This window comes from Rattus norvegicus, chromosome 19 (assembly GCF_036323735.1).
Source record: "Rattus norvegicus strain BN/NHsdMcwi chromosome 19, GRCr8, whole genome shotgun sequence".
NCBI lineage: Eukaryota > Metazoa > Chordata > Mammalia > Rodentia > Muridae > Rattus > Rattus norvegicus.
The window spans coordinates 7,678,767-7,750,855 of NC_086037.1; the positions used below are offsets into that span (position 1 = coordinate 7,678,767).

General features: G+C 39.0%; 1 long non-coding RNA gene across 5 annotated transcripts; it reads left to right on the forward strand.

Moving 5' to 3' along the window:
* Nucleotides 1-5,216: 5,216 nt before the first annotated feature.
* Nucleotides 5,217-41,923, forward strand: LOC102548009 (uncharacterized). Of its 5 annotated transcripts, XR_001842229.3 has the most exons (4): nucleotides 5,217-5,323; nucleotides 8,234-8,396; nucleotides 37,310-37,462; nucleotides 41,180-41,923. It is a non-coding gene; the product is annotated as an uncharacterized LOC102548009 (long non-coding RNA). The 5 variants fall into 5 exon arrangements; XR_005496754.2 differs by lacking the exons at nucleotides 5,217-5,323; nucleotides 8,234-8,396 and adding an exon at nucleotides 11,978-12,494 and having other exon boundaries at nucleotides 41,164-41,923; XR_005496756.2 differs by lacking the exons at nucleotides 5,217-5,323; nucleotides 8,234-8,396 and adding an exon at nucleotides 11,978-12,494 and having other exon boundaries at nucleotides 38,388-41,224.
* The last annotated feature ends 30,166 nt before the right edge of the window (nucleotides 41,924-72,089 follow it).

Genomic DNA, 72,089 nt, shown 5'->3' on the forward strand with positions numbered 1-72,089 from the left:
CAGTGATGACACTTAGGTTTGTTCTATGTCTTTAGGATAAAATTGGTCTTCTGAGAAATTTGCACACAATGATGTTCCCACTTAGTGATTCCCTCCTTCCGAGTTCTGCTTTTTATAGATCATGGTGACTGCCTCTAGAAATATTTCCTTTAAAAGTTGTTTGCAGGACATGAAGAGATGGGAATGTTGCAGAAGATGGGACGTAAAGATTACAAGAGCCAGAGAGTCAGGGAGTTTGCTCTGAGATTTTGTCTCTTAATAATGGTTTCTACACCCATAAAGTCTCTCTAACACCGTAGCCTCAACATGAGGTAAACAAGGACAACCACAAGAGTAGACATATCTAAGTGGAAAACAGAATGAGTACAAGACCTCGATTTTACGTAAAGAGCTATAGACAACTAAGGGATGAGTACACAAACTGGCCGAATGGTCATCAGTGAAAACGTACGTAAAAATAAAATTGTATAAACTATCTAGGATATACTCATATATTTAGAAATACATGTATATATACATACACACATTACATATAACAATTAATAAAAACAGAGGCCATAAGCTTGAAAGAGAGCGAGGAAGAGTGTATAGGATGTGTACTGTGAAGTTCCTACTACATTGTTTTAAGCTCCAGGTGGACCACACTACCAGCCCCACCCAGATTCCTTAGGTTCTGCAGATGAAAGACACATACACACATTAGCTTATTTATGATATGCTTTAGCTCAATGGCCGGACACTTCTAAGCATCCAGTGGCTGACATGCCCTTATCCTCACTCCCAGCTCAGCACCTCTAATTCTGCCCTTTACTTAGTTGCTCAGTTTGGTTGCTCAGTTACCTTTATTCCCAGCTCAAGACCCTAAATCTGCCGTCAGCATAGTTAGGTTTCTAATTTCCTGCCTGCTACCCAAGGCCCCATTGGGGAAGCAGCCAATGGCCACTCCACCCTAGATTTCACATGGCTAGTAGCTCCTTCTACTTCTGAAGATTGAAGAATCTTTTCTCCTCTCCTGCATAAACTAGCCTGACTGCAGAAAATTGGAAGTCTTGCATCTTTCACCTAATCGTTAGCTGCTGGCATCTTTATTGATCAATCAAGAACCAATAGGGAACAGGACCTTCAAAGTTCTCAGGCAGATTCCCAATCAGAGCATTAGAACCACCCCTTCAGGGATGAACCAGAAGGAAGAAAGGGAAATAGTGATGATACAATTGCATTATAAATTCAAAAAATAAAATAAATTAAAAATATGGCCAAGGAAAGTAACCTGTGTTTACTGAAATCATCTTATGTGATAGCCAGTTAGGAGAGAGCTAAATAAGAAGAGCCTTTGCTTAAAAACTAGAGTATGACAAATGACAGACAGCTGAACGAACACCTTCCCAGTACTTCATATTTAACACAGTGCTTTTCATTTGTAGCTCTCTATGGCATAGAGACTTGCACTTTTTAAATTATGCTCATAGTAAGATGTTAAACAACTTAGAGATCAAATAATGGGTTAGTGAGTTTTCTTGTTTTGGTGTTAAAATAGTTACTGAAAGAAGCTAAATGGAGAAAGAAATTGTTTGGATCATTGATAGAAGCCATTTAGGCTATGGCAAGCAAGTGAGTTTTTGGAGATTGTCCACCATTTTTCACGGTTGCTATGTGTGCACTCCGGAGAGTCAGAGCCCCAATGGCTTGACCCCAGAATTGCTTCTTACTGCTGATGTGCCTTTCTTGTCATTCTCACATAGCCTAATGATTCTTGGCCATCAGCCCACCCTGTTGGCAAATTTCCTGCAGCTCAACATGAAAATGAACATTCATGAATTAATGATGTTTAGATGAATTAATGACCTTATAGAATTTCTAACTTGATTCAAATAATTTTAGGAAGAAAGTTTAAGGAGATGACTTTAGTTTTTTTGCAAGAAAGGTGTAATGAAATTAGAATCAAGAACAAAATATGCCCCTGCCTCATAGAATAGTTTTAAAAGAAAAGATTACATGATACAGTATACAATGAGCTTTTATTAATTTCCCTAAGCAGAGAAACAAGGTTGGGACATAGTTGTGATCAAGGAAAAATATTCATTCTAGGTCAAGTCCAAGGATAAAACCACAGGTGTGCACTATGATAAAGCAAGGCCATGTGAAACTGTTAGTTGAACTTATAATGAGCTTACAGAATGAAAAACTGCTTTGAATTTACTTTTGGCATCCTTCTGTAGCTTCCCTTTTGTGAAACATTTTATCTATGAGGTAATTTTATAAAAAAACAACTTTGTCTATAATAACAACATAATAATAATAACAACAACAATAATAATAATAATAATAAAAAATTACAAGAGAAAAGAAGTAAAGTGTGGTTTTTGAGGCTCTGCACCATTGATTATATATATATGATCTGTGTGTGTGTATGTGTGTGCGTATGTTTCCTTTTATTGGATTTTTTTCTTTATTTAAATTTCAAATGTTATCCCCTTTCCCAGTTTCACCTCTGGAAACTCCCTATCACATTTCCAGACCCCCTGCCTCCATGAGGATGCTGCCCCCACCCACCTATCCACCCACTCCCTCCTGCCTCCCTGCCCTGCCATTCCCCTACACTGGAGTATTGAGCCTTCACAGGACCAAGGGCCTCTCCTCTGCTACCTATGCACCTGGAGCCATGGGTTGCTCCATGTGTACTCTTTAGTTGGTTGTTTACTCCCTGGGACCTCTGGAGTGTCTGGTTGCTTGACATTGTTGTTCATCCTACAGGGTTGCAAACCTCCTCAACTACTTCAGTCCTTTCTCTAACTCCTCCATTAGGGACCCCATGTATATCTATCTGTTTGTTGTAATATATAATATATAATATATATATTATATATATACATATAATACAGACACACACACACACACATATATGTGTGTGTGTGTGTGTGTGTGTGTGTGTGTGTGTGTGTGTTTGTCTGTCTGTGTCTCTGAGTGTGTGTGTGCTTGACTTTCTCCTTTTCATCCTTTCTCTCTGGCTTATGAAGAGTTAATGAACTACAACCTCTCTCCTGGCCAGTGAGGGCCCCTGCTGCTATCAACAGGAGTTAATTGCCAGAAGCCAGTGACTTTTGGCCACAGAAGAGTAAAGAGTGAAAGAAGGTAGAAATTGTAAAAGTAAGCAGTTTTGGCCATGCAATTGAAGACAGAAATTGCCAACAGCAAAGCTGCAGCTTTGACTACAATAGAGAACGCTGTTTTCTCCCTTTTTTTGCTGCCTAGTGCAGTTTACCCTGTGACACCAGGCTGGACTCTGGGGATCCTGATTGGAGGAGCATACCATCATGGTGAAGAAGGTGCGAAGGCAGGATGCCTAAGACCTCTTATCACAGTGTTCACAGATGTGCATCAGTAATGCATGTTGACATTTGCTGGACTTTCCTGATCCTTTCGTCCTTTTTATTCAGGAGGTATAGGTTTACTCAGGGTAAACCTTCACTTCCCTTTAAGTATAGGTTTATGTTATATAACAGTATGTTTATGTTATGTTGTTATGTTTAAATGTTTAATGTTGTGTTATATTCAAGTTATATTGTGTTGTATTGTGTTATGTTTATATTTTATCCTGTTTATGTTGTGTTGTTAGGTTTAATGTTATATTATTTTTATGCTATGTTATGTTATGTTAGGTTAGGTTGTGTTAAGTTATCTTGTGTTGTATGATGTAGGATATTCTAAGCACCAGGCAGGTTGACAGTGAACATTAGCTATCCCAAGAACCAACACTATTATTTTTATAAGGAAGATACTCAGTCAAAAAGCCCGGTGCCACCACAATCAAACGCAATGTTATCTCTTTTATAGAAAAGCATATACAGGAATAGAAGCGTAAAATTAAGACCTCCCCCACCCCTGTGTTCGTTGCCATTATCTATGAATCTCTTTCTCCAAGACAGATTCCAAGGGGCTCCAGGACACAGCTGAAAATGACCTCACTCCATCATGCTCAAGAAACTGCAGTGGCAGACCTGTCGTCTTACAGCACAATCTAAAGGAGTCCACACTTTAGTGCTGGATGAAAAACTCACTTGGTTCCATCCATCACTAGTGAGAGGCAGGAAAACAATTGGATGTGTGTCCTGGGCACCTTGGTCCTGGTCAGGCTCACTACGTTTGATGCTATTCCTAATGGAAGAAGGAGAAGTAAATACCCTACTGCGGATAATATGAACCTTGTGGGTCTTGATAGATAAATGTAACTTTTATGAAGTTTATGGATTATTCCTCAGAGAAAGCCTGCAATATGTCTGCAGACAAGCATTCAGTGCCCTGCTAGCTTGCTGGGCAGGATGATAAGTAAAGCAAGCACCTGTGCTCAAGGGAAGAGCTGCAGTTGATCTTTAATGGTCTGGTCAGAGGAGACCTTCAGTTCAAAGGATGAGGAATGAGGTTCTGTAGCATTTATAGTTTCCCTTGGCCTGGTACTGTCCATCTGTTATTGCAGGCGAGGCCTTCATTGATCTTTTCTCCCAGCTGTTATTTATTCTCTCCTTTTAGACTCAGCAAAGGAGGAAGATGAAGGGTCTAGGTACTTTGTCATTCTCCCAATACTTCTAAGCACTAGAGCACTTTTTAAACAAGAAAACCAATAATTATTCTCTTTGGTGCTACCCATTACATTCTGCTACCCTCAGGAGTCCAAGGGCTGCTGCCCCTTGTATAGCTATAGATTGTACAGGGTTGGAATTGGTGGTTCAAAAACATTTCATTTTTCTCCTTTTCACTCTCAGTGACTTCTGTACTCCCTAGCAGAGCTGTACTGCTTAGATCTTTCCAAAATACAGCTAGCCATCCACTTCCATGAACATTCCTTCACTCTTGACTATGGTTCTCTTCCTGGTCAACTTCACTAGATTACAAAGGTGATATCTTTGTGTCATGACAATTTGGGAAGTTTCCTTAGTATTAAAAATATGCATCAAAATCCTCCTTGATGCTTCTCCTTGCAGTAGCTGACAACTAATACAGAGAATAACAGAATGTGGATACTCTCAGTCCTAGAACAGACATACACAATTCCCTCATGGCTCTGGAATCTTCATAGAAGAGAGGGCAGAAAGATTATGCAAACCAGAAGTGATAGATAGCATGAGGAAAGATATGTTTTCTAGACTGAATAGGGCAGTTGCACATATGACCTCACAGTGGTTGCTATAGCATGCATAAGACATTGGCAAGCTCAAGTCAGACAAAATTTTAGTATAGAAAGAGGAAACTGTATCTGTGATCCCATCATCAGTTGCTATTTCTATTTGATACCTGCTAGGAGAAGGGGAATCAGTTTTCCTTAATGGTAAGAACTCCTGGTAAGCCGACCACATGCCAAAATAGGTCCCATTCCCAAACTTTAAAATGAATTAAGATAAAAAGACCTTGAATCAGTGAGCTGTACTGTATAACTGAGTCCTAGCCAGGTTACTCTAAGCATACAAATAGAATTCCAAGACATCTGAGAGCCAGGGGTTAAAAGGTAGTGAATCTCAAAGACCACTCAAACAGAAGCAAGGAAGGCAGGATTTGCTTAAAAAGCACAGAGCACAGTACAGGCAAGAATCCCAGAGGTAGAGAAAGCGGCTTCTGCAGAAGGATATAGCACTCTAAATGCCATCATCAATTTAGGGCGTATCACACAGTTCAACATTTCCCATCACACCTAACGAGGCAGTGGTCGAAGAGGAGGCCCGGGACCTGATCAGAAACCTGATCAGGGGACTTTTAGTTTCATGATGATAAAAGCCTGTGAGGTGTGATGAGATTTATTTTTGAAACAACTCAGTCCATAGTCTTGACCAGCTATTTAATGTAAGATGATGACCTATATATTAAAATCCTCCCCTGCAAGTGACATAGATAGTATTTGGCCAGGAGAGCAATTGAAGTGTTGATATTCAAAGTGTAGCTCCCATCATGAAGTACCTTACAGGTTGGAGAGACAAAGCTGAGGAAATAACAAAGTGCAAGGGTAGGAAATTGCCTCAGGAGGCAGAGAAAATGGAGCATGAAGTTGGAATTGTTGCTAACCTGTCACAAAGTACATGACTGGGAAGAAAACTTACCTACAGTGAGGTTACGGAGAATGTCAGCATGAAGTAATGGAAATGAAGCCAGTGTGGCCAAACCTAGCATCCCTGTGAACCCCTAATTAAGGAAGTGTGAACTCCCTGGTCCCTTTGTTTAATGTGTGGCTTTCATTTATAATTAGAGACATGAAGTGAATCTTCAGCTCTGATTGCTATGACAAATAGATCTATAAAAAGGCCTTTCTTGCCTCTGCCTCAAATACCTATTATGGACCTATTAGTGAAAATTTAAATGGTAATTTTTTAATTTATAATTTTTATGCTTGGACTGTAGCATCAACAGATATTTATTAATCTTCAGTATTTTTCCAAGCAATACTTTGACACTAAAAGCTCTTAAAATGAGATGAGGCAAAATTAGAGTCGTAAAATATATCTTATTGACCAACAGCTCTTCTAGACTGTAAAATTCCACCAGTGTTGAGGGCTATTAGCGCCTAAGCATTGCAGTATGCAAAATTTTTTATGATATAAATTTGAGATTGTAGTAAAGCCATAACTGAGATTTCACGATCCCCAGGAATTCTGTCTGAGACTGTGAAAAGTTAATTAGAGACAAAATAGACATTCAGATCTACCTGGTGGAAAAGCTTTGTTTTTCAATTTGATAGTATTTGATATTATTATGGCAGATCTAGGAAGCACAATTGGGAAATACGAGACTTAGGACTCCCCATTTGATGTGGACTCTGCCAAAACCCATCTCCTACCAAACTGACTCAGGATAACCTTCAACTACCACAAAAGTCTGAGTATAAACTAGACTTCAGGGAAAAAACACAAAACCCCTGAGCCAAACAATATGTCATATTGTCTGTCAGCAGGACAACGGTAATTACGTTTTAAAGTTTCTGAATTCACACTTCCTCTTTTTCCCTAATGGATTTTCAACAAAGACCCTCTTAAGATATAAAATTAGTAACACTGACATTCCTCATCACTTCGATTCTGTTCTTTTAGCCTTGTTGGACAACAGGCCATATCTATAGAACTCAATATGATTAATGTACCCTGAAACTGGATATGGCCTCCCAACATTTTGCACCGTCCCAGATATAATCTCTAGTTAGTCCATGCACATGTGCTTCAGTTGTCTGTCCTGACAGAGTTCACTGGGAAGGGAGTGCTCTGTTAATAGTTTGTGTGTGCTTACTTAAGTTTATTTACATAGCTTTCTAATCATGATTTCCTTAATTCAAACAACCTCCTTTGGATCATTGCTTTCTTTGTTCATACATGTATACATAATAGTACATAGAAATTGAAGTAAGGTTGTTTACAGTTTCCGACTATAGTCAGCCCCATTTCTTCAGGTCCTTAGATCTCAGGGCCAAACGACAAGATCTGTATAGGTTGGCAAAAAGTTGACAGCAGGGAATTTTATTTATTTCTACATGAAATACTCAGAAAAGTCAAACCAATGGATGCAGAAGATAACTAGCAACTAGAGAGATACATGCAGAGTAACTCTAACCCAGTACAAGTGATCTTGATGGGACGGTTAGAATTAGAAAGTTCATCGGGGGAATGTTTCAAAACAGCTCCGTAAATACAACACAAACTGTTAAGGTTAAACTCAGTGTGTACGTAAAATCAGAGAATTCAATGATAAAGAAACCATATTTCAATAAACTTGCTAAACATATTGAAAATTTATTCAATATTAAAAGAAAATCAAAAGACTGATGTGGCAGAAACGTTACTTGCTTTGGGATCCTGATGTACAAAATGGATAGAGTGCTTCTGCCCACATTAACAAATATTCACTTAGGATTTATCCTCCCACGTGAGACCAACTGTTTATTACTATTATTCAATAGGGCCCGATACCTTGTTTGAATTGCTCCTCTTGGGGAATTTGTGAGGCATAGATTTCCTGTTGCTTGTCCATTGACTTTTTAGTTCCTAAGATCTTGACAATAGGGACTCGATATGTGCTCCAGGTTTAAAACAATCAGAGGAAACAAACAAAAACCCATTGCTTGCTGGGTTTGAGGGAAATTTGATGGAGGCAGGTACATGGTTAACATGGCTGCCACGGATAGAATGAAATGATTTTCATCCAGTGTTCTTTTCAAAACAATTTAGGTAGATGTTATATGTCCTTCCTTTCCACTTCTCAGGCACAGAGGAGCATTTGAGCTCCAGGCGCCATGACAATACTCATTTGCCACGCAAAGAACTGCTGCAGAAACCGGAAATCATGCTGCAGAAACCGGAAGTCATGCATAACAAGCCTTTTCCAGGGAAGATGAAGAGCACACTGAAGAGGAAGAGAAACATTCGGTAAAGCAGTAGTTTCCTCCGGGATTCCTAGAAAACTAGCTACGCTGCCTCTGCAGATGCCTCAAAACACGAACACAGTTTTATCCACGTTCTAGATTTGCCTAATCAGAAATTGAAGGTGATAGCCCGAATTTAACTGCAAATTAAAAATCCTTTCAGGTGATTTTGGGCTACAGTAGGTTGACAACTACTAATATGAACGCAAGATCATAATTTGCACATAATTTGCAGCATGAGTAGGACCATGATACAGAGCTACCTTTTAGATTAACATATAGTATTTAGTGAATGGCAAGTGTCCGAGCCTTAGGTTGTCTGTAGGCTAGGTGGTGATATTATCAAACGATAGAACTCAATTTTTTTTATAGCACTGTAACTTGACTTGTTTAACAGTCCTTGTCTTACTTAGGGGTGAACAGACACCATGACCAAGGCAACTCTTAGAAGGACAACATTTAGTTGCACCTGGCTTACAGGTTAAGAGGTTCACTTGGTTCAGGTGGAAACATGGCAGCATCCAGGCAGGCATGGCACAGGAGGAGCTGAGAGTTCTACCTCTTCATCTGAAGGCTATTAGCAGAATACTGGCTTCCAGAAAACTAGGAGGAGGGACTTAAAGCCTATACCCACAGTGCTGTGACAACCTACTCTAACAAAGCCACACCTACTCCAATAGGGTCACACCTCCTAATAGGGGCACTCCCTGGGCTGAGCATGTACAAACCATAGCAGTTCTCATGAGTGGAAACCATGTCATGGTGGTTGAGTTGTTTTCTTTGCTTAGGACTTCATACCTGTCAATTGAAAATAATGTTACTTAGGAAACATACTTGGGTTTACTTGAGTCGTGGATAAGTTTCAAATCCCAAGGATGATTGGACTGAGAACCCTAGTCCTTTTGTCTTTAAATCCTTCTTATACTTTGAATAGGAAAAATATCTTTATCTCCCATGATCGACTTTTTTGCCTCCCCCTTCTTCCTTCTATCACAAGTCATAGACTATTTATTGTTATTTTAAAGATCTTGTGACTATATTAGATACATGCTAAAGCTTTCTACTTTTGGATCAACTTATTAGTAACTTTACATATGCAAATCATTTTATGATGTAATATGGCATACTTGCAAATATATTTCCCCAAGGTCACAGTGTGGAGTCATAGGGATGGCATGAGAGGGACATTAGGCTTACAATTCCCACATTGTGAGCTCCCTAAGACAGTACCATTTATATAGATGCTTTGGAGGGCATAAGGTAGGTATGATTAAAATTGACATTACTGATTCTCTGAGAAAAATACCTGTAAAGAACTGACTACTACATAAAACTTCTTTGAGTAACTAGGACTCACCTAATTCTTAGATTGTAGAATCATATCTTCCTGAATATGGAATAATCCATACCTCTAAGTCAACTTGACTGGATAAAATAAAGAATTCCAGCAAATGATATTGATTATGAAATGAAAATGACGGTCACAAAATAATGTCAAGGGTGGGTTTGGAATTTGTTTCATATCTTAGGGTCAGATTTTCACTGATCACTACTGAGAAGTCTTGTGTTACTCACTCTCACATAAAACTTTAGATATACCCAAACAAATACTTTGTTGAAATAATTGACAGTTAAAATTGAAATAATTTACTGAATATCTTCTTTTAAATATTTTACATACCCATTTAATCAATATCATTGGAAATAGTCTGTAGCAATTGGGGGAACATACAGGATCCTCCATTCTGACCAATATTGCAAAAAGATAACCCATTTCTGTCCCTATTTGATTTGGTAATATATGATCTATAGCTGGGATACTCTCTCCCCATTATATGGCAACTCAATTTAAATTCCTTTTATATAGGTATATAATTTAGGACGAGTCTATAATAGTAGGTTTTCATATGTTTTTTCAAAAGGCCATTATTGTCAGTTACCCCTCACCATATTTCTTCCTCTATCTTGCTCTCCCATCCCTGACCTATTTAATCCACTTCTTCTTAATTTCTCTGTATCTCCTTATAATGCTAATGCTACATTTAATATCCTTGTCCTTGGAAGATCCCCTCCTACTCTCTTATTGTCCCTTACTAGTCACTTAACTTCTGTGGGCATTCTAAATGAAGCATACAACAGCCTTTCTCTCAAGACTCAAAGGTATATGCAAAAGAAGGGCAGAAAGCTTATAAGAACTAGAGATGGTAGACGATTTTAAGAAAACAGCAGCATTTTCCAGACAAAACAGGTCATATCCACACATGAACCTGCAGAGACTGGGGTAATATGTACAAGACCCACACAAGCTCAAATCAGACGAAATCCCAGGATGGAGAAGGGAGTGATAACAAAGTCCTATCCCAGTCAGGAAGACAAACAAGAATAATAAACAGCTGTTAGGAGAACTAAAATAAGTTGACTTTGTTGGAGTGACACTGGTCATTGATCAACTCCACTCAGTGGTAAGACAGGCCCCATGCTCTGGAATAGTTAGCCCACACAAACTTAATGTCTAGTAATTTCTTTTTCTCTTGTTCTTGTTGTTTTGTTTTTAAGAGGGAAAAGAACAAGAAGTTGGGTGGGTATAGATGAGGGAGAATCTAGGAGGAGTTGAGGGACAGAAAAGAATGTAATAAAAATATACTGTATGGAATTCTCAAAGAATAAAAGTCCTATTTAATCACTAAAATATATAAACCTGGCTGGGGATTTAGCTCAGTGGTAGAGCGCTTACCCAGGAAGCGCAAAGCCCTGGGTTCGGTCCCCAGCTCAAAAAAAAAAAAAAAAGAAAAATAAATTTAAAAAAATATATATATAAACCTGAATATTAAATTTGAAACATGAGTTAGGTTTCTAGAAAACGTTATATTTTCAACACAAGTGACAGCACAAGATGATAAGGATGTGGAACAAGGGGAATAGTCCAACATTGTTGGTGGAAATGCAAACTTATACGACCCCTGTAAAAATCAAAATACTGGTTCCCCAGAAAACTGTGGATCAAACTACCTCAAGACCCAGCTATACTACTCTTGGACATATACCCAAAGGATGATTAGTTCTACTACAAGGACACTTGCTTAACAGTGCTCATAGCTTTATTCATTATTTCCAGCAACTGGAAACAATCTAGATATACCTTAATTGAAGAGTAAATGAAATATGGTACATTTATAAAATGGAGTATTACTCTGGTTAAAAAGAAATGACATCACAAAATATGCAGGCAAATGGATGAAACTTCAAAAATATTATCTCAAGTGAGGTAACCGAGGATCAGAAAGACAAATATGGTATGAACTCACTTGTAAGTGAATATTAGCTGTAACAAATTATAATCAGGCTACAGTCCATAGATCCAGAGGGGTTAGGTAAATAGGAGGAGGCCATAAGAGGAAGCACAGGTTTTCCTGGAAAAAATAGTAGACTAGATTCTCCATGTGCCTTGTGGGGGTGGGGAGGGGACAGGAACAGGAGAGATTGTGCATGGGTGGGTAGAGGGAGAGAGTTCAGGGAGAGGTAGGCAAATTTGGGAGGCATTTGTGGCTGATGTGGAAACCTACTGTGGTAGAAACTGTGGCCCTTATGAGGGTAACACTTGAATACTCCTACTAATGGAGGATTTATAGTCTGAATTGTCATCTTTTGTAGTGAGGCAAGGCTTCCAGTGGAGGCCTTGGGTTACTTTTAATTAAGTTGATTGGCTGAGATCCCTAAGCAACCAAGTTTGATGCTAGGACAGAAGGTTGCTTTATGAAATCTGAAAATGGGGGCCTATTCCCGAGGGCAATTTCCTTCCAGTTCATTGAACACAGAGAAGTTGAGCTGATGCAGGCTTGGAGTCTTCACTCCTACATTCTAGTCTCTGTCACAATAGGTACTCTGTGAGCTATGCAAAGAGAATCCTAGACACCAACCCAGTCCCAAGACCTCAAACTTACAGCCTGTCCAGCTCGCAGGATGGGCTGGGCCAGTTGTGGTAAAGAACTTGTGAGTGAAGCCAATCAGTGTCTGATTTAACTTGAGGCCTACTCCTCAAGAAGGAGCTCATACTGAACACTGCCTGAATGACTAGGAACTGGATGTTGGATACCTCAGAGACGTAAGGATACTTTGCTATACTCACAGATCAGTGCCTAGCCCAATCATTATCAGAAAGACTTTCTCCAGTAGAAGATTGGAGCAGGTGCAGAGACTCCTAGCCACATAGGGAGAGAGGGAGGGAAGGAAGGAAGAAAGGAGAGAGAGAGAGAGAGAGAGAGAGAGAGAGAGAGAGAGAGAGAGAGAGAGAGAAGAGAGAGGGGAGAGAGAGAGAGAGAGAGAGAGAGAGACTCTATTGGAGGTCTCCATCAAGTCCCTCCCCTCAGAGATGGGGAACCCCGCAGAAGAGAATAGAAGGTAAGAAAGATTGTAGGATTCAGAGGTTATGGAGTAGAACATGGAACCAGGAGAACATGGTCCACTGAATTAACTAAACAGGGATCACTTGGGTTCACAGAGACTGAAATGGTAAGCATATGTCTGCACCAGGTCCTCTGGAAAGATGTTATGGCTGTTAGCTTGGTGCTTTTGTGGGATTCCTAGCAGTGGGAGTGGGTGAGTCTCTGACCCTTTTGCCTGCTCTTGAGATCTCCCTCCTTGCCCCGCCCCACACAATATCTCTCCTGTTCCTGTCCCCTCTGTCTCTCCAATACACACCGGAACCTAGGCACGCGGAGAATCTCGTCTTATTCATTTCTGAGGGAAACCCGTTCTTCCCCCTGTAACTCTCCTCTCTACCTAACCTTTCTGGATCTGTGGATTGTAGCCTCCCCTCCTATTAGTTGCCTTGTCCAGCCTCAACATGAGGACTTCTGCCTTGTCTTACTGTTTTTTGTCCTGTTTGGCTGTTATCTCTTGGAGGCTTGCTATTTTCTGTGAAGAAAATGGAGCGGCCTTATGTATGGAGTAAAGGGGAGTGTCTGGGAGGCAGGGAGGGAAACAGAGATTAAGGCGTATTGTATCAAACAAGAATCTATTTTCGATTAAAACTTTTAAATGTTAAATTTTCAGATCTTTCCCAATTCACAATCTGAATATACTTATCTATTACATGAATATATTTTAATTAAAATTTATATCTTCTGGTGATTATTTTTGACATTTATTTTAACTTCCAAGGAAGAAACTGGTGAGCAGGTGAAGGGTAGTATCTTTTCTGCTATGATGGTAGAGTTATATGCTCTATGTTTTAAAAAGTCCGTTATAAAGCATTTTCTTCTGGCCTTTGTGTTTATCCTTCTGCTGCTTATAAACATGGTTGCAAAATAAAATGACCTTTCAGAGCTCCCAAATATAAAACTACAAAATGGATCATCAGCTCTATATTGATGGTAGATTTAAAAAAAATATTTCATAGAGAACATGAAGCAAGTTCTGTTTTCTGATAAGTATATATATATATATATATATATATATATATATATATATACATTGTGTTTGGTTTTCTGTGTTTTTTGAGGGAGAAAAAGAGAGAGAACATGAACTTGAGTTAGTACAGAGGTAGAAGAGAGCTGAGAGGAGATGGGGTGTGTAAAAATATAAGAAAAATATACTGTATGAAAAATTAAATAAAATATTACAGAAATAAAATAGTCTTTAGTTTACAAAAGCCACAAACATAGAGAAAACATATAGATAATCTAGATTATTTTAAAATGTATACATTTTGGCTATTAGCCCAAATGCTTGAATTACCCTAGATGCCTAGAACAAATGAAACTCAAGACGGATGATCAAAATGTGAATGCTTCACTCCTTCTTTAAAAGGGAAACAAGAATACCCTTGGCAGGGAGGAGAGAGGCAAAGATTAAAACAGAGACTGAAGGAACACCCATTCAGAGCCTGCCCCACATGTGGCCCATACATATACAGCCACCCAATTAGACAAGATGGATGAAGCAAAGAAGTGCAGACCGACAGGAGCCGGATGTAGATCGCTCCTGAGAGACACAGCCAGAATACAGCAAATACAGAGGCGAACGCCAGCAGCAAACCACTGAACTGAGAATAGGACCCCTGTTGAAGGAATCAGAGAAAGAACTGGAAGAGCTTGAAGGGGCTCGAGACCCCATATGTACAACAATGCCAAGCAACCAGAGCTTCCAGGGACTAAGCCACTACCTAAAGACTATACATGGACTGACCCTGGACTCTGACCTCATAGGTAGCAATGAATATCCTAGTAAGAGCACCAGTGGAAGGGGAAGCCCGGGGTCCTGCTAAGACTGAACCCCCAGTGAACTAGACTGTTGGGGGGAGGGCGGCAATGGGGGGAGGATGGGGAGGGGGACACCCATAAGGAAGGGGAGGGGGGAGGGGGATGTTTGCCCGGATACCGGGAAAGGGAATAACACTCGAAATGTATATAAGAAATACTCAATAATAAAAAAAAGAAATTCAAAAAAATGTATACATTTTAAAGGCTTACCAGGCTAGAGTGATGGCTCAGCAGTTAAGAGCACTGACTGCTCTTCCAGAGGTCCTGAGTTCAATTCCCAGAAACCCCATGGTGGCTCACAACCATCTGTAATGGGATCTGATGCCCTCTTCTGGTGTGTCTGAAGACAGCTACAGTGGTCTCACATTTATAAAAGTTTTACAAGAAGTATAATTTTTCATATATATGTAATATATATATTATATATATGTCACAAAGTGTAAATACATACCCCAGCAAAAGCGTTTAGCTTTTAGAAAGCATGGACTTGGGATCCTGCATGCTCTTTTCCATAGGGAGTGTTTGCATTCCTTTTTGACTGACACATGAAATGTGAACACTTTTGACAAGTATTTATTTGAATAGTTACTGTATTTTGTAGGGTTTCTAGGCATAAGAACATAGCTACAAAGGAAAAACTCTGAATTTCTGAAGGTCATATTCAATATTCAATGACGTGATGGACTTACTGATGGAAAATGCACAAGACATTTTGGAATCGTTGTCCAAATATTCCAATTAGAGCTCTGACATCTAGTATTGCTTCATAGAGCGAAAACCCTAAGTCTTTCTGAGTCGTAAACATCTGATTGGAAGGGCCCTGGGTTAATTTCCTTGATTCATATAAACACTGATGAATAGGAATAAATTACTATGTAAAGTGGTTCTTAGAGTGTTTGAAAAATGAGAAAACAAAAGCCTAGCGGTGAGCATGGCGTCACACACCTGTAGCTCCAATATTTGGTAGGAAGGGTAGAAGAGAACCACAAGTTCAAGGTCAGCTTGGGCTACACAGTGAGAGTTCTTCTTAAATTTCTCAAAGAAAATTCTACCTGAGAGGAACAGCCAGAGCTTGTCAAATACAGAGGCGAACGCTAGCAGCAAACCACTGAACTGAGAACGGGGTCCTGTTGGAGGAATTAGAGGAAGGATTGAAAGAGCTGAAGGGGCTTGAAACCCCGTAAGTACAACAACCAAGCAGAGCTCCCAGGGACTAAACCACTATCCAAAGACCATACATGGACAGACCCACGGCTCCAGCCGCATATGTAGCAGAGAATGGCCTTGTTGGGCACCAGTGGTAGGAGAAGCCTTTGATCCTGCTAAGGCTGGATCCCTCAGTGTAGGAGAATGTCGGGGGCAGGGGGGTGGGAAGGGAAGGTGGTTGGGGAGGGGGAACACTCTTATAGAAGAAGGGGAAGGGAGTGGGATGGGGGCTTATGGTTGGGATACCAGGAAAGGGAATAATATTTGAAATGTAAATAAGAAATATCCAATTAAAAAAGAGTATAAGAATTTATTCAATTTATTTATTATTTTTATATGCTGAAGAAAAATACCAAAATTAGGGAAAACTAATGTAATTTTAAAAATTACTTGTTTTTACTTTGTACATATGAGTGTTACCAGCATGTATGTCTAGTGACAATAGAGGCAAGAAGAGGGCATTGGATCTACTGTAACCGTAATTGTAGACGGTTATGAGCTCCCATGTAGGTGTTGAGAACCAAACTGTAGCCCTCTACAAGAGCGGCACGCATCCTTAACTACTGAGCCATATCTCCAATGCTGGTTGTTTTATTTTTAAGACTGCATCTTACTCTATAGCAGAAGCCAGCCTACAGCTTACTACATAGTTCAGGCTATGTAGCTATACTTAGCTGAAAACCTACTGCCTTATTCCCCTGCTGCCCTTGAATTACATTTATGTGCCACCATATAGGGCAAACTATACTCGATACCTGAGATACATGAGTTTGTGGAGACCAAGATTATAGATTGATTTAAACACATAATACAAATTGGCCTCAAGGATGTTAAAAGTGGCTCTAGGACGTTCTGAGACCTACACTTAATAGATCTGGCACAGCTCCTGCAGTGGGATATTCCGGCAAGCCCTATTTAGAGACTGATGTTACTAGTTTGGGACTCAAGGAAGGACCCTTTTGGGAAGGACCCTCTTTGCTCTATTTAAAAAGGTTTGAGGAAAGTGTGTCGCCCGCAAGTGCAAGCCAGTGTTTGTCGGCTCCTTGGGTCCCTACTTTGGGTTTGCACTAACCTAAATGACTCCAGTGGTTGTTTTTAACAGTGCTGTTTGTCTGAGCCAATCGGTGTGTGACTTGAAAGAAACCACGGACTGAGAAATTCTTGTTCTGCTATTGCCCCAACAAAAGTGAGCCAGGGATCAAAGTGGTCCAGTGTGTTTTCTAGTATGGACTTTCTTTCCTCACAGAAGGAATGCCTCATTTTTATAGAGGTCTGGAGAGAGAGAAAAAAAAAAGAAAAAAAGAAGTGACACATCCCCAAGAGTCCTCCACCACAAACCACGAAAGAGATAAACACAGGGCTTGATGGGAAGCAGCAGCACACTGAGCTCTTCACTAAGAAGCTATTAAAAGAACAGAGTAAGAACCACTTGCCAAGCCGACGAGCCTAATTTCTCACTTGCACTGAAGCATTTGCAATTGTGTCATTACCAGTGCAGATCTGTTGTTCTCACACTGATGTATCGTCACAATACCTAGATATGTCAGGATAGCAAATTTGAGGAAGAGTGCTTGTAGGATGACGAAAATTTCCTATTAGTTTTTCTGAAACGGTAAGTGCAAATACTTCATTTACTCTCCGTCCCCTTTTCAGCTTGCATTTAATATCAGAGCAGCATCCCATCAGATCCACAGTGGTGATTGCATAGTTACATTGCGTGCTCTGCTGTTTCTTGATTATAATTGAGTCACTTACCCAAATCTGAGGAAAGGCAGGAAATCAACCATTTGCGATGAATAATTCCTGCAAATTGAATGCAAGACTGCATTTTATAAATGCAGATTAGGTAGTAGTTCACATTCTTGCGAAGAGCCCTCCAGGTAGACCGTAGTACGTGATGTCACGTGGTAACTCATCCGTTCAATGCCCGTAAGATTGTGCTTGTCCCAGTTTATCCAACACAGTTATGCTGTACAGCTGTTACCCTAGTTAATATTTGTCATAGGCAAACCCACCTGGCTAGAGAGATAAATAACACGGACAGCTCTGGCAACGTGCATACAACATATGTAGCTCTTCAGGGGTGGGTAGTATGGCTTTTCGGAAATCCCAGAAATTTCAGTTAGACAGCCCTGCCCTTAAACTCCAACTTTGCTATGCATTAATTATACAAATTCGCTGACGATATTTTCATTTTTTTCTTATTATACAGTTCTGTGTCTTTATACATAGGATGTAAATGCTCTGACTTACATATTAAGATTATTATAAATACTGGGGTCTGCACAGATGGCTTAGTAGTTAAAAAACACTGGCTGTTCTTGTATGAGATCAAGATACCCTCTGATTAATTTCCAGCACCCAAATGGTTGGCTGGCAGGCATCTTAATGCCATTCAGGGGATCCCAATGACTTTATGGTGTCTCAAACCACTTGTAACTTAAGTCACAGGGTATCTGACGTCCCCTCACATCACAGGCACCAGGCAAGAATGTGCTGCCCGAACATACATCCAGGCAAAACACCCACACATGCGAAAACATGAAATTTGACAATATTATTATTAATATTGATTAAATATTTCACACAAAATATACGGCACATTACATGTAAAGTTTTTAACAAAAGGTAGCTATAATAGTATATACTTATGTGTTTACATAAATAGATAAAATTAGAAAATAAAACAACATCCTTTCCTGGCATTTGCCTTTAGAAAATTACCTTCATTTTAATTTACTTATTGTTTGTATTGATTTATTTATCATTTAAAATTTAATGCAATATTTTGATAATTTTCACCTTTCTACCCAACTGTTTTTTCTCTTTCTCTCAAAGGAACACCCCTCAAAACAAACAAACGAAACAAACTCAGTTTAACAAAATAACTCAATGAGATACAATTTATCAAAACAAGCAAAGCCACACACAAAATATCATGGGTTCCATTTTGTGCTGGCTGATTACTCCTGGGCATGTGGCTTGCCCTGAAGTAGACTTCATATACCCAGAGACAATTCACTGAATGAAACTGATTTTTTCCTTACCCGGCAGGTGCGGCAGGTATTGGTTTCAAGCAGCTTCTTGGTTAGGAGTAGGATGTCTTTATCAAATCCATCCCCCTCAAGGCTCAGGTATCTATAGGGAAAAGGAGGCAAAGAGATTGTAAGAGCTATAGGTGGTGGGTGGCTCCAAGGAAACTGTCTTCCTGACACCACAGGACTGATGCACACTTCAAATGAACAAAACCTGAACCGTATGTACTTTACAACATCAGTGCTGAAATTCTAGCTAGTAAGAAAATGCTCAAGTATAAATTCAAATCGTGAGCATTTGAGACAACATACAAATGCATTTATTTCTTGCCATTTTTTTTCTGCTAATACCTCATAGTTAAAGACTTGATTCACCTTTGTCCTGCTGGCTCTGTCTGCCTGCCTGCCTGCCCGTCTGTTTCTCTCCTCTCTCTTTTTCTGTCTCTGTGTCTATATCTCTCATGATTATTTTTAATTTATTCCTCCTTCATATATTACATTCTGACTACATTATCTCTTCCTCCCAGTACCTACTCCCAAATTCCCCACTCTCCCAGATCCACTCCTTGGTTCCCCCTCAGAAAAGAGCAGGCCTCCCAGGGATATCAACAAAACGGAAAGCAAAGTGTAATTTTCTCTCTAACTCCCCTTTGTTAGACGAGGATGCATGGAGGCATGAAACATTGTCATTAGAAAAGTCCCTAACTTTCTACAACGACTTGTGCTTCCATGCCTTAGCCTATGACAATCTGATGTATATTCTGAGGGTTTTGATTTTTTCCTTTAATAATAAACAAATCTCCGCTCCATCGAAGGTAAGTTTGTGGAGATTTATTGAGTTTCAGACCCATTGGTCTTTTGATATCCCACAGTACTCCTTAACTACTTCCTCCTTTTCCTTATGGAGTTAATAGTTTATTTCTGGTTTGGTTTTTGTTTTTTTTTATTTTTTGAATTCTACCTTTCAGTTGTTTTCCATAATGCTAATCAATAGGTTCAAGGTGATTGCTCATCTGAAGATCCACTGATGTAGCCAATTTTCTAAGCAGCTTGTGCTGCTTTTCTTTCCCTTCTACCTCCTTTTGTCCTCTCTCTGTCTGTCTCTGTTGTCTCTGTCTGTTCTCTCTCTCTCTCCTCTCTCTCTCTCTCTCTCTCTCTCTCTCTCTCTCTCTCTCTCTCTCTCTTTATATCTTTTTGTTGGTGGTGACAGTACTGAGAATTTACCCTAGGGTCAACCACATCCTGAACTACTGTTCTCTTCTCAAACTTCAGCCCTGTCCCTCCTTTTACATTTATTTCAAGACCGGAAGATTCTCAGAAGTAATTTGAACCTATGATTCTCTTGCTTTAGGATCCTCTGGACCACAGAAAAAATCTGTGATACAAGACTTAAGTTTTCCTGTTAAATATATTTATTTTCTTCTTGTGAAGACATTTCAATAGTAGACACTTTAGAATGTGTCTATATAAAGTGTAAATATTTCTGGAGTAGGAATCTATTTTATTTTTAACCACTAGTTACATAGCATCATTCCTCAAACTTAAGTCACATACTATAATTTTCTAGGTTAATATATTTTGAATGTGAATGCTTAGATATTACCAATCTTTTACTTCTGTATAATGAAGCATCAAGAAGGAAACTTAAAGGAAGGGCAGAGAATCATAGGTTGAAGGCAAAGCCCCAACCCCGAGCAACAAAAAAGTTCCAGAATATTGAAGAAGTAGAAAAGGACAATCAGGACATACAACTGTTGGGGATAAAATATCAAAAATTTCCTAGACTATTTTATTCATTTCCATACAATGAATACATAGATTACAATGTCATACTGCTGAGCCAAACTCTATTCAAATCTTATTGTGCTCAATTTCAAAGTATTTGTAAGAAGCCCACCATAACCCTATGTTCCATTTTCTTTTCTGGTTTCTATCCTTAATTCATGTCAGATAATTTATAACGGGATAGAGAGAGCATTACCATAGAAAGGGACTACTTACATGCTTTGGTAGTTTCTGATCTCCTAAAGTCCTTTCTATCTGATAGGTCCCTGTGTTTAATAAATAAAAAGTCAGATTTCATAGAGATGGGAATCCTTATGCTGAACATTAGCAAGCTTGCTCTTGTTCATGCCCACGTTGCCCAGTGAGGTTCCATTGCGGCTGTGAGGCAGGCATTCAGACAGCCATATTTGTACCAAAGGACTCATTTACATTCCGTTGCAACAGACTACTGCAACAGGCTATGTGCCTGACAAGAACAGCTAATAGTTTTTATCACCAGGTGAGAGAGTTTAATAATTTATTGGAATATCTCTCTATTAACATAAGGAATTCTCAAAAAACAGAGGCTTGGAGTTCTTACTGCTCTGCTGGAAACATTAAGGATATTGATTTTCATAGAAAGAAGCCAAGTAACATTTTAGTGAACATGTTTTTTTTTTCATTTGTTTTTTTTTTGTTTTTTGTTTTGTTCTGTTTTTTTTAATGCAGTGGAAGTGTTTCAAAGTTTCAGTCCATTGTCCAAGGTTACACTGCTAGGAAAATGCAGATCAGAAATCATGAATGCCATCTGTTCACCATTTTTCCTGTGCTGCCAAATTTTAATGGGAAATAGAGGGTTATTCCCCTCCTTACCCCCCTCCATCAAGGTCTCTCCTCTTCATTCAACATTAATGAAGAAAGCATCATATTCTTAGGACACACAGCACACAGTTCATGGACTACAGTTTTTAGGCTTTTGCATTGAGTGTAATGTAGTTAGCTTTGTACTCTCCGGTTCTCCGATAATGAAAATTGATTAGAAATCAAAGAAGCAGCAGGGATGGGTATTGTGTTTAGAGTAACTCTCTGAAATCCAATCATAAGGACTCACATTGTCTAACCCAATAACTATTCTCATTCGTATTTCGCCACCCCTCCACCTGGTGGAAACTCATCCGAAGAAGAATGTGAAAATATGAGGAAATAATCACCATAACTCTATAATCATAATTAATGCTGAGAAGCCAAATGCTAAAATAATGGTGCTTGGAAGGAATTTAGTGCAAAAGTACAAACTAAAATTTTCATTTGCCAACCTCAGAGAATTGACTCACTTTCATATCTCTGTGAACTTTTAATCTATAAAATATACTATTTCTATTCCCTTAATTCTGCATGACTCCCCCAAAGGAAATTAACGGAAATGCATTACTTACCAGACGGTATCCCAATTAGGATTACCTGAAATCAACAGGATGGAGCTTCTAGGTTGAATACCAGTGTGTCCTCAAGAAGAGTGAGAGAGATGAAGATATTTAGAAGGTCACCATGTCTTTTACCATGTAGTTTATCGGGCTACAGTGAGGCTCTGCTCTCGAGAAGCCTGCCATCCTAGATGGCTTTTGCTTTTAGACTATAGACACGAGACAAACGAAACCTCCTTATTTTATAACTTATTCAGATGGCGGTATGGTGTTATTAGCGACAATAACAATAAGAACAAAGCAGTGTGTGGTGGCCGTTGTATTCCTTCTCTAAGTCCAGACGTCTTTATCAGAGAACTACAAAGAAAGCAAGAGACTATACAAAGCAAACTCTCCAGGAACGAAAAAGAGCTGTGTTTAGAGTTCCACTAAATCCCATGCTGAAATAGAAAAATGTGTGTTTGATATGAGACGTGATAACCATTTTCTTTTGGGCACACATTCAGATGTGGGTGCCTGTATGCTTTGCATCTATGGCTTCAGCTAACTATTAAACTAAAATAAAAAAACTGTCTTTGAGAGAAAAACAGCACTTGGGCTGAATTAGGTAGAAACTATTTTTCTTCCTATTTTCCTAACTAATGCTGCTCAATAGCTAATGATCCAGGTTTCATCACACATCGAGTTAAAACCTATGTGTGTAGGTGATACATAAATGTATACTATATAAATGTATAAAATCAACACTTTATGAAATATAGTGTCTGTAGCTTTAGAAACCCACAGAGGGTCAAAAGTCCCCTGCCGAATCATGACTACGTGTGCGTGGGTATATGTGTGTGTGTAAGTATGTGTGTGTGAACATATGTATGCATACAATCAAGGGTGAGTATTTCTAGGAAGCTATGCCTGGTAAAAATCAGATGAATGGGAGAATGAAGTGACTTTCTCTATGAAACAGTTCTTCTGCTTTAGTGTGATTCTGCACAAATTTGCCTATCACATGATTATTTTAAGTAGTATGAAGTGTAATCCACATGAATCATTTTACATTGATTCTTGACATATGGGTCACCCTCTATACTAACATGGTAGCCACATGTTATCTCATTATATCTACTTATAATATTAAATGTAAAATATAGCGTGTTCAGGTAACTGTTCTGGTTTACTGGTATTTTGAGGACTCTGTCTTTTTATGTTGAGTTTTCACTGGGCTCTATGCCAGACTCAGCCTCTGTCCTGGGACTACTTTGTCTCTACTTCCCAAGGTTCTATTCTTCCTCTTTGACAGCAACAAGCATTTGTTTCTGCAAATTACCAAGAAAGTATGGTATTTGTACTCCTATGAACTGGTTTATTTCACTTAACAGCCCCAAGTTTCATCCATGTTGTTGCAAAAACAAAACAAAAGACTTTCATCTTTTGAAGCGAAATAATTCTCAATTGTGCTTATTGCCTCATCATTGATGGACACAGTGCTGGTGTGAGGAATTCTGCAATAAATGCAGAGTTCAGCCTTTTAGAACTTCTTTTCATCTATGGTCTGCCACTTGACAGCTACTTCACAAGGTGCTTCTATGCTCAGCTATGCCTGAGCTACTCACTGTTTCCCTACAGTGGCTACATTATTTTCACTCCCAGGAGGCCTTACAAGAATATCTCTTCTCCACACCCTCATCGGTCTTTACTAGTTTTGGTCTTTTTTGACAAAATTGATTCAGTTTTTTTTTTATTTGCATTGGCTTAATGTAATTAGTTAGACTGAGAAGTTTTAAAGCACTTTATTATAGATCTTCTTTTCAGGAATATCTATTCAGATTATAGTTCTTATAATTGAATTGTTATTACTATATTGTTGTTGATTTTCTTATATATTTTGAAAGTTGATCCATGTCAACTTTACAAATCTCATGAATGAAACAAGGGTTCACTAGGTATGCTTAATTAAATATGACATCACTTCATCACAATGAACCACAAACCCAATAATGATTATTAAAATAAATGCTTAGAAAATATTTCATAAAGTTTTACCTCCCTTTTGTGATAAGAGTGCTCACCAACTTGGGCATAAAGAAACTTACTTTTACTCCAAAATGGATATATGGTCAGACCCATGAAAAGCAAAAGTAAAAACAAAACAAACAAACATATGAACAAACAAAACAAATTTTCTCTAAGAAGCTGGTATATGTCAAAGGCACACAGGCTACCCTTTATGATTCAACACATCAGGAATATTAGCAAAGACATTCAGGTAAGAGACAGAAACACCGTGATCCTAAATCAGAAAGGAAGAAGTCCGGTTGTCCCAGTTTGCAGATGACTTGATTTTTATATATAGCAAATACTAAAGGCTCCAACAAAGAACAATTACAGACAAGGAATGAATTTGGTCATGGACACAAAACCTGCAGATATAACTGAAGTTTTTGCTGAAAAGATACATCAAAGAAGGAGTGTCATTCACTGTAATAACAGTCCTATGAAAAGAAAAACCTCAGCCTGTTATTAACGTTATTTAAAATAAAAACTACTGAAAAGATATTCATATTGATGCTTGGCTAAAATTAATAGTGTAAAAACCCACACTTGTCGATTCAGTGCAACCTGTATCAAAATGCCAATGACATTCTTCATAGAGTTAGAAAAATAATAAAGTTTATATTGGGTTACAAAAGACTGAGTAATCAAAAACCATCCTGAGTACAAACAGCAAAGCAAGATGCTCATAATATTCCAGTGTCAAACATTTGACAAAACTGTAGTGACGAAACAACACAGTACTTGCTTACACACACACACACACACACACACACACACACACACACACACACACACGGGGGGGGAGGGGGGAAAGGGAGAGAGAGAGAGAGGGAGAGACAGACTGACGGACAGACAGACAGACACAGAGACACAGACACACAAGGGGAGAGAGAAAGAGAAAGAGAGACAAACAGACAGACACAGAGACACAGAGACACAGGAAGAACATGATAGAAAAACCTGAAATCAATCCATGTATATATAGAAAACTGATGTCCAAATGAACAAACAAACAAACAAACAAACAAAAGAATCACCAAGGAAATGTGTGAACAATCACTTCAAAAAGTGGTACTTTGAAATGTTGATATGCAAATTCAAAAGAATAAATCTAGATGACGCTCTTTTTCTGAATCCAAAATGAAATTGATATTGAACAAAGATACATATGCAATGCCTAGAACTATGAAACTGCCAGAAAATTGAGGACATCAAATTCAAATTTTCTATTTTCTACAAAATAATTTCTTTATTTTATAAGCAGCAGAAAGCTGGTGGTTATATGAATGCTTTATCTCTATGTTTATATATATATAGATGTGTGTGGGTGTGCACATGCATGTCCACACGTGTGTAGGAAGCATCTAATAGCAAAAGAAACAATTCAAAGAGTAAAGCTACCTATTTACTGCAAACTGAGGGCATGGGGAGCTGTAATGTAACTTAGTAGCTCTCAGCACTAATGGAAGAGTCCAGGTATCTGAAAGCACATGTTAATGAAGGACTCCTGTAAAAAGGTTAGAGAACTCAAGGGTTCAACTCTACACAAAGAACTACAGGCAACTAGGAATGCTAAAACAGAAGAAATTTTCCAGGGAAGAACACACCAAATTAGGTCTCCAGTTCCAAATGGTCATCTCTAAAAACATACATACAAGTAACATTATACAGACTGAGAACATTACATGTACGAATACACACACACACACACACACACACACACACACACACACACACATTACATATACATGTAATAAAGGAAAAAGAATCTATGAATTTAAAAGAGCAAGGAGAGTTATGGGTGGAAGGGGTGGAAGAAATTGTGGAATTATAAATGAAAAATTAAAAAATAATTTTTAAAAATAAGAAATAGATAAATAAAGTAAGAGAAAAAGTTAAACATTTGACTCTAAACTTGAAATTGAGTTGGGGAATCTATGTGAACACATCAATCAGACCATGTAGTTCAGACAGACACAGATTTTTTTATACCTTTACCTATCCCCCAACAGTATGCCCTCCGGAAGAGAAGAAGGCACTGTGAAGTTTATCACTGGTCATGTTTCCAATGCTGAGGATCTATATTATACAAATTGTGTGCTCAGGTCATTGAGGATGAGGGACGATAAACTCAGCTTGCAACTGCAGTCCTTAGCCCTATTGCTCCTGTTCTCCCCTAGCTGAACACTTGTTCTGTTAGTCATGTATTTTCTGTATTTTCTGCACTGAGCAGAGGCTTGGGGCAAGTCACAGTGAACATACTCTTGACTTTCTATCAAGTGACCTAGGTTCATCCCCCTGGGCAGTGAGATCAGGTGTATTGATTTTCTTTCTATTTTAATTAAGCATTCCATTCTCATACATCTCAAATGATATCCCACTTCCCTGTTATCTCTCCACAACCTGCCCATCCCACATCTGCCTTCTTCCCCCATTCCCCCCATCCCCTTTACCTCTATGAGATTGCTCCCCCACCCATTCACTGTCTCCTGTCCTGCTGGGGCATCAAATTTCCATAGGACCAAGGCCCTCCCCTCCCATTGATGTCAGAGAAGACCATCCTCTGCTACATATTCATTTGGAGCCATGCATCCTCCCTGTACACTCCTTGGTTGGTGGTCTAGTCCCTGGCAGCACTGGGTGGTTAGTACAGCCAACATTGTTCTTCCTATAGGGCTGCAATTCCCTCCTCTCCTGCAGCCCTTCTGCCAGCTCCCCCACTGGGGTACCTGACCTCAGTCTGATGCTTGATTCCCAGCATCCACATTTGCATTGCTCTGTTGCTTGCAGAACCTCCTGAGGAATACTCACACCAGGTTCCTGTCCACAAACACTTCTTGGCAACAGTGTTGGGGTTGGTGTCTGCAGATAGGATGGATGGTGTGGTGGTCCTCAGATGGCCCTACCTTTAGCGTCTGCTCCGTTGTTTTGCCCGTCTTTCCTTTGGACAGGAATATTTCTGGGTTAAAATACTTTGATCTGGGTATGTGACATTAAGGTTGGTAGTCATGTGTTCTGCCACATTTCTTGTATTTTCTTACAGCATACACAGGAGTACCGAACACTCATTTTGAAAGAAAAGTCCATTTTCCTCAATTACCTGATATACCTGTGGGTGGCTTGTAGTAGGAATTGAATGCCATGACGTAATGTCTTCACTTTATAATTTGATGATGAATATGGAGATTTGTCCTAAATTTTGCTACACAATGTATTCATGGAACAGTGTGTATGTGTCTATATGTAGGTGTGTGTGTGTGCATATGCGTTATACGAGTATGCATACAGTTCTCGGAAAGGTCAAGTGACCAGACGCGTAAGAGTGCAAAGATTAGCGGAGACTTTAAGACTAAGTGACTCTTCTCGTTTTCTCATGACATTCAATATAGTAGCACAGAAAAACGATATGGGGTTGAAGGAGGCAGTTGCATAATTGAATTGCTTAATTTAGAAAGAACCTGACATTTTCCCTAGGCGTAGGAAACAAACAGCACCAAGTCACACCAGTTGGCATCAGACCAGCAATTTGGGAAACAATATGACGTTCCAGAAAGTAGTCATTATAAAACTTGTGTACAATACTCAAAAATAGCTGAACTGCAGCATATGCCATCTATGGGAGGTCCTTTTCCTTCAAAGTATATGTTTAATTAACGTTAACACTTACAGAATTGGAAAAGGCTAAAGTTTTTAAAAAGCATATGCATGTACTCAGTTCACTTAGGTATTCAGCTCTGTTCCATCTAGAGGCGTCAGTGAGTGGAAGCGAGCGGAACTCATTTGGCGTTCTTTCCTGAAGTTTTATTACGTATGTGTCATCTGGATGTGAGCTGTGCTTCGTATGGTTTTCATGAGTTCAAATCTCATCTTTATCATAGACTCACTGACTATAGGCAAGCAAAACTCCTTTGCAGAAATTATTTTTAAAATGTAGCATATTGCAAGACACCTTTAACAATGAAGTGTAGACTGAAACTGAGATATATTATCAATACATAATATGCATGAGATGTCATATGAATATTACAGGGAAATTATAGCAAAAATACCACACAAAGAAACTTTTATGCTGACATATACATCCTGGTTGTTACTGAATTCTGCTTCTTGCTTTACTCTTTTTTTTTTTAATAGATAAAGGGACAATGAGAAACCATTACAGAATCAGTGCTGTTTTGCTGTCATTTTTACCCAATTATTACACCTGATTTTTCTTAGTGTATTCATTTAAACATTTTTTTATTACATGCCAACTTGACTTCAATCGGAACCACCCAAAATATGCCGACAGCCATTCATGATCTGTGAAAACCTCAAAAGTGTGATTCTAGACCTATAATCCATGAACTCCTTTTGCATGCGAGATGCAACTTTCCTGGAGATGCTGTAGCTGTAATCACTTGTCAAAAAAGCCTCTCATTATAGCTAGATAGAAACTATGACAAAAAACCGTAGCTGGACACAATACAGAGATCAACAGGTGGGGGGAGCCAAGCTCTAACGGATACCTTAGTATCACATACGGTTCCTGCATCTGTGGCTCAGGGAACATTGCCTGTAAGGGACACACGTGTTGTAAGAACCAAATCATAAGGAAGTCTGCAGTGAAACAGTGTTTCCTGTAAATGGCTGCATGAATAATATCATCAGGCATGCTAGTGTAAATGAGAGTACATTTTACTGTCTCCCATCGCTAGACAACGAACTGTAAGATTCTCATAATTCCTGGGAGAAGAATTAGCCTCTTCTAGAGCTCCATTATTCATTGTCGAATGCAGACTGGTCAGCCTGAACCCGCATATAGAAGCATATATGCATACATGGGTTATATAGGCATATATGTTATAAGCATGTTATAAGCATGTATGCACATACCAAATGTATATATGTATGTAACAATACTAATCACATGGGAAAATGGCTATTATCTTGACATTGGGAGGGACATGGGAGGCCATCAGCGGAAGGTAGCTGGAAGAGGTGGGAAGGAGGAAAGCAAGGGGTCGAAGGCATTATAATTCTATTTCAACTAAAAACACAGTTTTAAAAATCTAGGAAACATATGATTCATAATAAGGCAAAGGGTATTCGTAGCAGTAGTACCCTTTAAAAGATAGGCTATGAGGTCTTCTCTTTCTTCCTTTCTTCATCTCAGCAAAGATCATTTTAGCCCCAGGGACATCTTTTTTGGGATTCTGCAAATAATCCCAGTGTATCCTCTCCCAGGTGATGCCTTTGTTCGTGTTGGCATCCGCATAGGTGAATACAGCATCCTGACCTGTCATTCACCCAAAAAGACCACGGAAATTTGGTCCAGTCTTATGTTTGCTTCCGTTTCCCACAGAGTCCCAACTGGCAGGCTTCTGAACAAAAGTCTTCTTGCCGTTCTCAAAAGCACCCCCTTTTAATTCTTTATCCACAGGCCAGAACTTGGAAAGTTACTGCCTGAAGTTGGTTTCAGCTCTCTACAGTCTACTTTTTTAAAAAGCAACAAAAAAAAGGGAAGAGTGTTCAGATAGTTTTCATAGCTTCTACATATTTCTTTCCTACCTTGTATAACTCTCCTGCTGCTAGCATTACGTATCAGAATGGTTTGCTTAGAAGTCAGTGAACCTACTCTGACTGGAAGATTCTTACCACCCAAAGTCTATGGTTTCCTCCACTGTTCCCTTCTGGAGTTGTATGCTCTGTACATTTCAATAAAGCTAACCGATATGACATAATTTTTTGTTCAACTTGACACAAACTAAGGTCATCTAGAAAGAAGGCTCCTCACTGGAGGATTGCCCCTATCAAATAACTCTGTGGATATGTCTGTGGGGTATTTTAATTAGTATGATTAATGCAGGAGAGTGCAGCCAACTATGAATGCTGTACTTCTGGGCAGGAGCTCCTAGGCTACAGAAAAGAAGAAAGCAAGCTGACCAAGCCCGAAGGAACAAACCAGTGATCAGAGTTGAAGAATTTTTATAATTTTTCTTTTACTTTATTATAAGCAATTAATGTTCTAGACTAACTATTCTTGGATGAATCATTTCTCATTGGTAAAGTGAATAATATCCCATCATTTGAATATCCAAGTGTATATATTCATGTACTGTAGGACATGGAGCTTGCTTCCGTGTTTGGCAATTACAAATAATGTTTCTGTAAACATTCTCACGCAGATTTTTTTTTTCTTTCTGGGGACATAATTTTAACTTGTTTGGGTAAATGCTGCAAAGGCCTGTAGGGTCTTAATCACACAAAGTCTGTTTGGTTTTTTGAGACTGTCTCCCACGTTTCTCTTGCTGCTATCCTTATCTGCATCTGCTTGTGTCATAGTTTTGACTGTGGCTGTCCCAACAGCAAGTAGTGGACACTCCTTATCATTTATATCCAACTCAATAGTGGGTGATGATATAGAACATTGTGTCATGAGGTTAATTATCATTTATATAATAAAGCATTCATTGTAGAGTAGGTATACCATACCCTTATCTGAAAATAACTGTTTTGCAAATGTTTGTCTATGGTAGTTCTTATTCTTTTGACAGCGCTCCTGCACAGAGAATGGATTCTTAAATTTTTATGATTTGGCCTTTTTGTTTCACTTTGTTTTAGTAGAACATGTCTTAGCTGTGGTTTTCATTGCTGAGAAAAGACATGGTGACCAAGGCAACTGTTGTAATGAACAGCATTTAATTGGGGCTGGCTTACAGGTTCAGAGGTTCAGTCCATTATTATGGCAGGAAACATGGCAGTGTCCAGGCAGACATGGTCGTGGAAAAGGAGCCAAGAGTTCTATATCTTGATGCAAAGGCAGTCAGGAGAAGACTGACTTCCATGCAGCTAGCGGTGGGGTCTCAAAGTCCAACCCCACAATGACATATTTCCTCCGATATGGTCATACCTACTCTAACAAGGCTATATATCCTATTAGTGTAACTCCCTGGGCCAAGCATATTCAGAACACCAAAATGCTTTGGTGCAATATATAAAATCTGTAAATCTCATTATCTCAAGCAAGGTGTTTTATATTCTCCTTTGCTGTTTTTTTTTTAAAGAGTTTAATAGTTTTCTTTATTTCACATGTAGGTCAGTAGGTCATGTTAGTTAACTCTTCCTGTTTTACACTTCTGAGCACCAATGACTTCCGTTGTGGAGCGCATTTCATGTGGACATCACCTCTCCATGTTTCTATGTGGTCACAATTAAGGCTGGAATTTGTAAAAGAAAGCTTGCAGGGAGAAATCCTTTTAGTTCTTCCAGGTTCCTAGAACAGAACCTTACTGTTTGCTTTCTTTCTAATTTAAACACCCCCATTCTTTTTTTTTCCCAAGTAACTTTTATTTATTTATTTATTTTATTAACTTGAGTGTTTCTTATATACATTTCAAGTGTTATTCCCTTTCCCGGTTTCCGGGCAAACATCCCCCTCCCCCCTCCCCTTCCTTATGGGTGTTCCCCTCCCAAACCTCCCCCCATTGCCGCCCTCCCCCCAACAGTCTAGTTCACTGGGGGTTCAGTCTTAGCAGGACCCAGGGCTTCCCCTTCCACTGGTGCTCTTACTAGGATATTCATTGCTACCTATGAGGTCAGAGTCCAGGGTCAGTCCATGTATAGTCTTTAGGTAGTGGCTTAGTCCCTGGAAGCTCTGGTTGCTTGACATTGTTGTACTTTTGGGGTCTCGAGCCCCTTCAAGCTCTTCCAGTTCTTTCTCTGATTTCTTCAACGGGGGACCTATTCTCAGTTCAGTGGTTTGCTGCTGGCATTCGCCTCTGTATTTGCTGTATTCTGGCTGTGTCTCTCAGGAGCGATCTACATCCGGCTCCTGTCAGCCTGCACTTCTTTGCTTCATCCATCTTGTCTAATTGGGTGGCTGTATATGTATGGGCCACATGTGGGGCAGGCTCTGAATGGGTGTTCCTTCAGTCTCTGTTTTAATCTTTGCCTCTCCCTTCCCTGCCAAGGGTATTCTTTTTCCTCATTTAAAGAAGGAGTGAAGCATTCACATTTTGATCATCCGTCTTGAGTTTCGTTTGTTCTAGGGATCTAGGGTAATTCAAGCATTTGGGCTAATAGCCACTTATCAATGAGTGCATACCATGTATGTCTTTCTGTGATTGGTTTAGCTCACTCAGGATGATATTTTCCAGTTCCAACCATTTGTCTACGAATTTCATAAACTCGTTGTTTTTGATAGCTGAGTAATATTCCATTGTGTAGATGTACCACATTTTCTGTATCCATTCCTCTGTTGAAGGGCATCTGGGTTCTTTCCAGTTTCTGGCTATTATAAATAAGGCTGTGATGAACATAGTGGAGCACGTGTCTCTTTTATATGTTGAGGCATCTTTTGGGTATATGCCCAAGAGAGGTATAGCTGGATCCTCAGGCAGTTCAATGTCCAATTTTCTGAGGAACCTCCAGACTGATTTCCAGAATGGTTTTACCAGTCTGCAATCCCACCAACAATGGAGGAGTGTTCCTCTTTTTCCACATCCTCGCCAGCATCTCCTGTCACCTGAGTTTTTGATCTTAGCCAATCGCACTGGTGTGAGGTGAAATCTCAGGGTTGTTTTGATTTGCATTTCCCTTATGACTAAAGATGTTGAACATTTCTTTAGGTGTTTCTCAGCCATTCGGCATTCCTCAGCTGTGAATTCTTTGTTTAGCTCTGAACCCCATTTTTTAATAGGGTTATTTGTTTCCCTGCGGTCTAACTTCTTGAGTTCTTTGTATATTTTGGATATAAGGCCTCTATCTGTTGATTGGTAAAGATCTTTTTCCAATCTGTTGGTTGCCGTTTTGTCCTAACCACAGTGTCCTTTGCCTTACAGAAGCTTTGCAGTTTTATGAGATCCCATTTGTCGATTCTTGATCTTAGAGCATAAGCCATTGGTGTTTTGTTCAGGAAATTTTTTCCAGTGCCCATGAAACACCCCCATTCTAAGCTGTCATTTTTACATGGCTAATGGATTTTAATATGGAAAGAACAGCCTAAGGTACTAAGAAGCAGGTCCACCCTGGGGGCAATAATAGCTAGAAACGCCTCAGCAGATCATTTGACTGTTAAACATCTCTTCCTCCCTGTGATTACTACATGGTGATTGTTACTTAAAATATGCTAAAGACTTTTGTTGTCTTTTGCTGTCTAGCTCAAAGTTACAGGGAAAACTTGACTTTCAGTAATACTTGGAAATATGTTTTATTAAGTGTAATTCCTGTAAAGAAGCAGAAGCAAATGATCTGGAGGTAAAAGTGGCCACTCCCACTCTCAGTCTTATTTCTCTCACTCATCTTTACACGTATTGAAAGAACTTCCCGAAGAAAGGGATATCACAAAACGCAAGACTCTCTGTCAGTCTCGTCCCCGTGTTGCAAACTCAGATGTATATTTTAACATTGACAATACTGCGTTTTCAGGGCGGTGGCTTTTGCATGATTTTCTTTGCATTGTGAATTTCACTAAAGTTGGAGATGACGCTCAGTTGGTAGAGCGCTAACATAGCCACTGTGTATGGTGACACATACATAGCTGTGATCCAGAATGTAGAAGCTAGAGGTACGAAGGGTAGAAGTTCAGGGTATCTTTAGCTATAAACTAAGCTCAGTGCCAGCTTTACACATCCACTCCACCAAAAACTTAAAACAAAACAAAACACCCCTAGTAACATCAGTAACAATACCACCACCAGCAGCAACCACGACATCAGCAGCAGCAACAGCAGCAGCAACATTAGGAGCAACAAAATGCAGGGTACCCAAGGCTCCTCGACTTTTTTCTTAGAGTGAGTTCCTTAAAATGAAATGAGATGCTATTTGAAAGGCCATATGACTTATCCTAAAGAAGCTGTACAAAATGTGAGATGTGCAAATTACATGCTGAGACCTACAAGATGGAGAGAGGGAAAGAAGGAGAGAGAGGGGGTAGGGGTAGGGGATTGTGAGAGGAGGGAACAAGATAAACAGAAGCAGGCAACAACTTTCCGTTGCTACTTTATTGATCATACAATATTCCTGAATATGTTACTTTATTGATCATACGATATTCCTGAATATGTTACTTTATTGATCATACAATATTCCTGAATATCTTACCTTATTGATCATACGATATTCCTGAATATGTTACCTATTGATCATACGATATTCCTGAATGTGTTACTTTATTGATCATACGATATTCCTGAATATGTTACTTTATTGATCATACAATATTCCTGAATATGTTACCTTATTGATCATACGATATTCCTGAATATGTTACTTTATTGATCATACGATATTCCTGAATATGTTACTTTATTGATCATACAATATTCCTGAATATCTTACCTTATTGATCATACGATATTCCTGAATATGTTACCTATTGATCATACGATATTCCTGAATATGTTACTTTATTGATCATACGATATTCCTGAATATGTTACTTTATTGATCATACGATATTCCTGAATATGTTACCTTATTGATCATACGATATTCCTGAATATGTTACTTTATTGATCATACGATATTCCTGAATATGTTACTTTATTGATCATACGATATTCCTGAATATGTTACTTTATTGATCATACAATATTCCTGAATATGTTACTTTATTGATCATACGATATCCCTGAATATTTTACTTTATTGATCATACGATATTCCTGAATATGTTACTTTATTGATCATACGATATTCCTGAATATGTTACCTTATTGATCATACGATATACCTGAAAATGTTACTTTATTGATCACACGATATTCCTGAATATGTTACCTTATTGATCATATGATATTCCTGAATATGTTACTTTATTGATCATACGATATCCCTGAATATGTTACCTTATTGATCATACGATATACCTGAAAATGTTACTTTATTGATCATACAATATTCCTGAATATGTTACCTTATTGATCATATGATATTCTTGAATATTTTACTTTATTGATCATACGATATTCCTGAATATGTTACCTTATTGATCATACGATATTCCTGAATATGTTACTTTATTGATCATACGATATTCCTGAATATGTTACTTTATTGATTATACGATATTCCTGAATATGTTACTTCCACCAGCAAAGAATGAATTCTAGCCAGTGACTCCTGAGATACGTCTGAATAAATGATTCTGTAACGAGTCTATTTTAGGTCCTGCTCCTTTTTGAGTGTCCAACTTACCCACATGAGATCCACACTGTATTCCCAACATTCATTCCATCTCATCAGTAGGAACAGCAAGCTACTTGCTAGAAAGATGAGTGCATAGAATTACCTCATATTTCACCCAAATATGGAAGCACGTGGTCCCCACATGCCTCCACTTTCCCTAAGTGCACGTATATGATTGGAGGAATCACAGAGCATCTGCTCTTTTAAATTGATCCTGATTTCTTCACAGTGGTGGTTAAGAGATTTGTGACATTTACAAACTTGGTTGGACAAAAATGGAGCAAAAGAGACACGTCAGAGAGCAGTCAATCATGCTCTTAGGAGCAGCAGAGGCAGAAATGGCTAATCACGCCAGCACGCAGAGTTCTGAGCACTGTTGTTTTTGTTTCACCTTGATCGATGATGTGCATCTATATAGATGTTGAAACCATCCCTGGGGGATAGTATACAGCTGACTTAGTGATCATCCTGCGTGGTAGTTAATCTTGGTTGTCAAGTTTCTTGGACTGGAATCAACTATGTGTTTTCCTCTGGATGTGTCAGTGAGGGTAGTATCAATGAGGAATAGCTGAAATGAAAAGATCCTTCCCTAAAGTGTGTAGAAGCTTCTGGTGTTGGCCAAGACATACAGGGGTATGAGTGAAAATCAGTGCTGCTTGCTGGATTGCCTTTGTTTCTTGTTGGTGAGTGAACAGACACTGTTGTTGTTGTTGTTGTTGTTGTTGTTGCTGCTGCTGCTGCTGCAGCATATTTTTCTGACATTAGTCTCCAGCTTCTTGAAGTTCCCACAGGAAGTTGAAGGGCACAGACTCTCCAGGAAGGCTCTAGGTCCTTGACACCACGCTGGGACTTACAAGGAACCTGGCTTTGTGGGTTGATCAACTTCTGAGTTCTTAGTGTCCACAGTGTACAAAAGTCTACTGTTGGACTATTCAGCTTTTATTGACTATAAGCCTTTCGAGTAAAACCAACACACACGCACACACACACACACACACACACACACACACACACACACACACACTACAGATTCTGCTTTAGAGAACTCAGTCTATCCCTCGGTTTGGCAGATGGGGAAGCCATTTGGGAGGAGACGATGGTGTAGCAGATGTCTGTGTTCTGACACCAAGCATAGGTCTGTAAAAATAAGATGAGGAGATTGAGAACCATTAAGGAGGGGGGAACTACAATTTGATGATTGATTCACGTGCAAAATGGATTAAAGATTTATTTTGCAAAAAGTCCAGGGAGTTTGGGCATTATTTGGTCCCTCGGGATAACAGGATAATTCTTTACTTGACACATTGAAAGAAAAAAAATGCAGATGGTTCTTACACCTGGTATTTAAAAGATCATTCTCTTATAATTACCATGCAATGGATATTCGTAAGTAATATCCTTGATAATTGTGGCAGGACTGTTGCATTGGGTTTGAAATGGTACTTCTTAGCGTCAGATATACAGAGCCACAGATTCAGCTGCTTTCATTTTTTCCCAACCCCTTCTGGAAGTTAATAATGCTCCTGAGAAAGCAATTAAACTGAAAAAATAAAGCTTCATTTTGAAGAATAAGCAGCTTGCAACCTGGTTTAACGCTGAGACGGCACTAATAACACAGCACTTATGATCTAAGGGAGAAAATGAAAAGTCTTTATTATTTCCCGAAATGACAGAACAACCAGGGCCTAAAGACACACTATCATCATTTATTGCATTAGATAACGTGCATTTTGGCAAATGAAATGCTTGCTTCTGAGTGTTATGTCCTCCACTTTAGGGATCTGGCTAAGTAGTTAATTTCATCTCTAGTATAAAGAGTGCTAATGTCACTTTTGGACTCAGAAGCAGAGGAAAGGTAGGAGGAAAAAGAAATAGGCAGAACCACGGAGGCAGCTTCTACTCAGAGGTATGTGATGGGTCATGGATGCTCATTCGATCCAACACGGAGAAAACAATCTTTTCATTTGGAGATAAAGTTACTGTAAGAAAATCCTTTTTCCTTAATCCTAGCACTGCTTTTGAAAGAACTGGGCATCTGAGGAGCAAGTCATTTCCATGGGACTGTTAAATTCCCCTCCATCTGAGGCTTTTCATCCTGCCTCGCTTAGTCTCGATCTCCGAGTAGAGCTGACACACTGGGCCAAGGAAACCCTTTCAAAGACAGTAAGTATAATCACCCCTGCTAGCAATCAGATCCCTGTTCATTCTGCCCTTCAGATTGGAAACTGCCATCCTGGAGAGCAAGCTCTATATTTAAAGGAAAAGGCATTTTAAACAAATGGTTATTGTTAATAACGTCCTTAAAATCTCCAGGTGTTGATGCTCTGGGTGGTAACAAGAGGCCATCGCTCTGCTTACTTCTGACGTGGGAGAATCTCGGATGGTATCCTGTGAATAAAAGGAACGTGTCCGTAAATATGACAGAGATCCTCGTTCCATGTGACACTGTATTGAGCTCATATTTAGAACAAACAGACAACGAAGCAAAACCACAACAAAGCCCCCTAACATATGGGTCATTTGTTTTCTTTCTAAGAGAAGATTCCAGCAGTCGTCACCAGACAGGAAGGATCTATTCTTGGTTCTCTCATGTTTCATTTCCCCTGGAAGTTTCAAGGACGTTACTCCTCTCTCTGGTTCTTGGACTATTGTCTTCTCCCCATAAAGAGTTTTAGAAATATACATGTTTTATTTTAAATGAAAATAATTTTGAATTCCTTGAAGAACAAGTTTCTGCTTGGGTTGTGTAGTGCAGATGTGCCCTGGGTTCTTTGAGTTCTGGGAACCTTTACCTATTGCTTCCGTATATTTTTAATATTGCTTTTAAATTCGAGATTATAATTAAGTCATTTCTCCCTTCCCCCTTCTCTCTCCAAACTCTCCAATATATCTCTCCTTGCTCTCTGTCAAATCTATGGCCTCTTCTTTTTGTCAGTTATTGGTATGTGCCTATATAAGTATTATGTATGCACATTATATATGCATATATTTCTCATCCCACCTGCTCCCTTTGTATGCATCTTTTCAGCGCTGACCCGTTGGCCTTGGACAGCCAGAGGGTGTGTTCTTTCTACTCTCATCATTGCAGGTTACCTGTAGCTCTTCACGTAAGGAGCACAGCACCTCTTCGTCTAAGGTGACATCTACCATTTTACAAAGAAACTGAAAGGACTGAAAGCTTGAATGCAGGAATAGCTGACAGGGTCAAGGACAAGAAGAGATCTTTCAAAGAAGTCTAAGTGAAGACTAGACCGATGTCACATGTTCCGGTGTACAACTGTCTCCTGATTTCTAGTCAGCCTAATGTAGTTCTTTAAATCAGCATTTCTCAAGCTTTCTAATGTTGCAACCCTTTAATGCCGTTCCTCATGATGTGGGGTGACCCCTAACCACAAAGTTATTTTCACTGCTACTTCATGACTGTAATCTCCTACTGATGTGAATCACAAGGTAAATGTGTGTTTCTTGGTGGCCTTAAGTAAAGGACTATTTGATATACACACCCCTGCAAAGGACTCCAACCAACAGGATGAAAACCACTGCTTGAAATCCTGTTGATATGGATCAGGACCTGTTTAAAAAAAAAACAATAGAAGCACAGCTGAACATGGAGGGCAGAATTGCTTGATTTAACATAGGTGGGAGGTAATTTTGGAAAACTGTATGGAAAATAATGCTTTGTAAGTATATGTGTTTAGGTAGCAGTATCTGTATATAGATAAGAACTGCACAATTATTCCAATACTTTGCTAGCATTAAATATAAACAAACTTCACAAATGTCTGTCTGTAGAGTTGTGATTAAATGAACTATTGTATACATTTATGCAGTTGTTTAGATCTGCAACTGCTCCCAAAGACCATGCATTGAAGGCTTGGCTCTAGATTATGTCTGTAGGAGGTAGCAGTCTGCCTCTTATGATGGACGTCCCACTCGGAGAAGTTAAGTCAAGCTGGCCATCAAGGTCTCAGACCACCTCTCTCTTTCTGTAACTGACTCTCATTCCTTTCAGCTATGAGGTAAAAGGCACCAACTGTGGTATGCTGACATTTACAGGCCAGAAACCAATAGACAAACTGGATGTGGACTCAACCCTCTGAAACCATATTTCCTGACTTTCTTTTCTAGTTGATTATTTCTGATATTTTGTGTCAGTGGTGAAAGTCTACTGGACACAGTTCAAACTATGGCATTTTATACAGAATACATTATCCGTACAAAGGCTGAAACTAAAGACTTTTGAAATGTGAAATATGAAATTCACAATGAAAATAATTATGATGCTTAACACCAGAAAGCAAAGAGAGCAAGTAATTTTAACTGTTTTACGTGAACTCCTTTGGAAGTTATTGGCAATCGTGGAAGGAAAAGAAATAAGCAAGCAAAACCTTTGAGAAGCAGAAGGGTAAACATTTCGTGTCACTGAGTCATAGACGGTCAGGATTTAAAAAAAAAGAATTCCTTAGCAAAGGCCAAATTCAGTCTCATAAATGCCCATAATTCTCTCCATCCTTATCTACACTGATTATTACTCTCGGGAAACCCACACCTGGTATCTGGTGTCTTCTCTTTTTCCTCCGCCCCATGCTCCTCCTCCTCCTTCTTCCCCCTCCTCCTTGTGCTCCTCCTCCCCTTCTTCCTCCTCCTCCTTGTGATCCTCCTCCCCTTCTTTCCCCTCCTCCTTGTGCTCCTCCTCCCCTTCTTCCCCCTCCTCCTTGTGCTCCTCCTCCCCTTCTTCCCCCTCCTCCTTGTGCTCCTCCTCCTCCTTCTCCCTCCTCCTTGTGCTCCTCCTCCCCTTCCCCCTCCTCCTTGTGCTCCTCCTCCTTCTTCCCCCTCCTCCTTGTGCTCCTCCTCCTTCTTCCCCCTCCTCCTTGTGCTCCTCCTCCCCTTCTTCCCCCTCCTCCTTGTGCTCCTCCTCCTTCTTCCCCCTCCTCCTTGTGCTCCTCCTCCCCTTCTTCCCCCTCCTCCTTGTGCTCCTCCCCTTCTTCCCCCTCCTCCTTGTGATCCTCCTTCTTCCCCCTCCTCCTTGTGCTCCTCCTCCCCTCCTTCCCCCTTCTCCTTGTGCTCCTCCTCCTCCTTCTTCCCCCTCCTCCTTGTGATCCTCCTTCTTCCCCCTCCTCCTAGTGCTCCTCCTCCCCTTGCTCCCCCTCCTCCTTGTGCTCCTCCTCCTCCTTCTTCCCCCTCCTCCTTGTGATCCTCCTCCTCCTTCTTCCCCCTCCTCCTAGTGCTCCTCCTCCCCTTCTTCCCCCTCCTCCTTGTGTTCCTCCTCCCCTTCTTTCCCCCTCCTCCTTGTGCTCCTCCTCCTCCTTCTTCTCCCTCCTCCTTTTGCTCCTCCTCCCCTTCTTCCCCCTCCTCCTTCTGCTCCTCCTCCTTCTTCAGTCGAGGTGTGGTTGTCGTTATGTATTGTGGTGCTAACTTTAGTACCTGCAGGCCTAGGCATAGGCGTGAATTCTCGTATTTACCAGCTTTTGTTGTGCAAACCTCGCTCCTTAATTTAAAACTATTGGTTAAATTAAAATGGCTTCAGCCATTACTGGGGGATTAGAGATATGTGGGTTTTGATTAATTTGTTGGGGGTGAAGAGCATCAATAAGAGAGGAGAACAAGGAGGAGAGAGAAGAAGGCACCATGAGGAGAGATGGACCATGAACTCATGGCCAGAACAAACAGCAAGTATCTGGGTAACACCGCTGGGGAGGGAGCCAAGCCAGCAAATAGAGAAGTAGATTAGGGGTTGCCCCATACTAATTGTCAACATCAAATAAAATGACCATACCTCTCCCTCTTCCTTCATTTTTTTAAAACAATCTAGGTACCGGAGTGAAGCAGATAATAGAAATTACAACGGCAATAGTTAATAACAGTTCTTGTCATTTACAGAGGACGTCGAGCACTAACTATGGAATAAATTCCGAGGGACGGCAATGAGAATTGCTCACACTCTCTCATGTGGGTCAGAAGATACGGAAACCACAGAGGCAAGCATCTGAGATCCTGACTTGGCTTCAGGCTTCTTGCATTCATTTACCTTTGGTGTCCTACAAGGTCATTCTCTGCTACATATGCGGCTGAGCCGTGGGTCCCTCTGTGTGTACTCTTTGGTTGGTGGTTTAGTCCCTGGGAGCTCTGGGCGTTCTGGTTGGTTGATACTGATGTTCTTCCTAGGGGATGCAACCCCCCTTCAGCTCCTTCGGTCCTTTCTCTAACTCCTCCATTGGGGACCCCATGCTCAGTCCAATGGTTGCCCGGGAGCATCCACCGCTGTATTTGTCAGGCTCTGGCAGAGCCTCTCAGGAAACAGCTCTATCAGGCTCCTGTCAGCAAGCACTTCTTGGCAACCACAATAGTGTCTGGGTTTAGTGTCTATATCTAGATTCTAACCCAAACTATTCACTCAAATCTTCTTTGAATGAACACTACTTTAAACTTTCTAACCAAGATTGAACTAAGTTTTTGTGGAGGACTCTGTGGTCTCAAAACCACACCTGTGTGTCCTCAGTTCACACATCTTCCTTTTTGGTGTAAACAAAATCAGGTAACAACAGACTCTGCATTGTCTTCTAGTCATTTCCAAAACAATGTCTGCCTTGAAAAATTCATTAAAGTTTCTAAAATAAGCTCAAACATGTCTCGTGAAACGCAGCACACTTTAATGGACCTGGGCCACAAGACCGGGAAAGTGAGACACAGAAACAGGCTGCTCCAAATTCACAAAGGTTAAAAATGGAGCATCTAATGTCCCCTACTCCAACCCCCAACATGTTTCATGTACTCACTATACTGCCAAGATGCTCCCTTATATCTGAGGTACTTCTTAGATAAGAATTCAAGTAGAACAATAGGAAATTAATACCCTAAGCTAAAAAGGGAGGGAGGGGAGTTGGAAAAGGGAAGATAACTTTCCAGTTAGAAAGGGATAATATTCTGGGGTTGTTTTGGTTGTGATGGTTTTTTTTCTTTCTTATTTAATCTGTGGCTACTCTTCTGACAGAGTAGAATGCTGACCTGTGGCCAGTACAGGTTCTGTCTCTGTTCATGTCCCAACTCGTCTCAGGATTCTCACTTCAAGCTCCAAAGGAATCCTCAGTGAAATAAACTAAAAAAAAAAAAAAGTGTGGTTTTTAAAGATAGATTTATTGAGGACATTTAAGAGGTAGCAGGTAAGAAAATAATCTACTTGTGACTTAACCCAAAACCCCAATTATATATAATGTGTTTTAATGAGGAAAAACACAACAATTAAAAAGAAGCAGCCAACAAGACTCTTGCCAAGACCAGTGACCTTTCTTTTTTTAGCATGCTTGAAGGATGACTGTTCGTATTGTTTTAGCAAATCAAACAGAGCACACCGTTTTTAATTGAGGTTTGCACTCAATCCCATCATTCAGATGATTATTGCTTATTTGAAAGTGTTTTCAGGAACATTACCAAATCACCTTATTTTCTCCTTTATTTCCTTACTTAGCTTTCTAAATAAAGGTGGCTTAATATTCTTGGAACATAAATATGCCTTCGAGAGTTTTTAAACTGTAGGTTATTGAAATATAACACTTGTGACTAATAGGGGGCAAGTTTAAAATGTTAAGAATTTTGCTCAATTATGCTTTTATTGATAGACAAACAGCTGTTCTGAACGAAGTATTTCACGGCACTACTGAAATGTAGAAAAGGACACTTTCTAGAAATGATTCCTTTATTTTTTGTAAAAGAAACTTAAAACAACAACAAAACAAAATAAGAAAGAACGGAATCGAGTATTGAACTTTTTGTGTGTCATGTGTTATACTTAGTTTCTGACTAAAGCCAAAAGGGAGAACATAGAATTTGGCTTCTTAGAACTCTTCTGTGAACAAATGTTTTAAATACTATATCTTGTATTACTCCTTCCATTTCTATGGGTGGTATAAGCATAATTTAGGTTTCTAGAAACATACCACTGTGAGCAGGCGTTTGGAAAGACGTTCTGTCTCCTTTGGAAATATTAAAAAATACTATACAATAAAAAGGTTTTGAAGCTGGCATGTGGCTAACTCTAGGCAATGTATCACCCATCTACCAGGAGAAGAATGGACATATTTATTTAGCAAATGATGTTTCAGCTACTCTAGACAGTATATTATTTGGTAGAGAGGAAGAAAATATTGTAAATTGACTTATATCACATAGTTTGCCAGCCTATGTTTGCTACTTAACCTGCATGATTTAAATTGACGTCTGTCTGCTTCTGTCTTTGATATGAGTAGTTAACTTGCCTTTTCTAGCCTTTCTCTTTAAAATTTATTTATAAATAGCAGAAAACAATATGAGAGATACTTCTAAGTATATATGCCTGATTAATCTCCATGGTATTGGTTACTGGACCACTATATCAAAGTTACCTCTAGGTGGATATGAAATTCGAAGAAATTCAATGACATCATTGGGAGCCTGAGGAGGGGACAGTGGCCAAACAGGCTTGGCAACCATACAGTGTGTAGGAATGAGAAAAAAAATCAGAAACTCTAATTTTACCTATGAGGCCAGTGTTTGTTTTTGAAAATCCCAATTTAGTACCATATTCTTTTTAAAAAATATTTCTTTTATTCCTTGAGATTATAATTACATCTTCCTCTTCCCTTATATCCCCCTATAGCCTCCCATATTCCCGTCGAGGTAATTATTAAATGTAGAATCTTTTATCCCGTGTTAGTTCCAGCACCGTAGGGCCACCTGGCATCTGCGGGGTATCTTCATCTCAGCAGTGGCTGTCTCTAGTGTGGCACCATGGCATGTTACCTCTCCGCCTTCATTGCTAGCCGCCCTCTTCCAGCTGTCTCTCTGCCAGCCAGGAACTCTCTGGTTCCAGCTACCCGGTATAATCAGAACCCCAGTGGTCCAGCAGGGGCTGGCCTATCATGGCTTCCTATTGCCCACACTCCCAGCAACTGCCCCCTGTTAGTTATAATATAAACTCCCAACATCTCGTTAAAATAAAGACTCTAGAGCTTATAATTTAGCAATCAGATTTATATGTTACATTCTCAATCCATAATAAGGCCACACAATAAACTCACAACCAATTGATGATATAAATCGCCCACCTAGATAAGATAAATTGACCTCTAGAAATCCATCCCTTAAGAAATATTCAGGGCTTGAGAGATGTCAGTGGTTAAGAGCACTGGCTGCTCTTCCAGATGTCTTGAGTGCAAATCTCAGTAACCGTATGGTGGCTCATAAGCATCTGTAATGAGATCTGATGCCCTCTTCTGGTGTGTCTGAAGACAGCTACAATGTACTTATATATAATAAATATGTAAACCTTAAAAACAGAGAAATATTCACAAGTACCTGTGGCCACTTAAGGTCACATGGATCTGGGTCATCCTCCTCTGCCTCTATCTTGGTCCTTACTTTATTTTCCTCTTCTCCCCGGCCTTACAAAAACTTACTTACCTCCTTACTTTTTACAGGCCTTGCCTTAGATTGCGCCAGCCCTCACCTACATATAGACATCAACCTACATATTACCCTCCTTGCTCTCCCATTAAAATTCAAGACCTCTTTTTCAGTTGTTTTTCCATATGTATAAATGTATGTTATATAATGGATATGTAATATGTGCATCCATGTAATACACACACACACACACACACACACACACACACACACACACACACATTCTTAAATAAATGAATACAACCTGCTCAGTCTATATAATGTTACTTGTATGCTGAGGACAAAAGCAATAGTTTTTTCTAGGCAAGAACATGCCAGTTGTTTATTACCAGTATATTCTAAAGATTTAACAGTTATTTGTTTACTCAGGTAAACTTATTTTTACTTTATATTATACTTGTTATAGACATTATTGTTATTCTAAATGTTTTTTGTTTATTATCAGTGTAGAAAATTGGCAACATGTTTTTTACTTTATTTTGCATGACCTCTGTTGTGGTAAAAAATTGGCATGACGGGTTCCCTCGGGTAACCGTTCTGTGCTTCTCTCCCTGGCTCTCTCTGACATGGGTGGTCCGCAAGCCGTTCTTGCCATGCTGCTTTCTAGTGTTAGTTCTGGCACTCGTGGGGCCAAATGGGATTGCGGGGTATCTTTACACGCTGCCCCCAAGTGCTCTCTGACCCAGGCGGTCCATGGGCAGTTCCAGCGTGGCATCTTGCCGCACTGCTCTCTAATGTTAGTTCTGGCACTCGTGGGGCCAAATTGAACTAACCATAGTTTATTTCTAATTAGTATCTCTCCTGGCGACTCTCTGCTAGCCATGAACCCTCTGGTTTCAACTCTAGTAAAATCAGGACTTGAGAAGTCCAGCGTGGGCTGTCCTATCACGGCTCCCTGCCATGGACTCTGCTCACATTCCCAACAGCCCAGTGAAATCATGACTCAATAAACTGTAATGTATCAATCAGATGTACACATTAAATTCTCAATCCACAATACATCCTCACAGTGAACTCACAACCAACTGATAAGGATGTAAACTGCCCACCTAAATAAGATAAATTTGCCTACAGAAATCCATCCCAACTACCTTGACAATTCAAGACCACCAGGATCTGGGTCAACCTTCTCTTTCTCCATCTTGATTCTCGTTGTCCTTCCCCGTCTCTCCCCACCTTACCAAAGCTTTGTCCCGTTTTATATTTCTACTGTTCAATCATTGGCCTTGACTTAACTTGTGCCAGCCCTCACCTGCATCAATCTACAAACCTCAATACAAAAAGTAATATTTCTATATTCTACATGTCTCATGTCAAGACCCCAACAACCCATGACATAATTTAGTTGAGCCAGTTTTTCAATATTGTGTGCCATGTCTTCCTCTTGTAACTAAATTCTACTCTGTATGCTTTCTGGAACATTAATCATGTGAAGAAATTTTATCCTGAATGTATTGCTACAAGGGACTTTTAAAAATAACTTAATTTTAAAAGTTGATATTCCAATGTCACCCTAAATCAATGTGAAAGGCCCTAATTGATATTAAACAAACTGATAAATATGCCACCATCACATAAATGCAAATATATTATTAATTAATTCAGTGACAGCTCTTGACATTTAAAGGTGATTCATCCTAATTCACCCACGCCATATCAGCAATGTTTTCAAAGCTAGTTTAAATCAGGAAACTAATATGCATTTAAAATGTATAGAACAAAAACACTTTAAAGTTTTTAAAATGGAATGTTAGGCAAACCATTGGCTATAAACTCTTTAAAAAGTAAATAATGGGAATATTTGGTTATTGTGCTATAATTCTTCCCTATGCTTACTGTTCCTGTAATACCATGACTTTTCCAGACACATTTAAGTCTCATTATTACAGTAATCTCTCATCTGTGGTCTTCAGCCTACCTTGTAAGTCCAAACTTAGGCAAAAAAAAATGGTTTCTCACTCTCAGAACAACTGACAACTTCTGACCAAGAATCTTTCATTTTACTGTGCTTATTGTGTTCTTCTATACCAGGAGCAGTGACCTGCACCCTTATCTCACAGGAAGAGCTGAGTCACATAAATAATATAAATCAATGTGTGTTTCATGATTGGGCCCCAAGGTCGCTTCACTCAGACACACCTGTTATATCAGTGACTGTCTTCGGAAAATATTTCATTTATTTTGTTATTATTTAATTATGTGCATGAGTGGATATGTGTTTGTGTGAGTTCAGTGCCTACAGAACCCATAAGAGAGTGATAGATGCCCTGGAGCTACAGTTAAAGGTGGCTTTACACTGGGAGTAAGTAGATCCTGAGTCCTCTTCAAAGGCCATCTCTCCATCCTCAGACGCAACTCTCATTTGAATGGAATTGATTCGCTATTTTAGGTTCCTGCAGAATAGTCTTCCTGAGGATACTCTCAGGCTCTATTTCAGTTCCTAATGTGCTGGCTCAAGTAAGGTTTGCTTTCTTTCAGATGAAACTGTGCTTTTGAAGGCTGTCTATAAACTTGTCATCCAGATCTGTATCTTTGGTAGAAGACTTTCTCTAATGTCCAGAGTTATACATTCAATTTCTTCTTAATATGTTCACTCTTTTTTTAAAGATTTATTTCATGTATGAGTACACTGTGGCCATCATCAGACACACAGAAGAGGGCATCGGATCCCACTACAGATGGTTGTGAGACACCATGTGGTTGCTGGGAATTGAACTCAGGACCTCTGGAAGAGCAGCCAGTTCTCTTAACCGCTGAGCCATCTCTCCAGCCCAATACGTCCACTCTTAAAGGCAGCTCAGACCTGACATTTCTAAAGGTTTTGTCTTTTCTTCTCACCCAATCAGTCTTTGCATCCTACGAAAGAGCATCGCTATGCACTTCGAAGAACTGTAATTCATTTCACTCTCTCCATAAAACTTGCAAGCTTCAAGTGTCTTCACATTATATTTAGAATGAATTCTAATCTCTTGCTCTACCTCCTTAGTTCTTCATCATTTTCCAATTCAATCACTAAATTGAACCAAGGGATTCTTGTCTGATTTCGAAGCAACGTTTTCCTTTTCTATAAGCTTTTTAACTAACCCTCTGCTTGGCCTGAAATGCCATCCTTCAGATAAAAAAAAATCAAGCATGACAGATTCCTTCTTAATTTGAAATCTTGTATTAAATATGCCTCATCAAGGAGAAATCCTGTGATTATCTTCCTCCTATCACATCATTTGAGATATTTCAGTTTTAAGTTTTAAAAAGGACACTTAGAAAAGCTCGTGCCCACCTGCCATTGATCTCTTTAAAGTCATTTTATTTCTTACACTAGAGTGAAAGACTACAAAGGCAGCTTATTATTAAGACTTATTGATTACAAAGACTACATTGATTATTTATTGATGAGCACCCAGAGTCCAGAGGAATGCCTAAGATATATTGTCTATATATTTAGGCATGAATAGATGAGCAAATGCAGACTGAAGAGACTATCATTGGTCACCACTAAAATAACTGAGGGGATTGGAGAGATGGATAAATAGTTAAAAACATTTGCCACTCTTCCAGAGTACCTTAGTTTGCTTCTCAACATCCATGTCATGCAGTTCTACCTCTAAATTCAGAGCAAAGAAACCGATATTTATGTCCTCCAGGGGTACCTACACTCACTAGTGTGTATTTATATAGAGAGACACACACCAAAATTAAAAAATAAATCTTTAAAAAAGGAATTAAAAATATTTTACAGTAATTACTAAGATTGACTTCAATGTGTTCCACATCTTGAAAAAGTCAAACACATTTACTAAAATAAATTATCTGGAAACATATAAAAAGAGTTATGCATTCATAATATGAATATCAAAAATGTATTAGCCAAATACTGTGTGAGAGAGAGATTTATAAATACATATTCTATGCTGAAAAAGTAGAACCCTGTTGCTTACCAAAGGGGCAATGATAACAGCTAAAGCAACTTATTGTCCATGGCTTATGTCTCTACAATGAATAAGTTTGTGGCTTAAGCAAGAGGGCTACTTCTTCTTCTTCTTCTTCTTCTTCTTCTTCTTCTTCTTCTTCTTCTTCTTCTTCTTCTTCTTCTTCTTCTTCTTCTTCTTCTTCTTCTCTTCTTCTTCTTCTTCTTCCTCTTCTTCTTCTTCTTCCTCTTCTTCCTCTTCTTCTTTTTCTTCTTCTTCTTCTTCTTCTTCTTCTTCTTCTTCTTCTTCTTCTTCTTCTTCTTCTTCTTCTTCTTCTTCTTCTTCTTCTTCTTCCCCTTCTTCTTCTTCTTCTTCTTCTTCTTCTTCTTCTTCTTCTTCTTCTTCTTCTTCTTCTTCTTCTTCTTCTTCTTCTTCTTCCCCTTCTTCTTCTTCTTCCCCTTCTTCTTCTTCTTTCTTCTTCTTCTTCTTCTTCTTTCTTCTTTTTCTTCTTCTTCTTCTTCTTCTTCTTCTTCTTTTTCTTCTTCTTCTTTCTTCTTCTTCTTCTTCCTCTTCTTCTTCTTCTTCTTCTTCTTCTTCTTCTTCTTTCTTCTTCTTCTTCTTTCTTTCTTCTTCTTCTTCTTCCTCTTCTTCTTCCTCTTCTTCTTCTTCTTTTTCTTCTTCTTCTTTCTTCTTCTTCTTTTTCTTCTTCTTCTTCTTCCTCTTTTTCCTCTTCCTCTTCTTCTTTTCTTCTTCTTCTTCTTCTTTTTCTTCTTCTTCCTCTTTTTCCTCTTCTTCTTCTTCTTTTCTTCTTCTTCTTCTTCTTTTTCTTCTTCTTCTTCTTCTTCTTCTTCTTCTTTTCTTCTTCTTCTTTTTCTTTTTCTTCTTCTTCTTCTTCTTCTTCTTCTTCTTCTTTTCTTCTTCCTCCTCCTCCTCCTTCTCCTCCCCCTCCCCCTCCTCCCCCTCCCCCTCCACCTCCTCCTCCTCCTCCTCCTCCTCCTCCTTTAAATCTCTTAGTTAAGGTTACTATTTCTGTGATGAACTACCATGAAAGTTCAGTAATGTTGGCTGCCAAAGGATTCAGGGTAATATTTCCTCTGTGCTATGGTTAGCTTTTCACTACCCAAGGATTTTCTTTCATAGACCGGAAGTCTGCATTTCAGAAGTAAACAGACAGGAATGTCATAGACACAGCATACCAAGTTGTACAGAAAAGCATTTATTTGGCTCACACTTCACATCCCTGTTCATAATCAAGGAGGTCAGGACAAGAACTCAAGAAGGGCAGGAGGCTAGATGCTTGAGCTGATGCATAGACCATGGAGGGGTACTGCTTTATTGGCTTGCTCAGTCTGCTTTTTAAATTTTTTATAAAATCTGGAATCATCAGCTTAAGAATGGCACCACCCACAGTGGGCTGGGCTCTTCCTGTCATTTATTAAATAATAAAATGCCCTGCAGGCATGAATACAGGTCCATCTTAGGGAAACATTTTTCTTAATTGAGGTTTCCTCCCCTCAGATGACTTGTGTCAAGTTGATATAAAATTATCAAGTCCAGGAGGGAATTCTGTCTACCTTTGAACAAAACCAGTCATCTAAAGGGTCACTGTTTGACAATAAGAACATTGTCTGGATGACATTGAGGACATGGGTTCAAGTTGCTTTAGTTATAAATTGGGCTTTGCTTTAGTTAACCTTCACCAAATCACCTCATATTTTCTATAAAGAACTGTGTAAAGGATAGTAATTCTTTCAGTGACATTAAATTATTCCTCTTAATATTCACAGCCATTCTGCATATGAGACACTGAGTGTGCTGTAGCCTAGCATCAATATGATCCAGTGTCTATGGCATTCCTGTCTGTTCCCAGCACCATCACTTCTGAAAGAGTCATTCTACCTGTGGAAGAAAATGGTTGGGTAATGAAAAGCTAACTGTAGCCCAGGGGAAATATTACCTATCAGTGACATTACTATGTGTCCTTTGACAGCCATCTTTGCCTTAACTTATTATGAGTAATGTCTCATGTGTTATTATTGTTACTATTATATTAGATTTCCCTTATTACATAACTTGTCATTCACTGATTCTCATCAGTTTTTCATTATTACTTCTATTTGATATCCCAATTTTTCTACTTTAGTCATGACAACATCTTCAGTTCATTCTATAGATGATAGAATTTCTTTGTGGCATGTGAGAATGCTCTGATATTGCATTTGGATGAGGATTACCCAACTGTGGACACATGAGTAATGACTTGCTCAGTTAAGTTCAGCAAACAAGGTGATGTGTGAAATGTTCCTCGGCAAATCAATTAAAATAACACTTTGAATATTTCTTTTATGTTAAACTAATACCTGATTTCAATACATGTATATGGCATAAATATGGGGAAAATATGAAATTTCAGACTGAGAAAGAATGAATACTTAACTATGCAAGAACAATATGTATTTTATGTGAATGAAAAATCAGCTTGATTTTCAAAGTTTTCAATCCTATTTCTATGACTTACTTTTTTCTAAACATCATCTCCCGCTCACTGTAAAACACCTTGGACTACTCCTATTTAGTGATATAAAGGTAAACTCCAGAAACTTTGTCTAAATAAGAAACTGTTTCTTCTCCTAGGTAGTAACAATTCTCTCTGATTTGCAAGCTAATCTAAGCCACTCCTGTAGGATAACCTCTTATTATGAGTGTTGACTGGGCCACTCCTGCCAGTAAACCTTGTCTCCCACAGAAAATGAAGAAGAATGAGCAAACAGGAACAGAAAATTTTACTTTAAAACCCCTGCCACAACCACATGCCTTCATCTCTTTCAAAGTAAATGATATATATTTTCTGTTTGCTTTAAGAAGTCACACAGGTCCCGATGAGTAAGTGGCCATGGTTTTGTTGCAAAGTATCCACTACCTAAAAAATTAACCCCTTCGAACATCTTTCTTACTTTAGTAAGGCCTCCATCAATCTCATTAAAACACTGTATACTAATACCATTCATTTTCATTGTTTGATTCTGCAATTTTCTGTGTTTTCCATTTTACATAGAATGAATTTTCCTCCAGTGTTTAGAATTTTTCAATAGCCGCTGATACTTCTTTTTTAAAAGTTATTTTAAGAACTGTCTGAGTTGTATGTTCACATCTGTTGAGTGACCAGGCATAAGGCCGATAAAGGAAAATTAAAAATAGTTTATTGTTTGAAAATTTCAAACACACCTAAATATATTCTGATTAAATCCACCTCTACTCCTTCCCACCTTCCAGCACCCATACCCCAGCCCCCAGCACATTCCCATACCTACTTCATGTGCTCTTGTATAATCCCACACATTATCACACACTGGCAGCCTTGCTGACATTATTAACGAATGTTCGGAGAGTTACTAAATTTACTAATAGCAACACACGTTGGCCTACTATTCAAAATATTTCGATCCAAAACTTCACTTCCCTTTCACTCCCGTGGTTAAACTGTGTCAGTAAAAAAAATTAACTGTCAGTCTGAACAAAGCTCCTTAGCGTAACAGAAAGAGCTCACATTTTGTGATTAGAGACTAGTGTATTAAAAACAAAGAATTGAGTAACCTTTTCCCTCTTTTAGTTGGGGTACTACAGAAGGAAAGCACCAAAGCCCTTAATCATAATGGTGAAAACAGTCTCTTTACTTCGAGACACTCTTCATGTCAAGCACAACATAGAGTTTGCTTCAAAAATGTGTTCACGACAATAAGTTCACTGACTATGTTGGCAGTAATAAGTACATAAGAAAAAGGAACCGACTAAATATAGGGGTCGTTGAAAGGTTATAAGAGGCAAGGGTAACTAAGTTCACACTTGGTGCAGCTCTGCCCACCCTGCCCTTGAGAGGCTAAGGCAGTAAGATCACAAGTCTGAGGCCAGCCAGAGCTACAGTTCACAATACTGATAGATGTTGGGAAGAAGAAGAGACGCTACTAAGGACAATATTCATCTATCATCTTCATCTCGTTAGGTATCGGCTATACAGTTTAAAATGTGCCACACACAGACTGGGGATCTATTGCTTGTGGTGTAGTGCCTAGTATGCACAAAGCTCTACCCCATGGAGCAGGGCACGAAAAATGTACACCGTAACCCCAGCACCAGAGAGGCAGAGGCAGAAGGATAAGAAGCTCAAGGTCATGCTCGTTTTCACCTATATAGTGAGTTGGAGGATAACTTAGTTAAATAAGGTTTTGTCTCAAAAGCCAGGAGTAGAAGGGGCTGAAACATGGTTCAAAGCATGTACTGCTCTTACAAAAGAACGAACGTTAGTCCCTAGCATCAGGGTACACGGAATCCTCAGTGCCTGTAACTTCAGCTCTGAGGGATTTGATGCTCGTTCTTCTGGTCTCTGAGAACACCTGAGCTCCCAAACATATAAATCCAACAAACAACTATACACCAGGAATGAATATTAATCTTTAAAAAAATTACTACATCCAAATCACATGGTTTAAATTTTATATCTAGATATGTCCTACTATGAGTTGTGTGAAATGGAATACATTTCTCTGTTTAATGCTTGAGAATTTTATACATGTGTACCATGTGTTTTGATAAAATCCTCCCCACGCTCCCTCCCTGCCAAGTCTTCCTACACGTATCATACAGTCTTAGTTAGGGTCTCTTGTGATGAGACACCATGACCATGGCAGCTCTTATAAAGGATCGCATTGACTTGGGGCTGACTTGTAGTTCCGAGGTTTGGTCCCTTGTCAGTGTGATGGTAAGCTCGTCGGCATCCAGGCACGCCCAGTGCTTGAGGGGTATTTGAAAGTTCTATATCCAGATCAGCAGGTGGCAGGAAGAGAGAGACTATGAGCCCAGCTCGAGCAGAGAAAACCTCAAAGTCCATCCTGCAATGATAGATTTCCTCCAACAAGGATATACCTTGTATTAGTGCCACTCCAAACGGGCCTGTGGGAGCCATTTTCATTCAAACCACCACACTTACCTACCACATTTCCCTTCTAACTTCCGGTACTCTTTTTTTTCTCTCTTTATAATGCATTGTGTTCACCAAGTGCACTTGGGCATAGGCCCATCCACTGGAATGAGCACAGCCCACAAGGGTCCCCATCTAAGAAGAAAATGGCTATGCCCTCTGGAAATAGCCATTTACTACCCCGTACTCTTCCACTAGGAGGGGAACTTCTCGAGTGCGTCCCTGACTCCAGCATGAGTATATTCCTTAGCCTCTCGGATGGTTTTCCTTTGAATATATAGGATGAACTTGTAGGTCAGGGAGGTAGAATGTGTGAGAATCAGAACTAAATAACATGGTTGCTATTGTAGTTTGGCGATCAAGATAAAGACTTATCAATGACAGAAAACTATACTGATACTTTTAAAGAAATGAACAGTAATGTTTTCTTTTTCTTGGAAAGTCTTTTAGTGTATAGAATTTGAAAACACGGATAGGTTTAACTTTATGCCATGTAAGTTCATTAGTTAGCTATGTGTGTTTTTTTTTTCTTCTATTAAGAGCATGACAAAATTCCATCATTGCTATAAGACAGCCAACTACCCACATAGAAGTCTCCTGGGGTCTTTTCGCTTTGCAAATGTGTTAAATTTGGTTTCAGACATTTCGAGGACTCCAAAACTAGTTTCTTTCAACCAAAACATCTCAAACTGTGCTAACTCCTCTGGTTTGGTATTTTCTTGCAAGGCAAAGAAAACTCTCAAGCTGTTCAACAAGATAATTAGAACCAGGTAGCTAGAACTGGGCTGCTAATCGGCATGGGGATTTTCCAAGGGCAGCCGTGTCAAAGGCTTCATTTAATACAGGTCCAGGGCTTGTGAAAAGCTGCACAAAGCAGGATGCTGTCACTTTGGATCCCTGGCGAGCTCAGTCTTTCTCAACATGAAGGAAGTGCCTGCCACACAATCGTCCACTGTGTTTCTCAGCAAAACATTGAAGTGGTTGGTGCCGGCCTGATTCTTGTATCTTCACAGTTAGAGGCTTGAAAAGCAAAAGCATTGAATGCCAAGCCTTTTAACATTACACATCCAGAACAGTGCCATGGGAATTCTCCACCTGAAAGATAGAAAATCATGACAGTTAAAATATTATGTAAATCAGTGTTTCTCAATGGAGGAAAACACTGGAAGAGAAAACATGTCATAGTGGAATGATTTATTTTTGATTATTGATACCTATAACTAAGTAATACTTTGCAAAAAAAATTCAATGGGTAATGAAATGAAATGCTCACAGGTTACTTGCAACTTTTTAATAAGTGCACCAACTGATATAAAATATGACCCAATAGATGAGCAGACATGTGTGCCCAAGGATCCCACAACAGCAGCATGTTCCTAGAAATAGGCTGCTGGGTATCACTTAGGCTGGGAAACTGTCACTAACCTTTTTTCTTTTTCTCTTTCAGCGATGAGAGAGTTAAAAGATGTAACATATTCTTTCAGCCATCTCAGAGGAGAAAGATGCAGGGTGTGAAATGAGATGCATTTAAATTAAATTCATCGGTGACACTGCCATTCTCTAAGGACCTCACTCCATGCTATTTCCTATTATTTCCCAGCCCCAAATACAGCCCAGAGGATTAAGGCTCTGAAAGTGAGATTTGAAGCTTCATGGTTTTCATCTTAGACCTGTCTTTTTCTCACTAAATACATCCCGTGAACCCTGACAAATCATTTAGCGATACCGAAGTTTCCTATTACCCAATCTAAAGATCCTTTATCCTTTTGTGATATACAAATATACAAAACCAGCTGTCACTGATGCCTATGAGAAAATTTATCTATTTTGGTCAAATAATCAAGTCCTTTCTGCTTTTGTAAACAAAGAAAGAACAGGTAAAGGAATGCTCTAGCTGTAGGCATGTTGAATAGGTCCAACAAAATTTAATGGGAATTAAATATAACTAAAATGGATTTCCAATTCTGTCAAAGAAAGAGTTATGGACAGACTGCATGTATTCCAACCACAACCTAACTTATAAATGGACAAAGTTTCTGAAGTAGATATTTGCAGAAAATGGGAAACACAAAGATTGAAAATCCATGAAGGGGGACTTCATGTGTGCCTTGGATGGATTCTGGTGGGGGGGGGTGCATTTCTACACAGCCATGCGGCAGTCATGGTCAGAGAGGAATTTTCTCATTGGGCAGAAGAAAGAGATGAGAATTCAGGGTTACTAAATCAAAAAAAAAAAAAAGGCAAAGAAAGAGGCACAGAGACCTGTGGAGTGATTTGCCTTGGTCTTGGGCTAAATGCTAATTTATACACGTGGGATGAAATTCTGGGAGGACTGGCCCAAAGTAGCTTTCTTTATGGATCAATGAGAGTATGAAAGATTAGAGTTCTGATAAAATCACCTGGAAAAGTCTCAAGAAGTTATTCAATTAGAATCTCAGAAAGTCTACTCCTTATAAATAGAGCTGATAGGCTCCTTTTCTCAGAGAAAAACTCACTTTAAATCACTCCTAACAAAACCCTCACCGGGATTGAATGCAGTGCCATTGATCTAAAGTAAATTCCTGAGAGAGAAAACATGAAAGCTTTTAGAAAGGAAATCCAGATTCTCAAAGAACAGCAGTCCCATGGTACAGTGTCAGGTAGTCTAACTAAAGGGTGGCACACGTCTGTAATCCCAGAATTGGAGAAGCAGAGAAGACAGACACTTGAGTTCAAGGCTACATCCCATCTTTGTCCAATCAGAAACAAGCATATATTCTGACATACTTCTTGTCTATGCATTTCCTATCTAGGTGTAATCAAGCACATATTCTGTGCAGTTAGGGTAAGCAACTTTGTATATGCAAACCATCCCCCAACATTCTAGGAATCATCTCTTCTTGGGCGGGTGGGGCTTATAGATTGGAGACATTTTTTTTGGTTCAAAGATATCTTGAGCGCAGTGATTTAAACTGAAAATACAGTGGTACCCATCACACTTCTGTTATACATGGAGTGGCAAATTTGCATCGAGGATTATAAATGGTAACATTGCATGGTGTAATCCCTAGGTATGAAGTGACAAGTGAAAATAAAAGATAATGCTTTGAAAGTGAATATAGTGGCTAGGAGATAGACCAGTTAGTAAAGTGCTTGTGCCCTAAGCATGAGGATCTAAGCACAGTTTTCCAGCACCCATTAAAACCTGAGCTCCATGGCATAGGACTGCACATAGGAGAATTAGAGACAGGCTGAGCTCTTGGGCTTCTTGAACTGAAGTGGTGAACTCTGGGTTCAGCGAGAGACTCTGTTTCAAAAACTAGGGTGGTGAGAAATAGAAAGGCACCTTCAGTCAATATTGGGTCCCCATACACACGTGTGCACCTCCCTTACACATGTGTGCACACACACAAACTGAATAGCAAACAACAGCAACAGAAATTAGTCAACCTAAAAAGAGTCAGAAGGGTGGAAATACCACAGATAAGATAATTTTTTATATAAGGTATATAAAATTTATTCTGGGAAGCATATGTAAAAACTTGCAAACATTGTGTTACATGAAGATCAAAAAAGTTTCAATTTAAAGAGACGTTCTGAATGAAAAGTAAACTGAGGGTGAGCTGGTTTCTCTCCACCACTGATGCTCTTTATCCACCAGTAGGCAGCCAAAGGGAGATCTTTGGAAACAATAGACATTGTGCCTGCACCATTCCACACAGGCAGCCTCATGAGGAAAAGCATATTACCAAAGGAAAGGAGGATGAGCTTCAAGGATGGCTCAGTGATTAAGATCATGTGCTTTTTCCCAGAGGAGTTGAGTTTGAATCCAAGTACCCATTGAATCCTAGTACCCATGTTAGGTAGCTCCTGTGTGCACACGCGCGCACGCATACACGCACACCTTAAAATGTGTTTAAAGGAAATTAGTGCATTTCATAATAAAAATATAGGTTAATTTGTATAAAGACACTTATCCCATAGTTAGAAATTTGAAAGAAGAAACAGAATTTTAGGAAGAAGTTCACTGAGAGCTAATGAAAGTAGAAAATGTTTAGACAAGAAAGAGGGTTACCAACAAATGACTGTCCAGACATGAGATCTACCCCATGGACAAGAACTAGTCCATGACTCTTTTAATGCTGCGCAGTTATGCTTGCAAACAGGAACCTAGCATAACTGTCTGCTGAGAGGGTCCACCCAGTAGCTGGACAAAATAGATGGAGAGACCAACAGTAAAACATCAGACAGAGCTTGGAAAATCTTTAGGAAGTGTTGGAGAAGGAATTGAAAAGCCTGGAGGGGGCAGGGGACCAACAGAGTTAATTAACCTGGACCCCTAGGAGCTCCCAGAGACTAAATCACCAATCAAAGTGCATACAGAGGTGGGGCCCATCCACCCCCACATATGTAGCAGATGTGCATTTTGGTCTTCATGTGGGTTCTTCAACAACTCAAGCAGGGGCATACCCTGACTCTGTTGTCTACCTGTGAATTGTGATCCCCTAACTGGGCTGTCTTCGGGCCTCAGTGAAAGAGGACATACTTAGTCCTGCAGTGACTTGAGGTGCCAGGGTGGGTTATATCCAGGGGTGACTTTCCCCTTCTCAGAAGTGAAGGAGATGGGGGGAATGGGGGAGAGGCTCTCTGAGGGGGATACTGGATGGAGGGGGATTTTGATCAGGATATAAAATGAATGAATGGATAAAAGAATGGAGAAATGAAATACATATACGCACACACATACTCACACATGCACATATTAATTTAAAAAATAGAGGCCATGAATTTGAGCAAGAAATGTGAGTGTGTGTGGGAAAGGTTGAAGGAAGAAAGGAGGAAAGGGGAGAAGGGATGAGGCAATTATATTTTTTTCTTCTTTTTTTTTTTTTCGGAGCTGGGGACTGAACCCAGGGCCTTGTGCTTGCTAGGCAAGCGCTCTACCACTGAGCTAAATCCCCAACCCAAGGCAATTATATTTTAATTTAAAAAGAAAGTATTAAAATAGAGTTTAAAAGAAAAATAAGGATTACAGTACAGCAGAAATACACACCATGGCCAGTGCTTTTTACAAAACAAAATAAATCAAAATTTCCCATTAAATGAAGTAAAAAGGATGGGAGAGAAGACAGGACCTTAAGCAGGAAAGGGCGGTGGTGATGTAGAGCATGGGATATGGAAGTAAGAGAAAGCACTGGGGATTCAAGGCTTAAGCAAGGAGAGGAATGAGGGAAGAAGCAAAGGAGGGCAACACCGAGAAACCCTGTCTAAAACAACAACAAAACACAACAACAGAACGAAATGCAAAAAGAAATCAAAGAAGGAAATAGAGAATGAGCTGACTGAAGCTCATCAGGTATAAAGGAACATTTTGGAAACCCTTCACTCTGTAATTAGTTAAAAGGTACAAAGCAGTTTTGGTTGTTGTTATTTTGTTGCTTTTGCAGTGAAGAGCCTGAATAAAAATCTGCCATATTGGTAGACAAAGCTTCCCTCATAAGATATTGGTTACTAAACAAGTACAGTAGTCCCAGGGGTAGATACTACCCATAAGGATACTGGTCCGGGGAGCCTTAGGGCCCTCAAAACCACCAGGACATTGCCAACGCTCTTGGTTGCAGGCCACAATTAAAGGCAAGGGCCTGTTGTTGAAGACATAACACACTTTGGCTTCAGTAAACACTGAAATCAACCTGGGATGACAAGAGCACTTTGTCCGTGTTAGCGGGCTTTCAGAATAGAGGGGATTTTTGCAATGCACCGAGGAGAAAAGGCATCAATTGATTTATTCTGTGATAGACCTTGCATGCTACGATACAGACCTGTCAGGCAGCAATAATGGCATGACTCTTGTGGGGATATGGTGCAGGAGGGATGAGGGGCAGTGACTAAGTTCTTTCTGACTGCATTTGAAGCCTCTCTACAGGAGGACATGGTCTCTGGCACTGTAAACCTAGTAAAAAATTCATGTCCAGGAAAGGACTATATTACTGGTATTTCACTAAATACATTTGTTGTCAGACTACTTCTTATATATTAAAATGTATAACATAAATTAGTAGAACTCTCAACTTTGGACAAAGAAACTTCATTTGGAATGAGCCACTGCCAATGTAGAGATTCACAAGTGGTCAAAGTGCTGAGAATAAGTTTCTTTTTTTTTTTTTGGGGGTTCTTTTTTTCGGAGCTGGGGACCGAACCCAGGGCCTTGCGCTTCCTAGGCAAACGCTCTACCACTGAGCTAAATCCCCAACCCCTGAGAATAAGTTTCTGTTGAATGCACAGCCCTAGTAAAATATCTGTTCAGACATTCCCAAAGCTCAGGGAGTATTGACAAAGAGTGGGTAGAGAATCTAAAAACCAGAGGGTAGGAGGAAATGTGAGGAGATGTCTTCTGGAAAAACCATTGCTGTTGCACTTATGAAAAAAAAACTATAGTTACGATTATAAGACCTACTACACACTATCAAGCCAGTCAATAATTCCAGCACTGATGATAGAGGAGGTAATAACCCTTTATCCCTATCTGATGTATTGATTTTGGAAATGGAGAATCATATTTCTCCTGGTATGATGTCCATGCTAAAGCAGAGAGTAATAATTGGATTCAATGCATTATTTAAAAGAAAAAAAGGAAGAAGAGGACATAGAGATGGGAAAGGCATGCAGAAGGGGGTCCAGGGAGAGCAAGAGGAGTTGGTGAGCTGTGATGGCGATGACCAACATAGTTTCTGTATGTATAAAATGGTCAAAAGGAGGAGTAAAGTGTGTTTTTTAAAGCAGTATTCCAATTAGAAGGAAATCATGGAAACGAAGATGATGAAAGAGATAACAGCTGAGAAACAACAGAGAAAAAGGAAATAATGTTAATGTGGAGATATACACATATTCTCTTCCACAAAGTATCCCAAATAGACCAATTACCTGATTGACCAAGAGGAAAAAGGAGAGAGAAAAGAGCAACTCAGCGGAAGGAAGACGCAGCAACATGGACACTGTAATTATGAGCAGCTTGACAACCACAAATCTAGCAACTCAATTGAAAAGGATGCTTTCATTGCAAACCACAAATTAGCCAACTGACACAAGGAGAAATAATTAAAATAAGTCCATATTTCCTAGGGATATTGAATTTTATAATTAACCATCTTCCCACAAAGAAGCCTTAAGGTGCAGATGGCTTCACTGCTGCACTCTGGGAACATGAATAGAGGAAGTAGTAGGAATCTTAAATGAAGTCTTTCAGGAAACAGAGGCGAGAACTCATTTAATGTGGCTTATGAGAGGCGAATGCCAGCAGCAAACCACTGAACTGAGAACGGGACCCCTGCTGAAGGATCAGAGAAAGGACTGAAAAAGCTTGAAGGGGCTCAAGACCCCATATGAACAACAATGCCAACCAACCAGAGCTTCCAGGGACTAAGCCACTACCTAAAGACTATACATGAACTGACCCTGGACTCTGACCTCATAGGTAACAATGAATAGCCTAGTAAGAGCACCAGTGGAAGGGGAAGCCCTTGGTCCTGCCAAGACTGAACCTGCAGTGAATGTGATTGTTGTGGGGAGGGTGGTAATGGGGGGAGGACGGGGAGGGGAACACCCATATAGAAGGGGAGGGGGAAGGGATATGAGGATGTTGACATGGAAACCAGGAAGGGGAATAACAATCGAAATGTAAATAAGAAATACTCAAGTTAATAAAGATGGAAAAAAAATGTGGCTTATGAGAACAGTATGACCTCGACTGGAAAGCTAAACAAGGAAGCACAGCTCTGTCCACAAGCATGATGGACGGCATGATTTAGCTCAAACTAGCAATACATTAAAACATTATAATGTGTTATGACCAAGCTGAATGTATCTCAGTGGCTTTAACATTTAAAATGAAAGAAATCAGTGTTATTCAGCACATATCACTATATCAATTGGCAAAGAGAAAGTACTTGACCAAATTAAACACACATTCATGATAATGTGCCAAAGCAAATGGAGGGTGGAGGTGGGAACGAGGGGGTTTTCTGGACTAGATAAGGCATCTCTGAAAATTCTGCTGCTGACAATATACTTAAAACCAAAAGACTAGAGCGCTCCCTGTATTCCAGAAGTAAGGAAAGACTGCTGGTTTCACCTAATCCCATTTAAGATTGTCCCACATGCTCTATACTAAGCAATAGCATAGCCAACAAGCAAAAATATTTGGATGTAAGTTATAGCCAGGTCTATTGTGATTGTAATTCTAGTTACTCTTGGGCCTAAGACAGAATGACAATAAGTTCAAGGCCTACCTGGGGAACAGTGAATTCAAGAGGAGTTTCAGCAACTTACTGAGAAGGTTTCCGAATTTAAGAACCCAAAATTTCAAAGGATTGATAGATAGCTCAGTGCTGAGGCATTTGTCTCATAGGCGTAAGGCAGAACATTCCTTCCCCAGAACTGCCAGAAAAAACAAAGTCTTAAGAGATAATGTGAAAAAGTTTGTTTTTTTGTTGAAAAAGTTTTTTTTTAAATGTCATCTTACTACATTTCATCTTTTGTGACCAAGTTGCCAATACTAGGAATGGGTTCCTTGCAAATGGATTGTTCTCCAAAGGGATCTTCTGGGAAACTGAACAATCCTGCCTGTTGTCATGACAAAGTAAGACCCAGTTGCTGGAGAGAACACACACGAACTCGTTGGACACAGAAAAGTCAAGCTTGTGCCTACGTAGCACCTCCATCCCTGCACGATAACATTTTTTTTTGGTCCAGGAAGGTATTATGCATACTACCAAAGGAGGAAACACCAGCAGATCTTTCAATGTACAATGGAGTCTTGCCTGCAAGATATACTAGTGTAATAGCAGCACAAAGCTTGCAGGAGAAACCAATCTACATCTGTTTTGAGGTCTACTGCAAAGAAAGGAACCAATGATGTGGGTGAACTGGAAGATGATACTTGGTAGTCCGGTGACCTAGGAGAAAACAAAATACTACCGTTCAACTCAAAGAGCATAGCAATAAAATGACTCCTAATTGTGTCTGGCTATGCTTCCCGAGCACTGCACTGCTGAGCCATCATCAAAGCTTCCTCCTGCAGCAGATGAGAACACAGATAGAGAGCCACAGTCAGAAAAGGAGGCAGAGGATGAGAAACCTTGGAATACTCAGAACTAAATGGAATGTCTCCATCAATTCTCTGCTCTCGGATATCAGTGAACACGGGGGAAGAGAAGAGGGAACAAATGTCAGAGCCAGAAAGAGTGGAGGACATAAAGAGAACAAGGCCCTCTCAATCAACACAATGACGCACATATGAACTCACAGAGACTCAGGCAGCATGCTCAAGGCCTGGACTGGTCTCCACCAGTTGGGTTCCTAGAGCTGAGAGAAGTGGACACATGCAACCATCCCTAACAAGAGAAGCATTTCTTCTTAATGGATTGGAAGAAAAATATAATTAACACGTCAGTACAGTCCCTAACAAAGTTTCAAGAAGAATTTTCATAGAACTTAAAAATCCTTTTTTTCACCTTTCTCCTTTTTCCGCTTGTATTCTAAGGTCTCTCCTAATAGTTGCAACTTACTGAAGGAAGATTGGTGAGGAAGATGTACTTTGTTACACCATTTGGCCTGAGGTTTCCTAGCTAGTGGCAACGTAGCTACAAATACAGAGAACAATCTAGAAGTGCTTATGCATCTTCTCATTTTATCCTACCATCAACATGAGATAATTCTTATGATTTTCTCCATATTGTAGGTATAAAATTCAGGCATGGAAAAAAAAGAAGTGTTGCTCACCCAACGAAGCATAGTACTGGAAGAGGGAAGCTAAAACAGAATAGAAAACTCTAGCCAAAGTCAAAGGACATTGTAGCTCACACAGCCAGCGGGACAGAGTGATCTGCAGGCCTGTCACAGAGTTGCCCATGGAATTGTTATTATGAAGCCAACATTTCTTTTTCCATCAAGTCCAAGGAAATTCAGTTATAATGGAGGCATTTACCACAGTTACATTTTCATCATAACTAACAGAAGCTAATATTCTGTATAAAATTACTACCATGAATTAACTTTATGTCTGCAGAAAATGGGATTGTATGTAATTACTGATTTCCATTCACAATAAAAAAGCAAATTATCTTCACCAACATAAATGCACCATAAATTGTTTTGAGGCATAATGAAGAAATGAATTTTTGAAAGAAATATGGACCAAATCTGCCAATTATTGTAAATGATAGCCCTTTTAAAATTAGGGCATGTAATTGCAGTTGGAAAATGTTATCCTCTTAATGGTTACATTATTATTTGGGTAAACCAATAATCCTCTTTGCTGATATACTGTTTCTAGGATATTGACAGGTTTTATTCATTTTAATATCAAAATTCCATCAAATTTATATATAGAACGACTTACTGTTTTCAGTATCAGATTTATCATAATGAAGTGTCAAGTGAGAGTGTAATATAATGACATTTTAATTGAAAGAAGATGCTTTGGCAAATCAAAAGGAACCTATTTTTCTTTTGGGTATTTTTGAATTTGTTGATAATTTCCGTTGGATATACTTTAAATTCAAAAGTGCCCTAACATATGGTCACATGCATTTACTTTTAATGAGTGGAAATAACCTTTACCACATGACATTTTAAATATAAAAGAATAATCAGCCTGATATCTTTATAGTATTTTATAGCAGTCACCTTTTATATTTTGCACAAGAATGTAATCTGCATTACAAACTGTCAAAGATAATAAAGGTGTGATCACTTTATGGCAAAACTCTCACGTTATCTAATAGGAATTATCTATGTCATGGTGTCAATTCTAGCCAGCTAGCAGCACCTAATTAAAGTATTTTAAAACCAAAATTCCATTGAACTTGGAGTGGCTAATTATTGCATGACTTGAGAGATTCAACTGGTTAACCACATTTCATGCTTATTTAACTAAGAAATATACATACCAAGCTTCTTGCTATTGCACTGATATTTTTCCAGCATCTATGTCCCTAATGGGTAGGGGCTATGAGACATGCTATGACATGTTCCAAGAAGATAATCCCTCTAAGGATGCTAGTGATAGAAAGTGTAAAAGTAACTTTTATTTGGCAGCTATAACTGTCTTGAAGGTTTACTGCAGAATAGGATCACCCTTTATAGTTCTTTTTAAATTCTGAAAGGCTGATTCAACTCAGCTCTTCTGGTTCAAACTCTTCCCCAAGCTGACTGATTCGATTTGGTTTCCCTCAGCTTCTCACCGAATTGCTCTGCTTTGCTTTAGATTAACTCTGGCCATTTGTTCGACTCTTCAGACTCCTTCTGTTTTCTGGCTTCAGCTGCCCTCTGCTGATCTACACTGAACTGCGTGAAATCATGAACGAATTCAACTGCACTACAATGCATTCCCTGCACGGACTCCCAACTCCTTGACTGAATTCCCTTGCACTCAATTCAACTGACAGCCAACTCACTGACTGACTCTTTCTCTCCCCTTTTCTTAAATAGCTCCTCTTTCCTGCACTGCTCTATGAGAATTAGGAGTACCCTATCTCTGACTAATTCAGTCAAATCTTTCTCACTTTGCATGGCCCTCAATTAGATGTCACTTTAAAACATAGCTGCTTCCTTCTACAAACTAATTTTACCTTAAAGGTCCGTACTAAGGGTGTGCATATTCCAGTTAGAGAATTAAACATGTGTAGCATTCCTGTATGCCAGCCTGATCACAAAGACCTAGGTCTTTGGATGTGATCCCTTCCTTTCCAGAGAAGCCATGTTGCTGGATTGAAATTTCTTTACAAAACATATAACTGCTAGAATATTTTTGAAACATAATTATTAGCCTAATTCTTAAAAATCTATAGAGATCCTAACTGTAATAAGAGTGAAACAATCATTCCACTGAGCGGCTCTAAATTGAACAATGGCAATAACAATGAAGAACCATTTTCTCAGAATAGAAAATATACAGGCCATTGGAAACAACCGTTTAAATTAAAGTCTATTCATGGGGAAGAGATTTTGGCTTATTGATTGAATTAACAGTATTAGGAAAATGGCAGGTATATGATGACCATTCTGATGTTTATGCTCTTTTTTTAAAAGCCAAGACAAAGTCTTCATGTCAAGTCTCACTTCAATAAAAGAGAAGGTGTTCTGATTAATTTTGTCAATCTGATATCAGCTAGATTCATCTGAGAAGAGGAAACATCAATTAAGAATAAGTTCCAATTAGACTGCAAGCACATGTCTATGAGGGCACTCTCTTGATGGAGTTTTGATGTGGAAGGCCCTGTCCACTGTGGGTGGCACCATCCCCTAGGCAGGTGGTCCTGGGTTGACTAAGAAAGCTGGCAGAGCAAGCTGTTGGAAGCAATCCAATAGGATGAGTTCTTCCATCCTCTCTGCTTCAGTAAAAGCCTTCAGGTTTCTGCCTTGAGCTCCTGGCCTGACTGCCTTCAGTACAAATTGTGAAAGAGAAGTGTAAGGTAAAACAAAACAAACCCTTCCTGTCCCATGTTGCTTTTGATCATTTGTTTATTGAAGCAACAGAGCAACCAGGGCAAAAGGAAAGGCCACTTTCTTTATTCTGAAGGGTTGGAAATAGAGACTGAGTGAGCATTGAATATAGCCCTTATTTTTCATATGTCTCAGAGCATTCAGAATCCTCTTCATGATCTGCTAACCTTGTCCAGTTCAGTCTGCTATAACTGACTCTAACGACACTTGGGGGTCTACATTTCTTCACTAAGGCCTCGTGTCATTGAAAACTTGTAATAAGTTAATTGTATGCGTTCCTCCTGTTGACTCTATGTACACTTAAATTTCAGATCCAAGCACAACTGTGAGAGATAAATCGTATTAGCCTTCAAAATGACAAGGACATTCTCATTCATCTTCTTACTCTAATGAAGAGATATTGGTGATGCTGTTTGCGTATGGCTTTGATTTTCTTTTAAAATCTGGGATATTTTGATATGAATATGGACAAAAATGTCTCAATTGAAGTGTGGCCAAAAATGCTAAGAATTTCTATTTAGTGTATTTTGCTAAACCCTTTCTTTGGGAATGGAAGATTGGATTTATGAATGTAGTATATCTTATGTTCTAAATCTCTATTTTATATAGTTTTCCTTCCAAATCTCTGCTATATAAACATTTCCATACTTAAAAAAACTTGCAAATGAAAAACTCGATTCCAGACATTTATTTTCATTTCCATTTTCTTTAAGCCTCTCAGGATGCCCGTATGAGTTAGAAGTAAGATAAAAATCATAGAAAGTAGTCCTATGCAGTATAAAGACTCACTACACCAAATTACTTGAGTTTCATTTTATAAATCTGTATCTCATGGCCAGAAATATACCTACTAGGGAGAAATATTAAATTTTTTTAACAGAATGTGTGCAACATGTCCAGCATGCCAGTAGTCATGTTTTCAGGAAGTTTTTAAGGGCTGAATCTGAAACTCAGACTTAGCTGTGTAGAAGCAAAAAGTGTTGACCAGAGAGCAAAGAAAGAGTGTTTCTGTGTGAGCATATGCTATGAATTGTTTCATGTTGTTTGGAATTGTCTACATGTTGAAGACTATCTATAAATCAGAGACTGAGGACAATCCATGCATAATATATAACAACTAATTTACTTCCTTAAAAACACAGATGACATAGCTCCTTCGAAACAGGACATACTGTTTTATAAAATATTTCACCCTTCAGGAAGCAGCCTTGACTGCCCTGATCTAAGATTAGATAAAGATCTCGCAACCACAGGCATGTCGATTTAAATCAACAGCAGTATCGATATCTAAAATGGTTTTAACATGTCATTGCAGAGGACAAAAATCACTAGAAATAAGTTGAACATATGCATTTCACCTCGCTCTCGTATTTGGTTAACTCCTGATTATATACAAGTGCCATGTGATAAGGGAGCATTGCCACACTGTTTTTATAAAGCATGAAACTTTCAGTTACATTTCCCTGTTCTGGGAATAAACCAAGCTGAAACGTTTGGACAGCAGCCCCATGCCCGCTCATTCACCCACGATCTCAACTTCTCGTGGTTTGAAAGTGGAAACGAAACTGAGTCAAAATCTCAGTGACACTATTTACTACCCTGTAAACTCACTTTAATTATTTCCTAATTAGAACACTGAGAGTTAAAATATGTAGTCTAGGAGCATCTCGGTGGACCAGCAAATCAAAATGAGGCTAAATGTGTTGGCACATCTGATACCCATTCTTGGGCATTTTATATAAACTAGAAGCTCTTTAATTATTTATTTTTCATGTAAATAGAAGTGGAATTGAAAAAATGTGAACAAAAGTAACAGCAGAAATTGATTACTTTTGTTTTGTCAGTGCCTGCTCATTACACAAAAGTACTGGGCTTCATTCATTATGATACACATAATATATAAGTATTATATTTATAATTATAATATAAATATTATAAAATATAAATTTAATATTTATAATTATAACATAAGTATTCAATATGAGTAATTATAGCATAAGAATTATATAAATATTTTATGATATAGTAATATATAATATTTATATATCATATATATATGTGTATATATGTATCCTGTAGTTTGATCATACTCAACTCCCCTTTTGGTCTGTCAGTCTCTTTTGTCCTTTTTTTTGTCAGTCCTTTTTCCTTCAAAATATATTTCTTCCATTGTGTCGATTATTATATTCTGTTGTTTGTTAAATATGAATTCTAGCAAATGAAGGGAAACGTAATATTTGCCATTATAAGTCTGGCCTAATTTCTTAACTTGGTGATATTCAGCCTAATCCATTTTCCTGAAAAATGATATAAAAATTCTTCTTTGTGGTTGAAATTTCATTATGTATATTACCACATTTAAAAATCTATTCATCTGTCTGTGGGTACCTATGCTGGTTCTACACTTTGGCTAATGTGAACGCAGATGAAATGGTTGCAGATATATCAGTACATCTGATGTGTGCTGACTCATCTTTTTTGTATATATCTTGAAGTGGTATAGATAGGCTATATAATATCTCTACTTTTATTTTTTGAGAACCATTCATAGTGGCTGTACTAGTTTACATGGCCACTAGCAATGCAGCAATACTCCTGGTTCCCACACCCTCTTCAATATTCGATGCTTATTTTTTTGGACTGGGTGAGATGCAATCACATGATAATTTCAGTATGAAATTTCTAGTGTCAAAGGATGGTAAAGGTTTTTAATATTTCCATTAGGCATTCGTAATTTTTCTGGAAACCTGTCTGCTCTTTTATGTACCTGCTTATTGATTGAAATACTCAAAACTTTTCTATATTTGGCTTTAAAAGTATTATGTATTCTGAATACTGGTTATTTGCCAGAAGACTAATTTACAGATGTTTTCTCCTATTCTGTTTGCTCTATCCTCTTTCCAGTAATTGTTTCCTTTGTTATGCAGTAACTTTTAATTTCCATACAGTTCCATTATCAGTTCTTAATATCTGCAAAATAAGAGTTCTTCGAACTTTCCTTTACTCCTTCTTTATATGCACCCCACCCCCATTCCTCTTCCTGCTTCTCTATGAAGCTCTGGTTAACTTGGAACTCATTATGTAAGTTAGTCTGGCTGTGACCACACAGGGACCTGATTGCCTCTGCTTTAAGAGCCCTGGAAATAAAGGTTTATATTACCACACCAGCCATATAAATAATGCTTCTGCTTTCTGAGGAAATGTGATTGGATTACTCTAAGTACTCTTCTGTATCTTTAGCAAATACAGTTTTCCAAAAAATACTACAGATTTTCTAATAATAGAGGAAGTTTCTAATGATGAATTGCTGTTGGTGCCATTATTAATTTGCATTATTATTATTATTATTATTATTATTATTATTACCACCACCATGGTCATTGTTATGCTGGTATTGTTGCTATGACAGGGTCTTACTATAGCTCTGGATATCCAGGAACTCATTATGTAGACCAAACTGGCCTTGAAGTCACAGAGATCTGCTTGCCTCTACCTCTCAATTGCTGGAATTAAAGGCAGGTACCCCTGCCACTACAATTTATTTCAAAATAAAATAAAATGAAGTAACTATTTATTCCACAATTATAAAATGATATTTAAAATAGAATGTTGTTGAATAGCTGCAAAGAAAGAGTCTTCATCTTTGTTTTTACACATTAAAATTTTCTGTATTGTGTTTTGTTCCATCAATTCTATGACAAAAATCATCTAACAAAAGAGCACATGAATGTATGACATACCATGCCCAATCCTCTCTACATACATTATACAGACAATACATATAATATGCAACACTCACACACACACACACACACACACACACACACACACACACCTATTAAAGGAAATTTTGATGAAGAAAAATCCTTCATAACAGGATCTAATATAGCAATGATTAACCCAGAACTATCAAAGTCCTGTCTTTAAAAGACCAGACAATAAGACCAACCCAGTGGGAGAGGGATCACATAACTGAATGTCAGCTACATTCCAAGAGAGCAAGAGGAAAGGTTATTTGATTCTCATCCTTTAGTTTAGTTCTTCAAATTCTTGTCAAATAGGCATTGCTTTCTATCTTTATATGAGAAAGAGAGAAAGAGAAAAGTGAAAAGAGGAACAGAGCGTGAACTTAAGTTGCATGCCTGAGACAAATCTAAGAGTAGAGCATGAATAGAAGCCTAATATCTAACTTCAAAGCCCAAGCTTCTTCCCTGATTTCAGACTTTATCCTGTCATCACCTAGCTTCAAGGCCTGGCCACTTGAGACCTAAGATTTGTAGTTTGTTAGAATTCTCCTTCTTGGCTTTCATCTCTATCCTGCTTCTGTCTTCCAATTTGCTTAGATCTTCTTGGATTTGGAAGCAAGCTTGAATTCTACCATGCTTATTTTATCTTTGTATTTCCCACTCATTTCTGAGTTACGAGACTGACCCATACTGGGTTACATTTTACGGCTTGATTTCATTGTAAAGGATTTTATTGTGTTATAATCTTAACTAAGTAGTCAGGGAAGTGCAACCCTTCACCACTGCTTTGTAAATCGAGGGCAATTCCAGAGACTCCACAGGGACTCTAAGGATAAGGGAATTATTTTATAATGAGAAAACCGATGTTCACCATGATCAACATGACCAATGTGCTGTTTGCCCCCAAGCAAGAGCAGGTAGGTTTTGAAATAATTACCTTGGCAGGTAATGTTAGAAATAGTCAAGGGGATATAGAGGCAAAATAAATAATGCTTATGTATAAGACATCCACGATACCAAATGCTTGGTGTGGTATGAGACTCTGGACAGATTAGCTATGTAATTTCCTCCTTTAAAAATGCACAGTGACTACTGTAATCTGTTTTCAAATGTTTGGTTATTATAAACAAACACAATTTTCTTCACAATGGGGGTGACATATTTTATTTCTCCTATGTATCAGTTAAAAATGCAGGTGGTACAATGATGCTTGCATTTCTGAATGGAGACAGACTGTTTTCTAAAGAAACACAGCTATTGGGAAAGACCATTTTTTCTGCAATTGAGCTCTAACAGCAGAAACACAGTGTATGGAATTTTTATTCATATTTAGAAGAAATGCACAGAAGTAAAGCAAAGTAAGGGATAACTATTCATACGTCTAAAATGAAATATTTTCTATATACAAATTAGAACTTTGCATTTTTAAGAAAAAATTTAAAATACATAGTAGCCTTTTCCTTCAGTATTTTTTTTCTTTTCTTTTTTTCGGAGCTGGGGACCAAACCCAGGGCCTTGCGCTTGCTAGGCAAGTGCTCTACCACTGAGCTAAATCCCCAATCCTTCCTTCAGTATTTGTGTATTTAAGACATCAGTAAATTTCATTTTGATACATGGTACAATTGCTCTGAGTTATCTTGGTTAACATCTAGTATGATAAGTACAACTAATAATAATAAGCTTATGAGGGTTGGGGATTTGGCTCAGTGGTAGAGCGCTTGCCTAGCAAGCGCAAGGTCCTGGGTTCGGTCCCCAGCTCCGAAAAAAAAAATAATAAGCTTATGGTCGTTTAGTCCTCTCTAACTTAGCTTTCTTAAAGTTTTTATCATTGCAAAACACCAATAAATGTCTTAACATTTAGTAGATCAGATTGGTGTGGAGTGTTCTCTTGCCTCAGTTAGAATATTGCACAAAAACAGTAGAATCATATCAGTCACCAAGCACGCCAACACCTTCTCATCCTGTTGAAGAATTCGCTCGTACCAAGATCCCTGGTAATTAGTAAATACCAACTGAGTCACCAATGGTTTTTTTTTCCTCTGTAAATCAATTTCAAGCACACAGTCTCTTTCCAATTAGGCACTGCCTGCAGCAGAAAGGTAATGTCAGAAACCTCTACTCCATATGTTGAAGGCAAGGATACAGGAATTCTGTTGGCAAAAGCACATGCTGAAACAAATTAAGGCTAAAAGGAGGCATATTGACAAATCAGTGCTTAAAAACTGTGAGAGTCTAGGAAAGAG